Below are 72,089 nucleotides of genomic sequence, written 5' to 3'. Positions count from 1 at the left end.
GTAACTATACTCCATCATATGACGCATCATTGCGACTTAGAGGTCATAGAAAACTCTCTGTCTCATTATTTCCCAAACACTATCATAGACCCTTGCTCTCTACAAAACTTACTTTTTCTCTTCTTTAAAAAAGACCTCTGCATTATGATCACTTCGACACAGATAAACTTTCATAGACACTTACTCTTATGATAAACCTTGCACTTAATACTATAAATACACTCTAAATGTTATTCACTCCTTTCAGTAATGCTGTTATACTAATTCTTTACAAAATATATGCTCACTGATTATTCCAGATCCTGCTCCACTATCGATGCTCCATCGAGCAAATTGTTACCGCTCATGTTTCCACCAAACTTTCTTAATTTTATCAAGATGGATGAATTTTATATCTACTGCATATGAAAATGTACTGTACAAAAGTTTATCTCTCTTCCTCAACAAGCAAACGAGCCTGGCTATGGAAAACAGAGTATGACAGTTGCTTCAAGGAGGCAACATGCGAAACAAAGTATGACAATTCTTCCAAATAGGAAATTTTGAAAAAAATTACATGACAGGTTATTCGCCAAACGATAGATTTTGCAACTATACTACAAGACAGCGAACAGTTGGGGAGGAGGACCCCAACTTTTGGGGAGCAGAGCCTGGAATTTTGAGGAGCAGAAACTTTGGTTTTTGGGAGCAGAACCCCTGATTTTGTGGAGCAGAACACCTGTCACTGACACTACATGGACTTACAATTTCTGGCATTGAACCCCAGATAGACGATGAACAAGAAAAATACAAGAGCATAATCAAGATACTGGTAAGTTGAGTGTCCCGTAAAGATTAATCGAAACACCCACCTAGGGTAAGGCATTGCTCACTAGGTGATGTGTCTGCCGAAGGTCAGCACTCCCCATACCTAAAATCTCCATTGACATTTCAGCATGTATTAAATTCAAGTTTTTTGATTCCATAAAATAATCTCTCTTTTCCGAATCCACACTCAAACACACCTTACTGCTTTCTCGTTCTCCCTAATGCTCTTTTCTTCGTCATCTCTTTTCCCAACCTAATCTATTCATCCTGGGAAAGTTGGGTAATTGCAGGAAATTCCACTTCCATTCTGATAATGTTTGTGGGTCTTCCACTAAAGATGAGCTCGCAGGAAGAAAACTCTGTAGCCTCATTACGTAAGTTACTGATAATATTCTCAAAGTGCTGTATATAGTATGCCCATGCCAAATACTTTTGCTTCAGTTGGTCCCATAAAATCTACTGATTTCCATCATCACCCTCCCACTCCTACTGACTTGTGCAAAATATGTTGTAATTTTGATATGTTTAATTCTATATGTCCCAATGAACTGCATGAATAGTTCCGAAATAAACTGTGGCCCATTATGTTACAATAATGATTTTTGCACCACCGTATTGTGAAAGTAAACAGTCTCTAATCTCTGAAGTACGTTTTTGGTCTTAGCCCTTTTGATTGGGTATCATTTTACACGTTCTGAAAATGTGCTTAGCATCAAAAATATATGTCTACAATCTCCTATAGACATCAGCAAAGCCTCCATTAGGTCGGTATTGATTTGTTCACTTGGTTCATTAGGCAAAATAGAATGAATTAACCAGTTAGATGGTACACTAGTTGTGTTAAATCTTGACTTTTATCACACTCTTCCTATCTGTGCTTAATTCTCCACCACAAGTTGTTAAAAATAGTAGTCTTCTGAACTGTAGCTAGAATATTCCTCGTCCCATAGCTCTTTTGAAGATAATCATTCAACTTATCTGCATGCTGTTTCGGAATGGACAGCTTCCACTCCTGTTTGTCCAAATTCTTCCTTCTAAATAGTGGATCTTTGTGAATGGTATAGTAGTACTGTTTTATTTTTGTTTCTTTGTGTTGTTGTACTACTGGTTGACTAACCTCAAATTTGGATCTTAGTTTGGTTCTCTTTTAATTAATTTGTAAATTTATGTAATTGATCTTTCCCTTTTACCCCTTGCATGTAAAACAACCAGATGTAACCCCCATCGTCCTCAACATCTTCACTATCTTTCCTACCTTTCGACATCCTGGGAACAGCATCAGTGTAATGTTGTCTGTTCCTTTAATATAACGAACCTCTAAATCAAACTGTTGCAGATATATGGCCCACAGTGACAACGCTTGATATTTCAGTCTACACTGCTGTAGAAAACTCATGAATTTGTGGTCAGTGTGTACTACCGTTTAGTGCCCCAATAGAAAATGTTCAAACTTTTAAAACCAAAAATATTTTTCTAATATTCCAATTCTGAAATATAGTACTTATTTCCATATGCAGCTAAATCTCTACTTTGCAAATTCATTTCCATTTCAGTTGTTAGCAACTGAAAAATTTCGACCCTCACAACACAAAACTTGAGCCAGTGCTCTTACAGAGATGGATCGAAAAATCGGGATGATAAATAATGTGCTTTCAACATATTCTTTCTTTACATTTTTGAAAGCCTCCTCACCCTCTTTAGTCCTCACCCTCTTTGGTCCTAGACAAGTATGGTTGTAAGTCTGATCTGTCGCAAATTTTCGACAATATCCAAAAATGATATTTTCACTCTGCAGCGGAGTGTGCGCTGATATGAAACGTCCTGGCAGATTAAAACTGTGTGCCCGACCAAGACTCGAACTCGGGACCTTTGCCTTTCGCGGGCAAGTGCTCTACCATCTGAGCTACCGAAGCACGACTCACGCCCGATACTCACAGCTTTACTTCTGCCAGTATCTCGTCTCCTACCTTCCAAACATTACAGAAGTAAAGCTGTGAGTACTGGGCGTGAGTCGTGCTTCGGTAGCTCAGATGGTAGAGCACTTGCCAGCAAAAGGCAAAGGTCCCGAGTTCGAGTCTCGGTCGGGCATACGCTTTTAATCTGCCAGGCTGTTCCACATCAGCGCACACTCCGCTGCAGAGTGAATATATCATTCTGGAAACATCCCCCAGGCTGTGGCTAAGCCATGTCTTCGCTGTATCCTTTCTTTCAGGAGTGCTACTTCTGCAAGGTTCACGGAGACCTTCTGTAAAGTTTGGAAGGTAGGAGACGAGATACTGGCAGAAGTAAAGCTGTGAGTACCGGGCATGAGTCGTGCTTTGGTAGTTCAGATGGTACAGCACTTGCCCGCGAAAGGCAAAGGTCCCGTGAAAATCTCATTCTGGAAACATCCCCTAGGCTGTGGCTAAGCCATGTCTCCGCTGTATCCTTTCTTTTAGGAGTGCTAGTTCTGCAAGATTCGAAGGAGAGCTTCTGAAAAGTTTGGAAGGTAGGAGACGAGATACTGGCAGAAGTAAAGCTTTGAGTACCGCGCGTGAGTCGTTCTTCGGTAGCTCAGATGGTAGAGCACTTGCCCTCGAAAGGCAAAGGTCCCGAGTTCGAGTCTCGGTCGGGCACACAGTTTTCATCTGCCAGGAAGTTTCATATCAGCGCACTCTCCGCTGCAGAGTGAAATTCTCATTCTGGAAACATCCCCCAGGCTGTGGCTAACCCATGTCTCTGCTGTATCCTTTCTTTCAGGAGTGCTAGTTCTGCAAGGTTCGTGGAGAGCATCTGTACAGTTTGGAAGGTAGGAGACGAGATACTGGCAGAAGTGAAGTTGTGAGTACCGGGCGTGAGTCGAGCTTCGGTAGCTCAGATGGTAGAGCACGTGCCCGCGAGAGGCAAAGGTCCCGAGTTTGAGTCTCGGTCGGGCACACAGTTTTAATCTGCCAGGAAATTTAAAATCCAAAATGCCAAACATAGCTTCCAGTTCCTTCTTATTCTTTGGTGAAGGAAAATCAGCAAGAGCGCTTTTTCCACATAAGGATATATAAACTCTTCGATAATTTTGTGACTCAAAAAGGCAATTTTCTTTTATCAAATTCAGGTTTACATATTTTTCATTTCATTTCATTACCCCTTTGTACATATCTTTCCGGACTTCATCCTAAATTCTGTAATAGTCAAACCAATCGGAATAGCTACCTAGATATAATCAATGTAAAGGGTTACTTACGAAATTATTTGATCCCTTGACGTTTTATCAATTGCCCTAGAAAGCACACAAATAGATACGTTTAATCTGAAAAGCACAATGCAATATTGATAGCACTTACCTTCATGTAAAGAGACTGTAAAAGGTGTAGCCTTCTTTGCCAGGCAGATACTCCATTATCCATAAGTTCTATAACATAAGCCAAAATCTACATCCATAAAGTATTTACAAAATTTCATCTATGTAAGCTCGACTGTCTCTCTCTTTCAAAATAATTTCATTTAGTTTTCTGGACAACCCTGACACCCACATCCTTTTTTCTTACAAGCCCTAATGGATTATTGAACCAACTGCCTGACCTTTCAACAACCCCCAATTCCACTTGTTTCTAAGCTGGCTGTTGTGGTCGAGTGGTTCTAGGTGCTTCAGTCCGGAACCGCGCTGCTGCTACGGTCGCAGGTTCGAATCCTGCCTCCGGCATGGATGTGTGTGATGTCCTTTGGTTAGGTTTCAGTAGTTCCAAGTCTAGGGGACTGGTGACCTCAGATGTTAGGTCCCATGGTGCTTAGAGCCATTTGAACAATTTGAAATTTTCTTTGTAATGACTGCTTCTCAAGCAGCAAATGGTATGACATTTGGTTTCTTAAAAACAGTTCATGTTCTGCAAATTTAAATTTACATTCAAAATCTCTCAGCAGTGATAGCTTGTATGAAAATTCCTTACTATTCTGTAAAAACGTTTCCTCCCAGTCCTGTTTCTGAGAAGTCATTATTCCTTCAACGTCTTCTGGTTTTTTTTTTGTCTCCAATTTTATTCATTCCTCTTCAGATTCTACAATATCTCTTCCAGTGGACAGATACCTTAATAGAAAGCCTAACACCTGGTATGCTGTTTTCCAAAACAGACATACCATACACGCTATTATTACACATAAAATAAAATTCACTGTGAGTTAAATCAATATTTTCATTTCATTTACACAAAACATAACTCCGGTCCCCTGTACGATATCGACTGTGAGGTCAGGTATCACAAGAAAATTACACAGCAATTGACAAACCGCAACTTTTACAGCCATACACTCCTACTTTAATTATCCTTGACATTTTACCAGTTACACCTATAGTTCGCTTACCAGATGCAGGCATTTTACTCCCTCATTAACTTTACAACACTCAAAGAACACCTGTGACACATCGTTCAATTCACTACTATTATCCAACAAACACTTAACAGATATATCTTGCACATTAGCCACAACTGCAGGATGCCATTCGTCATTAGTACTTACACTGTTTCCTTCTTCACATAACAGATCATTGTTAATCTTATCTCTTGAGCAATTATAATGTTCATTACCTAATCTATTTCCCAGTTGTAGCCAAGTAACATATCGCTTTTTCTTCTTCAGTACTTAATTCACCATTAGCTTCTACGTTTCTTCCATCCCACCTTGTTCACTTACCTCCTTAATCCTTTCTTTACTTATCATGTTACCTTTCCCATAAAGCACAAATTCAGACAACACCTCATCCTCTTCATCTCCATTACTGCTTAACTGCCTACAAGGTTCTTCGTTACTTGAACTAATCACTTGAACCAGAACTACTGTCGCTGTTACTACCTTCAAGAACTTGGTTAATAAGCTTTTCTCTACTTCCACAATTAGCCACCTATGCAAGACATTTAAAGTTCTTTATCTCACCTAAATGGTCTACAGACGATCAATGAACTGTACTAAGCCGTTTTTGGTCAGGTGCAAGATATGATTCTATGAGAGACATTTTGCCAGTTATACCTATAATTCGGATACGAGATGCAGGCATTACCATAACTCCTTCTTTAACTTAAATGGACTCAAAGAACACCTGTAAAACATCGTTCAGTTCACCACCACTCTCCAGCAAACACTTAACAGATATACCTTTCACATTACCACATTAGCCACACCTGGCGTGATATCCCCCAACATTCCCTGAATGGTTTTCTATATGGTGAACAGTTACTACACGTGGCACTCTCCTATGTCTGGCCCAGGCTCGAGCAATAACCAGAGAGAACTTCAATTTAAACAGCCACAAACATCCTGCTGATGAAATCCCACACTCCTATCTCTTAAATTCTTTCTACTGCCACTTTAGCATTATTTATCCAGTTATTTCTTTGACCCCCATTCCAACCACTGGTTACCCACCTGCTCATGCTGCTTATGTGATACTCACCCAACCAATCTTCTAGTCTCTCCCACCAAAATGTCTTCTATGCTCAACACAAGAGTCTACCCTTCCTACTTTTCCCACATAATTCAAGAATTTATTAATACGACTTCTAGGAGCAGGCACCAGAAATTCTTTAACTTTTTGTTGTATCTTATTTTTCAAACCCATAATTATGGCTTCACTGCCCAATTCCTTGTCCAGATACTTTAATTTGTTGATACAAGACTGACAAAGTACTTTAATCGTGTCTGTCCTAGTATCATACTTTCCAGCTGACCTAAAATCGATTAGTATGGTTTATTGCTTATCTGTAGACCAATATTCCTTCAAAAATAATAACTTGAATACTTTCCAAGAACTACCAGATTCAGCCACCTCTGCTTCCCCACCATATGAGTCTTCTTTTAGAAATCCTCACACAATAGACGTTTTTCCCTATCTCTCCACACATCGTGCAAGCTTTTAAATTCTCCAATGCATAAAAGACGGTTCACTGTGCCACATGGTGCAAAATCATTAAATTTCTTACAACTCACAGACGAATTTACACTAGACACAGCACACTCATCATGTGAAACACTGTTTACCTCATTGATTTTCTTTCTCATATCCACAAATTTAGAGCCTTTTTTATTGCAAATTGCAGCCACACACTTTTTCTCCGCTTCAGAAAGCTACTACTTCTATCTAACACTGCAAATCAATTTCAATTTTGGTAATTTGACTTTCAAGGTCTTCCCTATTGTCAGAACAAAATTTCTTGGTTTTCACTAAGTCACTATCACACTTCTGGTCAGCAACTCCCACCCTCTTTTCACACAATGTGATTCTATCTGTGTATGTAGTACAATTATCCTCTACTAATTTACATTTTTCCTTCGCATCTTGAGATACATACCGGTTCTACCATGTAGCTACAGTTTTACAACATTAAATTTTTCGTTTAATTCAAACATAATGGCACTAATTGCATAAATAAGTTTATTTTGAATTTTAAATCACTATTCGCCCACAGGGCATTAGGTACACAATCGTACTGTCATTATCAGTTGTTAGTAAAAAATTGAAAATCTAGGGAAGCAGAAAAAAAACACCAGACGAAGTAGGATACTTAACTTCCATCGACTCAAGTGGCTTCCAATCTGAGCTCTTGTTACTCATACAGCTGCTTCTCTTTCTGTAAAGTCCTCTCCTGTTTTCTGGTTAGCTGTGTCCATGTTTCCCCTCATCCTTTAATTCTGTCATGTGCCAATTCCTACTTAGCCAATTTTCGCTTCCTAGCAAAACCATTTGTATCCAAGTTCGTTTGCTTCATTTGCTGCATTTTTATATTTTCTCCTTGCATCATTTAAATTAATAATATGTAGTCCTACCCAGTGATCTCTACTAGGTCTTGTCTTTTTACTCATTCGACCCTCTGCTTCCTTCACTATTTCACTTTGAAGCTATGTATTCATCTTATACCCTACACCCTTCCCCTATTCTATTCAATAATTGCCTAATGCTCCCTCTTAGATTCTCAACAACCTTTCGTTCTTTCAACTTATCCAGGGCCCATCCATTTAATTACCTGCCTTTTTCCAATTTCTTCATTTTCAAACCACTGCTAGTATCAATTGAATTGTGGCTGGAGTCTACTTGTAGCCCTGGAAATTTCTTATTATTTCAAATGTTGTTCCTAAACCCCTGTCCTACCATTATGTAATCAGTCTGAAACCTTCTTATATCTCCAGGTCTCTTCCAAGTATGCAACCTTCTTTTATGAATCATAGGCCCCATGTTAGTAGTGGTTAAATTGTGCTCAGTGACAAAATTCTACCAGGTGGCTTCCTGTTTCATTCTTTGCCCACTTTCATATTTATCCACTATTCTTCCTTTGCCTACTATCGTATTCCAGTCACAATTAAATTTTCGTCTCCCTTAACTACCTGAATAGTTACTTGTATCTCATCAATAATTTCTTGAATCTCTTCATCATCGATGGGGCTAATTGGCATATAAACTTGTATTACTGTGGTGGATGTGGGTTTTGTGTCTGTCTTTGCTTCGATAATGCTTTCACTCTGCTCTTTATAGTAGCTTACTCTCGTTCGTATTTCCTTTTTCATTATTAAACCTACTCCGTCATTACCTTTATTCGATTTTGTATTTATGAACTTACAGGGTGTTTCAAAAATGACCGGTATATTTGAAATGGCAATAAAAACTAAACGAGCAGCGATAGAAATACACCGTTGGTTGCAATATGCTTGGGACAACAGTACATTTTCAGGCGGACAAACTTTCGAAATTACAGTAGTTACAATTTTCAACAACAGATGGCGCTGCTAGTGATGTGAAAGATATAGAAGACAACGCAGTCTGTGGGTGCTCCATTCTGTATGTCGTCTTTCTGCTGTAAGCGTGTGCTGTTCACAACGTGCAAGTGTGCTGTAGACAACATGGTTTATACCTTAGAACAGAGGATTTTTCTGGTGTTGGAATTCCACCACCTAGAACACAGTGTTGTTGCAACAAGACGAAGTTTTCAACGGAGTTTTAATGTAACCAAAGGACCGAAAAGCGATACAATAAAGGATCTGTTTGTAAAATTTCAACGGACTGGGAACGTGACGGATGAACGTGCTGGAAAGGTAGGGCGACCGCGAACGGCAACCACAGAGGGCAACGCACAGCTAGTGCAGCAGGTGATCCAACTGCAGCCTCAGGTTTCCGTTCGCCGTGTTGCAGCTTGTAGTGTAACGACGTATAGGTTTGTTTATAAATGACTTTCTTTTGATATATGACCATGTGCAGACTTCATCACCTACGTCAGTTACAACTCACTTCCAAAATGATTTATATTCTTTTTAAATTGTCACAGAATGGTTCTTGAACGAAACTGTAAAACATCAGTTGAGTCGTAAGCAAAGAGTTTCGTCACTTGGGCCAATTGGTTTGCGTAAACTCTTTCAATTTAAATTTAGTTTGTTTCTCCTCAGAACTTATATTGACACACGTTATCTTGACTTAATCGATATCAGACTCACACATTGACTAAACTTTTCAGATTCGAAGTTGCGATGAACGCTGTCAAAATCCAATAATCTTGTCAAACATATTACTAATCAGTTCACATAATTCTCCATAAATAAATCTTCAGAATACGTGTTTCAACTTTAGTAGCATCCACTAATTTATTAGCTTCCTACATACAGTTGTGAACTTGAACGTTGACAAACTAGAACTGACATTTTCAATAAGATTAAGCTCTCTATGACGTCATTGTTATACAAAAAGAGTACAAAATTTCATTTTCAATTTTTAGAAGCACGACGCAACAACTCGTTTCCAGGATCTTCTGTTGCTCTTTGGCTGTCGACCCGCGACGTATAGTGGCCAGCAATTTCCTCTCTGGTCGCGGCAACGAAGATGCTGTCTCCGTTCGTTGCGCCGCCCTCTCCGTACATGAAACATACAAAAAATACAAAAAACTTTAGATAATTCACAGCTATTACAAAAATATTACAGAAATACATAAACAAAACTAAATTAAAGTTATATTCACCTGCAAACTGGGCTGACACTGGTGGATGGGTGACGCTTCAATTTCGCGCCCCACTACAAGCTGCGGTCCAAATGACGCCAACGTCCACGTAACGTCTCATGCGCCAGAGTTTACACCTCTATCCATACAAAATTCAAACGCGGCAACCCCTCAGCGCCGCTACCATTGCTGCACGAGAGACATTCGCTAACGATATAGTGCACAGGATTGATGACGGCGATATGCATGTGGGCAGCATTTGGTTTACTGACGAAGCTTATTTTTACCTGGACGGCTTCGTCAATAAACAGAACTGGCGCATATGGGGAACCGAAAAGCCCCATGTTGCAGTCCCATCGTCCCTGCATCCTCAAAAAGTACTGGTCTGGGCCGCCATTTCTTCCAAAGGAATCATTGGCCCATTTTTCAGATCCGAAACGATTACTGCATCACGCTATCTGGACATTCTTCGTGAATTTGTGGCGATACAAACTGCCTTAGACGACACTGCGAACACCTCGTGGTTTATGCAAGATGGTGCCCGGCCACATCGCCCGGCCGACGTCTTTAATTTCCTGAATGAATATTTCGATGATAGTGTGATTGCTTTGGGCTATCCGAAACATACAGGAGGCGGCGTGGATTGGCCTCCCTATTCGCCAGACATGAACCCCTGTGACCTCTTTCTGTGGGGACACTTGAAAGACCAGGTGTACCGCCAGAATCCAGAAACAATTGAACAGCTGAAGCAGTACATCTCATCTGCATGTGAAGCCATTCTGCCAGACATGTTGTCAAAGGTTTCGGGTAATTTCATTCAGAGACTACGCCATATTATTGCTACGCATGGTGGATATGTGGAAAATATCGTACTATAGAGTTTCCAAGACCGCAGCGCCATCTGTTGTTGAAAATTGTAACTACTGTAATTTCGAAAGTTTGTCTGCCTGAAAATGTACTGTTGTCCCAAGCATATTGCAACAAACGGTGTATTTCTATCGCTGCTCGTTTAGTTTTTATTGCCGTTTCAAATATACCGGTCATTTTTTAAACACCCTGTACATTCCCTTACCTAAGGTCCTGTTCCTCCTGCCACCGAACTTCACTAATTCCCACTGTATCTGACTTTAATCTATACATTTCCTTTTTTGAATTTATCAACCTATTTTCCGATATGACATCCAAACATTCCACCCTCCGATCCATAGAACGCCACTTTTATTTCTCCTGATGACGAAGCATATTTGAGTAGTCTTCGCCCGTAGATGTGAACGGAGAACGATTGCACCTTAGGAATAATTTACCAAAGAGGATATCATTAACATTTAACCATGTCGGAGAGGTACATGCTCTCGAAAATAACTACGGGTGTGCTTTCCCCTTGCTTTCAGCCATTAGCAGTACGAGCACAATACGTCGTTTTGGTTGTTGTTACAAGGCCAGTTCATTCATTCATCCAGATTGCTGCCATTGCAACTATTGAAAATGGTGTTACCCCTCTTCAGGAGCCACACGTTGCGCTGGTGTTTCTATAGAGATCCATCCGTTGTCGTTGCATCTACGATACGGCTCTTCGTACCGCTGAGGCAGGTAAGCAAGATTACGCACCTACAAATTTCACCTATTTTTCTTTTTATTCAAGTAAATTCACTGAAATTATGCCTCTGAGTAATGTCTCACAAGTTTTCTAACGTGACTAAAATCAAACAACCTCAAGTTGCGTTGCTGATGTCAAGCCGTCGATTTCATTGTTGTCTACAACTATCCCAGTCCTCCATGTAATATTGCGGACTCGTCTTGATTCACAATGATCATTTATGGAGGAGGATCTTGATGTTATTGGACCCTTTTAGATCTGTCCATCACGCTATTGATGTGTCGAGAGTAATTTTGATGTGTCGAGAGTAATTTTGATGTGTCGAGAGTAACAACTGCGCCTAACTTAGGCCCGACAGTGCACGCCATTTTTGTGCGTTCTCCCTTACGTGTCACACTCAAATAAGTCTCCTGAACACACGTCGTATTCGAGTCCAGAGAAAGCACTCCTCCACAGGTCTTTACTCCCAACCAACGATTTTTCTGTTCTTAATTTTCCTTAACGGAATTAACCCAGAATGGATGCAAAATAATTCATATACACTCATGTCTCATAAATTAAGGATAGCTGCAGAATGTGGTGCCACACATCGTGGCACTACACAAAACTGGCTCTAGTAGCATAGCTACATAGGGAACATCACACCACACGCATCTGTAAGTCCACGGTATTGGTGATATATTGAGAAAACCGCCCGGAACACATGTGCTACAAAACGGCACTGTTTCTTGCGCATGTACACCGACATCAGTATGGGATATATCACCATTCACATTGTAAGGTTCCCTGGCAGCACACACACTATTAATAAAATGAAATGACGTTTAATTGTACTATGTATGCCGCTATGAAGCAATTCGTATGTACTGTAATTGTTTAACAAAAAATATTATTTAATTTTGTATAAAGGACGTTGGTTATTATTGTAAAATTTTCTGTAATAATATTCTCGATGTATTTATGATTGTAATATTTCTATACTCATACTGTAATTACGAAATATGTTAATATCTGCGATGAAATACACTCCTGGAAATGGAAAAAAGAACACATTGACACCGGTTTGTCAGACCAACCATACTTGCTCCGGACACTGCAAGAGGGCTGTACAAGCAATGATCACACGCACGGCACAGCGGACACACCAGGAACCGCGGTGTTGGCCGTCGAATGGCGCTAGCTGCGCAGCATTTGTGCACCGCCGCCGTCAGTGTCAGCCAGTTTGCCGTGGCACACGGAGCTCCATCGCAGTCTTTAACACTGGTAGCATGCCGCGACAGCGTGGACGTGAACCGTATGTGCAGTTGACGGACTTTGAGAGAGGGCGTATAGTGGGCATGCGGGAGGCCGGGTGGACGTACCGCCGAATTGCTCAACACGTGGGGCGTGAGGTCTCCACAGTACATCGATGTTGTCGCCAGTGGTCGGCGGAAGGTGCACGTGCCCGTCGACCTGGGACCGGACCGCAGCGACGCACGGATGCACGCCAAGACCGTAGGATCCTACGCAGTGCCGTAGGGGACCGCACCGCCACTTCCCAGCAAATTAGGGACACTGTTGCTCCTGGGGTATCGGCGAGGACCATTCGCAAACGTCTCCATGAAGCTGGGCTACGGTCCCGCACACCGTTAGGCCGTCTTCCGCTCACGCCCCAACATCGTGCAGTCCGCGTCCAGTGGTGTCGCGACAGGCGTGAATGGAGGGACGAATGGAGACGTGTCGTCTTCAGCGATGAGAGTCGCTTCTGCCTTGGTGCCAATGATGGTCGTATGCGTGTTTGGCGCCGTGCAGGTGAGCGCCACAATCAGGACTGCATACGACCGAGGCACACAGGGCCAACACCCGGCATCATGGTGTGGGGAGCGATCTCCTACACTGGCCGTACACCACTGGTGATCGTCGAGGGGACACTGAATAGTGCACGGTACATCCAAACCGTCATCGAACCCATCGTTCTACCATTCCTTGACCGGCAAGGGAACTTGCTGTTCCAACAGGACAATGCACGTCCGCATGTATCCCGTGCCACCCAACGTGCTCTAGAAGGTGTAAGTCAACTACCCTGGTCAGCAAGATCTCCGGATCTGTCCCCCATTGAGAATGTGTGGGACTGGATGAAGCGTCGTCTCACGCGGTCTGCACGTCCAGCACGAACGCTGGTCCAACTGAGGCGCCAGGTGGAAATGGCATGGCAAGCCGTTCCACAGGACTACATCCAGCATCTCTACGATCGTCTCCATGGGAGAATAGCAGCCTGAATTGCTGCGAAAGGTGGATATACACTGTACTAGTGCCGACATTGTGCATGCTCTGTTGCCTGTGTCTATGTGCCTGTGGTTCTGTCAGTGTGATCATGTGATGTATCTGACCCCAGGAAAGTGTCAATAAAGTTTCCCCTTCCTGGGACAATGAATTCACGGTGTTCTTATTTCAATTTCCCGGAGTGTATGTAAAATATAGCCACAGAGGAAAATAGTGTTGTAAGATTACGAAGAGATATTAAATCTCAGCAGTAGTATAAAAAGCACTACATAATGTGTATTCTTTGTCGTCTTCCTCGAGAGCTGAGAGAGAGAGGAACCTGCCACGTAGCATTATATGAATGAGTAGACTTCTTTTGTCTATATCTATCTTTAGCCGCCATTAGAGGAGACATTATAAATGCGTGTAATTTTAATTATTGTTATGGTCTAAATACATTATAATTTATCAAAATTGTGTATTACTAATGTAAAATAGCTTGCCCATGTCATCTATAATATTTCTTTAAAGAATTTTCAGCGTTTTTAGCGATTATCGTTGGTGTTGCTGGGCTGTGCTACGACCGAACGATTTGCAGCGGCGGCATATTTAAAAAATTGTTCCGCTATAAAATTAACCAAACCCGTAAATCGGGAGCAGGTAAAATTAGCAGTGAATTACGAAATATTTTCCTTTTACAGCGATCCTGAGGCTGACGGAATTTATTATTCGTTTTACATTTGTGCATTCATAGGCGGATAATAAACTTTGAAGTTGTTAATCTGTTGGTTCTTTAAAATTCTGAAGCAAATAACTTAAACGTATAGTGAAGTGTGTTTTGACAATGATAATTAAACGTTCAGGTCGGCTTGGCAATATTTAACCATTTTATGCTAACAGAGACAGTCTTGTGTTCCATAGCTAACGCCGGGAAAGAATTCAGTAAATATTTAAAAAACCACTGCATTTAGAAAATGTGTGGCAAGGCCGAAATACGTAAAAAATACAATTTATACAATTTTCAAAGTCATAAATGTTATTAATCAGTTAGTATAAATTTATCAGCATCAGAGGATTGCTAAGGTTCACGTAATTTTAAATGTGCTTAATTCTGGCTAAATGAATTTTTATTACCACACGTAAATAAGGGGTTCTACAACAAAGTTCGTACTGAAAGAGTAAATAACAAAAATATTTAAAACCATTTCTTCCCCATTTTCATCCATGCATTTTTTACATTATATATATATATATATATATATATATATATATATATTTTTTTTTTTTTTTTTCATCAAAACACGTACACAGGCCGCACAACGGATTGACATACTCTGGATCAGGTGGTCGAACAGCTGCTGGGATACAGCCTCCCATTCTTGCACCAGTGCCTATCGGAGTTCCAGAAGTGTCCTAGGGGTTTGAAGAAGTGCAGCGATACGTCAACCGAGAGCATCCCAGACGTGCTCGATTGAGTTTAGGTCTGGAGAACAGGCATTAACCTGATATCTTCTGTTTCAAGGTACTCCTCCACCATGGCAGCTCGGTGGTGCCGTGCATTATCATCCATTACGAGGGAGGAGGGGCCCACTGCCACCCTGAAAAGTTGGACATACTGATGCAAAATGACGTCCCGATACACCTGACATGTTACAGTTCCTCTGTGAAAGACACGCAGGGGTGTACGTGCACCAATCACAATCTCACCCCACACCACCAAACCACTCCCACCATACAGATCTCTTTCAAGGACATTAAGGGGTTGGTATCTGGTTCCTGGTTCACCCAGATGAAAATCCGGCGACAATCACTGTTCAGACTATACCTGGACTCGTCCATGAACATAACCTGGGAAACCATGTCTGTTCAGTCGATTGTAGACTATGTATCTGGAGAGGTTGTTCCTTTAGCTGCGGTAAGGTCCCAAGCAAGGCTACCTGCAGTATTCCGTCCCCGTCTGTGGGCAATGGTGGTGAGATATCGGTCTTCTTGTGGTGGTGTACAGTGTGGACGTCCCGTACTGTAGCGCCTGGACACGTTTTCTATGTGCTGGAATCGTTGCCATAATCTTGAGATCACACTGTGGCACACGGAGGGCCCGTGCTACTACCTGCTGTGTATGACCAGCCTCCGGTCGCCCTAGTGTTCTATCCCTATCCCTATCCATAATTTATGAACATGAGTGTAGTTTACAGCACATACAGGGTGTTACAAAAAAGTACGGCCAAACTTTTAGGAAACATTTCTCACACACAAATAAAGAAAAGATGTTATGTGGACACGTGTCCGGAAACGCTTCAATTCCATGTTAGAGCTCATTTTAGTTTCGTCAGTATGTACTGTACTTCCTCGATTCACCGCCACATTATAAATTTTCAGAATCAACATGTGTGGGCTGACGAGAATCCGCACGCAATTGTGCAATCACGTCATCAACACAGATTTTCTGTGAACGTTTGGGCAGGCATTATTGGTGATTCTTGATTGGGCCCCATGTTCTTCCACCTACGCTCAATGGAGCACGTTATCATGATTTCATACGGGATACTCTACCTGTTCTGCTAGAACATGTGCCTTTACAAGTACAACACAACATGTGGTTCATGCACGATGGAGCTCCTGCACATTTCAGACGAAGCGTTCGTACGCTTCTCAATAACAGATTCGGTGACCGATGGATTGGTAGAGGCTGACCAATTCAATGGCCTCCACTCTCTCCTGACCTCACCCCTCTTGATTTTCATTTACGGGGGCATTTGAAAGCTCTTATCTACGCAACCGCGGTACCAAATGTAGCGACTTTGTGCTCGTATTGTGGACGGCTGTGATACAATACGCCATTCTCCAGGGCTGCATCAGCGCATCTGGGATTCCATGCGACAGAGGGTGGATGCACGTATCCTCGCTAACGGAGGACACTTTGAACATTTCCGGTAACAAAGTGTTTGAAGTCACGCTGGTACGTGTTTCCATTCCATGATTAATGTGATTTGAAGAGAAGTAATAAAATGAGCTCTAACATGGAAAGTAAGCGTCTCTGGACATATGTCCACATAACATATTTTCCTTCTTTGTGTGTGAGGAATGTTTCCTGAAAGTTTGGCCGTACCTTTTTGTAACACCCCGATTAATATTACTAATTAAAACACAGTATCTATAATATTTTCAGAATGAAACAAGTACATCATATTAACAATAACCGCAAAGCTCGAAAATGTTAGCTAGCACCTATATATTATAGGATCACTTTGCTACGGCAGAGCAGAGAGAGGGGAGAAGATCGAATGAACAATGACAACAAGGAGGAGAATATGCATAGAAAAAGAATGAGGGGGGAGTGGAGAAATGGACAGAGGGGGAAGGAGAAGATGGACAGAGAGCTGAGGAACGAAAAGGTGAACTGAGTGATAAGACTGGAGGTTATGGACAGGAAAGAGCTAGGTGGAGAGGTGTGTAAAATGTGACATAAGCGTAAGTTGCCAAAACCAAGTGCAAAAGCTAGTCAGGAAAAAAATGAGATCACGTCATGTGAGCAAACACATTTCCACTGCCAGATACTAAAATACTACAAATTAAATGTTGAATGCTTGCTTAAAATAGAGAACATTACATTTGAATTCAAGTAGCCTACATGTAGTCTATTTGACTCAGCTTACTGATGAGAATTCTCCGTCTTTTGATTACTCTACTGTCGCCACAGATACTTTACTGGCCATTAAAATTTCTACACCAAGAAGAAATGCAGATGATAAAGGGGTATTCTTTGGACAAATATATTATACTAGAACGGACATGTAATTACATTTTCACGCAATTTGGGTGCATAGATCCTGAGAAATCAGTACCCAGAACAACCACCTCTGGCCGTAATAATGGCCTTGATACACTGGGGCATTGAGTCACAGAGAGCTTTGATGGCGTGTACAGGTACAGTTGCCCATGCAGCTTCAACACGATACCACAGTTCATCAAGAGTAGTGATTGGCGTATTGTGACGAGCCAGTTGCTCGGCCACCATTGAAATGGACGATTTCAATTGGTGAGGGATCTCGATAATGTGCTGGCCAGGGCAACAGTCGAACATTTTCTGTATCCAGAAATGCCCGTACAGGGCCTGCAACATGCGTTCATGCACTATCCTGCTGAAATGTAGGGTTTCGCATGGATCGAAAGAAGGGTAGGGCCACGGGTCGTAGCACATATGAAATGTAACGTCCACTGTTCCATGTGCCGTTAGTGCGAACAAGAGGTGACCGAGACGTGAAACCAATGGCACCCCATACCATCACGCCGGGTGATACGCCAGTATGGCGATGACGAATACACGCTTCCAATGTGGTTCACTGCGATGTCACCAAACACGGATGCGACCATCATAATGCTGTAAACAGAACCTGGGATCATACGAAAAAATGACGTTTTGCCATTCGTGCACCTAGGTTCGTCGTTGAGTACACCATCGCAGGCGCTCCTGTCTGTGATGCAGCATCAAGGGTACCCGGAGCCATGGTCCCCGAGCTGATAGTCCATGCTGCTGCAAACGTCGTCGAACAGTTCCTGCAGATGATTGTTGTCTTGCAATCATCCCCACCTGTTGACTCAGGCATCGAGACGTGGGTGCGCCATCCGGTACAGCCATGCGGATAAGATGCTTGTCATCTCGACTGCTAGTGATACGAGGCCGTTTGGATCCAGCACGGCGTTCCGTATTACCCTCCTGAACCCACCGATTCCATATACTGCTAACAATCATTGGATCTCGACCAACGCGAGCAGTAATGTCGCGATACGATAAACCGCGATGCCGATAGGCTACAATCCGATCTTTATCAAAGTCCGTACGCATTTCTCGTCCTTACACGAGGCATCGAAAACAACGTTTCACCAGGCAATGCCGGTCAACTGCTGTTTGTGTATGACAAATCGGTTGGAAACTTTCCTCATGTCATCACGTTGTAGGTGTCGGCACCGGCGCCAACCCTGTGTGAATGCTCTGAAAAGCTAATCATTTACATATCCCAGCATCTTCTTCCCGTCGGTTACATTTCGCTTCTGTAGCACGTCATTTTCGTGGTGTATTAATTTTAAAGGCCAGTAGTGTAATAACAACGGATGCTAACGATCTCTTGTAGCCGGGCTATGGATGAACGTTGAATCCTAATGCAAGGTGAAACTGATATTTTAAACCTCCATGCGCTAAACTGTGTTGGCTGTCCTGCCATACATCAAAACAGTTCATCACCGAACGTGGTCGTTATTTTGTCTTCAGTGGGCAAAATAATTCAATCTGCCACATGCAGTGGACATAAAGCTTTTATTACAGATATACAGAGTGCTAGTTTAGACCAAAAGTAGAAGCTAAAAATGCTCGAATATAGTACAAATAAATTTATAGCGCTAGATGTTAAGAGACTTAATGATGGAATTAAACTTTAAATGCCGTGGGGAGCGGAGGAATGGTGTAGATTTCTTACAACATCCACTAGAAATCATCACACAAAATGCACAAACTGTGCGAATTTCACTAAAGACGGTATTTATACAGTGTGGTGCAACCATCAGATGCAGTTCAGGTACGTGTATAACAACTGCGTAAATTATATTAAAGATGTTTAGGCTATGAGGAGTGAGATCAGTGAAACACCGAATACAAGTCGTCCATAGAAACCACACAGAGAACACACTGGGAACGTTACGTAGAACAGCAACTTCTGACAGGTGCACTCGCAATTAACTTATGACAGGTGTGCTGGCTATGTCGTATACTACAGTAACAGTTACAGGGTCTATGGACACTCAAGTGAATTTTCTATAAAAGCTTCTGCTAGAGAATGACAGCTACAACGATGACGATCAACGAAGATATACTTGAGAAAGCAATTTACACATACTAAAGCCAAATTATTTTCCTACCATTTGATTATGAAGAAAATGCAGTCCATACTATTCAAGGCCCCCGGAGTAGACAACATTCCAGTAGAACTACTGACGGCCTTGGGAGAGCCAGTCCTGACAAAACTCTACCATCTTGTGAGCAATATGTTACGCGAAATACCCCCAAACTTCAAGAAGAATGTAATAATTCCAATCCCAAAGAAAGCAGGTGTTGACAGATGTGAAAATTACCGAAAAATCAGTTTAATAAGCCACAGCTGCAAAATACTAACACGAATTCTTTACAGACGAATGGAAAAACTAGTAGAAGCGGACCTCGGGGAAGATCAGTTTGGATTCCGTAGAAATACTGGAACACGTGAGGCAATACTGACCTTACGACTTATCTTAGAAGAAAGATTAAGGAAAGGCAAACCTACGTATCTAGCATTTGTAGACTTAGAGAAAGCTTTTGACAATGTTGACTGGAATACTCTCTTTCAAATTCTAAAGGTGACAGGGGTAAAATACAGGCAGCGAAAGGCTATTTACAATTTGTACAGAAAACAGATGGCAGTTATAAGAGTCGAGGGGCATGAGAGGGAAGCAGCGGTTGGGAAGGGAGTGAGACAGGGTTGTAGCCTCTCCCCAATGTTATTCGATCTGTATATTGAGCAAGCAGTAGAGGAAACAAAAGAAAAATTTGGAGTAGGTATTAAAATCCATGGAGAAGAAATAAAAACTTTGTGGTTCGCCGATGACATTGTAATTCTGTCAGAGACAGCAAACGACTTGGAAGAGCAGTTGAACGGAATGGATGATGTCTTGAAGCGAGGATATAAGATGAACATCAACAAAAGCAAAACGAGGATAATGGAATGTAGTCGAATTAAGTCGGGTGATGCTGAGGGTATTAGATTAGGAAATGAGACACTTAAAGTAGTAAAGGAGATTTGCTATTTGGGGAGCTAAATAACTGATGATGTTCGAAGTAGAGAGGATATAAAATGTAGACTGGCAATGGCAAGGAAAGCGTTTCTGAAGAAGAGATATTTGTTAACATCGAGTATAGATTTAAGTGTCAGGAAGTCGTTTCTGAAAGTATTTGTATGGAGTGTAGCCATGTATGGAAGTGAAACATGGACGGTAAATAGTTTGGACAAGAAGAGAATAGAAGCTTTTGAAATGTGGTGCTACAGAAGAATGCTGAAGATTAGATGGGTAGATCACACAACTAATGTGGAAGTATTGAATAGGATTGGGGAGAAGAGAAGTTTGTGGCACAACTTGACCAGAAGAAGGGATCGGTTGGTAGGACATGTTCTGAGGCATCAAGGGATCACCAATTTAGTATTGGAAGGCAGCGTGGAGGGTAAAAATCGTAGGGGGAGACCAAGAGATGAATACACTAAGCAGATTCAGAAGGATGTCGGTTGCAGTAGATACTGGGAGATGAAGAAGCTTGCACAGGATAGAGTAGCATGGAGAGCTGCATCAAACCAGTCTCAGGATTGAAGACAACAACAACAACAACAACTATTCAAAAACGTGTTCAAATGTGTGTGAATTCCTAAGGGACCAAACTGCTGAAGTCATCGGTCACTAGACTTACGCACTACTTTAACTAACTTATGCTAAGAACAACACACACACCCACGCCCGAGGGAGGACTCGAACCTCCGGCAGTAGCAGCCGCGCATTTCGTGACATGGAGCCTCAAACCCTGCGGCCACTCCATGCGACAGTATTCCCTTATAGAGTACTTCCATTCTAGGTCGCATTCATCGCGAAAGGCAAAAGTTAGGAAAAGAACCAAATTCTTCAGGTCCTAACTCACTTCTCCTTCGCCTTCTTTCTCTTTTGCCACTGTCCAGCATCGGAGCAGGGGCAGCATAATTACTTAAAGATTTGGCACGCTTAGTTCAAGTGGTGGCCGGATACCTTTCCTCACGCCACCCTGTAAAACTCCGGGATGAAGTAGGCGTACCTCAGCTGTCTGAGTGGAGTGTGATTCCGATATATATGTATATGTGAAAGGGAGCGAACGTTTTCTAAATGTCTGCAAATAGTGCAGCTGAAGTGGGACTTGGGCACCAGCCCGTTAATCTCTCAGTGGGGTGTGGGAAACTGTCAAATACGGGCTGGCCGGCACACCAACCTCGTCATTAATCCGCTGAGCGGATTCTATACGGGACCGGTGCACATCCCCGTAATGGAAGCGGCGCTTCAACACCACTGCTGTCGAGGCGGATTTCGCTTCTTCATATAGCTACCATTTAAATTACTATATCAAGAAGGAATTTCTATAGAATGGTAGATTGAACAACCTGTAATCATTGTAAAAGGCTTGATGAAGGTTCCATTGGTTGAGGTGTGGTACAGATCACTCTTGTTGTATTTAGGAAAATGACTGTGGACATAAGAAGCTCCCGGCATCGCTAGGACTGCGGAAGAGAGTGACAAACAGGTGACACACAGCACTAACCAAAAACGTTTGGTATTAATGTCGAATCTATGGTGATCGCATTTGGTGACTTTACAGATGAATATTTCACTCTGTGAAATGTGAGTGAGGGATGGAGGGGTTGAGGTGTAATACTAATCGAAAATAACTGGCATACTAGATAGGGATGGAAGCATACATGTGCAACGTTGTGTAGTAAAATAGTATGTGAACAAAATTTCAACAGTGGAGGACACTTTTCGGGGGTGTTTGCTTGGACCCTCTGAAATTTTATTAGCATTCTACAGCACAAAGGTGGAATCGGTTAACGAAGCATATCATACTACTATAAACCAACATGTGGAGTTTCAGCGAAACGTAGGTAATTATTGACCAATTCTTGAAATTCGTTCCCCTTTGAGTTTTCTTCCACTTGTCCCTTTTTCAGTGTTGCTGTTAAACTCAGTATTATAGGAAGAAAGTTGCTCTTCATGAAACATCGTCATTCTGCCATGTGATGCTCCTGCAACGACTTCTTTGCATTATTGAATTATAGACGCGTTTGTAGAACATTGCGGGTGTGGTCCTGAGAGTTATCTGTCTACACGGTGTCTGATTTACAGTGAACCCTCCTTTATATTTCCAGTGTGTGATATCAATTCTCATTATTATTTCCGTGCATGAAGTATTGCATCATCCCTCTGCACTGCATGTGTATAATACGTGGTTCAGGTTCTAAGCACACGTAATGTCCATCGAACGATCAGCTGACTGCCGTGGTTTAAGTAGCACAATTGATATGCTCTCTTCCATTTCCGTAACTTTTGCATATATGCCAAAATATATCTGTTTTGTGAAAAGAGTTTTCTTCGTAAGATCTAAGACGATCGAGGTTATAAAAGTAATGGAACTATTAATCTCATAAAGGTCTGCTGTTAAGATAAGCACGATTACATGACGTACGTCTATAAAGAGAACAAGAAAATGTGAACGGGTTATTCGGTAGGTACAGATGCCACCACTAACTGCTTTCATGGTGACTGGAGATGGCCTCTAGTGGAAGTATGAAAAGTACAGGAAAAAAGAACAAGTAATAGGTTTCTCAGCAATATTTCTACAAAAATTTTTACAAAATCATGTGGCCGAAGTATATTACAGAGAGCCATGGTAGTCAGTGTCCCGCAAATTCCGTTTACTCCAAGCGTCGAAACGTTCGATAAGGTCTGGCTCGAGTTCATCGGGCGCTTGGCCGACTTCGCCTTTACGGATAAAGTCGATGACTTCATTGTCTGGCCCTGTGTTATGAAAGTTAACTGAGCTGTTGTTCTTCATGCTCTCGAAGGACAGGTACTGTGCCAAAGCCGTCACCTGATCTTCGTTCAGTGTCCGACCGAGGAAGCGTGACATTTTGTTGATGACAGAGCAGATATCCTGTGAATTGAAAACAAATTCAGTAAATAATTGTTTGAAATTATTCAACAACAATAATGTAAATGTCCGCTATTTACATTCAAATTATAGAAAGAAAAGTGTCAGTTAGAAGTGATTTAAACTTTAGTTCCTTAACGTAGAAGCGTAAACATTCGTTTGCAGAAGACACTAGTAACTCATCAAGACAGCAGTATGTGGATGGAAATTTGGAGAAATAAACGAAATTAAAACATTGACTTTCTGAGTGGCAATCGAATGACATGACCAATAGTCTTACAAGAGAAATTTCTTATTACTGACGAATTTCAAGCAAAAACAAAACTCTTTTTCTGTGCCATTAAGTGCGTACCACATGTTGATCAATTTATATCAAATAGGTGACAGATACTCTTATGACATCATTATATCTGTGGTTTGGACACAAAAACTGTAACTCCTGAGGATATATTCATACCTGACATAAAGTTTAGAATAAGTGAAAACGTGTTTCAGTTGTACATTACCTTCTTCATATCTTCGAAGGTATTAATTAACACATTAGGCTCATCCCTTAGCCTCCAGAAGTCTAGGACGTGTCTCCAGTATGGACCATAAGCCACTGAAAGATTATTACAGATATATACAACTCCTTTGACAGTTATAATAGTTAAAATACGTTTCGCTGATGCTTAAAAGTAAATGACAGACTAACGTAAGTCGTAATTCAGCAGTGTAATTTTCTGTGTGCTGAAGACATTACCTAAGGAGTTTACCTCTGATGTTGCAGGAACTGCAGAAGATATCGGCCAAAGATTGTGATATTATATGCCAGTTTGAGTTTTTGGTAGTATAGTAAACGCTTGTGAAATGTTCAAATATAGACTACTTACACAAAAAAAATAGAAATCGTAGGAAGAGAGAAAAAGAGTGACAGATTACTGGCTGAGTAAAACTGTTAGTAAGCAAAAACGGCGAATGTCTTATTTTGTAGGGTATCAGCTCCTTTCATTGTCACATAAACATTCTCAAACGTCGTGGAATGTACAGTCTGCCACTAATATTGTCCTCCAAACATCGCAACTTGTGACATATATTTATCATTGCTCAATATTTTAATTAACATATCAAACCTTTCAACCCTCCGATATCTTGCGAAAATATTTATAAATTGTGTACGTTCTAGTCCTTGTTGTACGATATTCGTTTTCCACTATTCTCTAATTTTAGCACGTCTGTGTTGCTATATAACAATTCTGAAATCTTGCGTTCCCTGTAGTCTTACAGCTTACCATTTATCCTCTTATTATTCTACTTACTAGTTCTATGAATTTAGTGTTTAATGCGTTCTGTTCGTAGACATATCATAACTGTATTTTGTTTCCTTTTTACCAATTTACTACGATGGTCGGGGCGATACAGAATGTAAAATCAAGAACTATCTATTAGATGTCAGAAATAAGCATAGCCCTAAATTAATTACGAAATTTTATTGTTACTACGTACCAAAACTGAAATTGGATGCGTTCTGTTGGTGACCACAATTTGGCTGGACTACAGGCGCTTTCACCATCAGCACAGCCACCGCACCACACGGATAAACTCTTTATGTGCCATTTTGCAACTATTACCTCAATACTGAAACTTCAAAAGCGAATGGAAGGCTGTAGTACCTACGAGCAGGATTTTCAATCGTGCAGTTACTCGTTGAATCACGATAATCGTTGACCAATTCAACGGTGGTACATCGAACGTCTGATAGTGTCCGAATCCTGAGCTCGTTCATTCTGCCACTCAGGCCATTAATTGACGACATCACTTCCCCGCTCACTTCACTACTTAATGCTTTTATCTACTGCTGACTTTATATCAGACCATTATATGCCAGATTTATTCTTGTATACAAGTTAAGTGAAGTAAGCGCTCTATGCCACCTATTTCACTTGATTAAAGTGTTCGACCCCTTATGCTTCCTTTGTAGACAGCTAAAACATCATATTAGTTTTATCCCAATGTAAGTACAACGGTTATTTGAGTAGTGTTGTAAGCTTCCAACCTGTTCCGTAATTGTAAGAGTAGATTTAATCAGATCAAAACGTGTTGGCTTTAGCTTCACCTTTGCGGAAGTAAAATTTGATACTTGAATTACTGTCAGGGCAGGATTTTTAAAGGCAGGTTTTCACTTCCGGCAAGAACTTAGTTGTACCTGTGGGAGATAACTGCGGCTATTGTACCAAAGCTGAGACTGTCGTTTCGCATCCTGTGGTTTATCTATATATATTAAACATTGTTATTACTTCCACATTCTAAACTCTTTCTGTACATCCTGTCCTTTTTAATGTCCTCCTTACCCAAAGACAAAGTCATATGCTTTCGTTCTCTTTTCTTAGCAACCTCATGCCTCTTCCACATAAAAATATATTTCACACTAAACAATTGACCATAATTGTATTCAGTGTTCAGTTACCCGCAGAACGGTGTCTCTTTCTGTAAAGTGCTTCCTGGGCGTTAATGTTCTGATACTACTTTCTCGCTTACATGTACTGTTCGCCATCACTAAAGCATCTGGATTTTTGAATCTGTATACTTGCTCGGTTTAGCAGTGCCAGTTATTAAATTTATTGCATGCTTGACTACCTTCTTATTTACTTTGATTTTATATTTTTGACTATTTGCATTTAGATTCCTATATGGTCAGTTGAACTAAAACATCACTTTAACAACTTCAGTCCATTCAACCTTTTCTCATCACCATATACTCCTACGTTTCCATGGAAATACTTCAATTTCTCTCCTCTGTGTATATTGGGATGCATCAGTTCTTGTTGTTCGTTGACAAACACACTAAAAATCCTGCACGTTTTGAAGAAGAGAGCGATATGCTAACTGCCTGTGAAACATTCACAATGCTGCACTGTGCGATGTTACATACTTCTGTTAATACGTCGACACACTTTGATACACTTCTGGATGCCTACCACATTGTCAGCTCTATCTCAGTCCATCGTTTGCAGTCCTAAGAATCTTGCCTCGGTCGCACGAAGATATTCAGGTACGAAGATGTGTTGTACGCATTTCTTCTCTTGCATTACCATACACGCTGCCTTATATACAAGCGAACTCTTCCTCCTTACGAAATGAATACCGTGTTATGTTTCAACGAAGCGTTAGTGTTGAAGATCGAACTATTACACACTTGAAACGTTCAAGGCAGTGTAATGGTAGTCGTATAAACACTTGATTTTGTCCGTAGTAACATGCCACCACCGAAGCTATGTCTTTTATGGATAATGTAACCCGAGCACCTACCATATAGTTAGTAATTATTCGTTAAAACAATCTGTTATTGGTTTTTACACTGAAACGGGGGTTGTTGATGTCAATATCCATGCGACTGCAAGTTTAGGTTTCTCGGCGATTTCATTAGGCCCTATCGTGAGACAAACACACCTGTGACGTTTCGTTCTGATTCTTTGTGTACATTGAAAATCGCCGTCAGTTCTGTTTGTATGAGACTCACATACTTGGTCAACATCCTCGACTGGGTCACACGTGTATTCTTTTAGTCTATTAGCAGTGTTCCATGTAGCTGTTCGCTTTATCCCAGTATCCTCCCAAAGAATTGGAGACCGCTTCCTACACTGCCTGCGAATTACGCCACGTGATCATTCCGTATCATAACCACGTAACTGCAACGCCTGTAAAAGGTGCGAGATTATGATTGACTATGTTTGCCATATCACAATTAACAACAAGATCAGGGAGAGTCCCAACAGATTTCGCAGGTGCACGTCCGAAGTTACAACATCTATAAATGACTCTTTGGACAAGCTCGCTCTGTTCCTCCATGAGATGTCCTGTGGACAATGGTGATCAGGCTGACGGCTGTTCCTTCATTACAGTAAGGCATTTAACATCGTCCCGCATTGCCGTTTAATGAAAAAAATACGAGATTATGGAGTATCGGAGCAGACCTGTGTCTGGATTCAAGACTTTCTTGCAGACAGAATTCAACAAGTCGCCCTTAACGGAACTAAATCGACGATTTGTAAAGGTAATATCCGGAATACCACAGGGAAGTGTGATGGAATCGTTGCTGTTTACAATGTATATAAATGATCTGGTAGATAGCGCCGGCTACACTTTAAGGCTATTCGCAGATGATGTAGTTGTGTATACCAAAGAAGCAACGCCAAAAGACAGTAAGAATTTTCAGAACGTCCTGAAGAGAATAAATGAATGTTGCAGGCTCTGGCAGTTGACTCTCAACGTGAATAAATGTGTCATATGGTGCATACATAGGAAAAGAAATCCACTACTCTACAGTTACACTATTTACAGGGTGTTTAAAAAATGACCGGTATATTTGAAACGGCAATAGAAACTAAACGAGCAGCGATAGAAATACACCGTTTGTTGCAATATGCTTGGGACAACAGTACATTTTCAGGCGGACAAACTTTCGAAATTACAGTAGTTACAATTTTCAACAACAGATGGCGCTGCAAGTGATGTGAAAGATATAGAAGACAATGCAGTCTGTGGGTGCGCCATTCTGTACGTCGTCTTTCTGCTGTAAGCGTGTGCTGTTCACAACGTGCAAGTGTGCTGTAGACAACATGGTTTATTCCTTAGAACAGAGGATTTTTCTGGTGTTGGAATTCCACCGCCTAGAACACAGTGTTGTTGCAACAAGATGAAGTTTTCAACGGAGGTTTATTGTAACCAAAGGACCGAAAAGCGATACAATAAAGGATCTGTTTGAAAAATTTCAACGGACTGGAAACGTGACGGATGAACGTGCTGGAAAGGTAGGGCGACCGCATACGGCAGCCACTGAGGGCAACGCGCAGCTAGTGCAGCAGGTGATCCAACAGCGGCCTCGGGTTTCCGTTCGCCGTGTTGCAGCTGCGGTCCAAATGAAGCCAACGTCCACGTATCGTCTCATGCGCCAGAGTTTACACCTCTATCCATACAAAATTCAAACGCGGCAACCCCTCAGCGCCGCTACCATTGCTGCACGAGAGACATTCGCTAACGATATAGTGCACAGGATTGATGACGGCGACATGCATGTGGGCAGCATTTGGTTTACTGACGAAGCTTATTTTTACCTGGACGGCTTCGTCAATAAACAGAACTGGCGCATATGGGGAACCGAAAAGCCCCATGTTGCAGTCCCATCGTCCCTGCATCCCCAAAAAGTACTGGTCTGGGCCGCCATTTCTTCCAAAGGAATCATTGGCCCATTTTTCAGATCCGAAACGATTGCTGCATCACGCTATCTGGACATTCTTCGTGAATTTGTGGTGGTACAAACTGCCTTAGACGACACTGCGAACACCTCGTGGTTTATGCAAGATGGTGCCCGGCCACATCGCACGGCCGACGTCTTTAATTTCCTGAATGAATATTTCGATGATCGTGTGATTGCTTTGGGTTATCCGAAACATACAGGAGGCGGCGTGGATTGGCCTCCCTATTCGCCAGACATGAACCCCTGTGACTTCATTCTGTGGGGACACTTGAAAGACCAGGTGTACCGCCAGAATCCAGAAACAATTGAACAGCTGAAGCAGTACATCTCATCTGCATGTGAAGCCATTCCGTCAGACACGTTGTCAAAGGTTTCGGGTAATTTCATTCAGAGACTACGCCATATTATTGCTACGCATGGTGGATATGTGGAAAATATCGTACTATAGAGTTTCCCAGACCGCAGCGCCATCTGTTGTTGAAAATTGTAACTACTGTAATTTCGAAAGTTTGTCTGCCTGAAAATGTACTGTTGTCCTAAGCATATTGCAACAAACGGTGTATATCTATCGCTGCTCGTTTAGTTTTTATTGCCGTTTCAAATATACCGGTCATTTTTGAAACACCCTGTATGACAAACGGCTGGACACCGCTTCTGCCGTAAAATATCTAGGCGTAACTATCCAGAGCGACCTTAAGTGGAATGACCATATAAAATAGATAGTGGGGAAAGCAGACACCAGACAAAGATTCATCGGAAGAATCTTAAGGAACTGTAACTCATCCACGAAAGAAGTAGCTTATAAGGCGCTTGTTCGCCCGATTCTTGAGTATTGTTCATCTATCTGGCATCCCTATCGGGTAGGACTGATAGAGGAGATAGAGAAGATCCAACGAAGAGCGGTGCGTTTCGTCACGGGACCGTTTAGCTGGCGAGAGAACGTTACGGAGATTCTAAACAAACTCCACTGGGAGATGTTACAAGAGAGGCGTTGTGCATCACGGAGAGAATTACTATTGAAATTTCAGGACAGCACTTTTCAGGAGGAGCCGGACAAAATATTACTTCCCCCCACATACATCTCGCATATTGACCACGAGGAGAAAAGTCTAGAAATTAGAGCCAATACAGAGGCTTACCGACAATCATTCTACCCACACACCATTCGCGAGTGTAACAGGGTTGGAGGGAGCTGATAGTGGTACCGAAAGTACCGTCCGCCACTCACCATTAGGAGTATGATGTACGTGTAGATGTACATAAAATTTATCGTTCGCATCACCAAAATATTATTAATCCATTTACACATTTCGTCTTGTGGTGTGATACCCAGTCAAATACTTTTCGGAAGAACTACTGTATCCATTTGATAGTCATAATCCATGACTTTCAGGATGTTACGTGATAAAAGTAGTTTTGCTTCTGATTCCACGTTATGTTAGAGCTCAGATGATATTCTAAGGTTGTTCAACAGGTGGATGTCAACGATACTGGATGGTACTGTTCTGAATCACTTCAGTTGTCCTTGACGACGGGTGTGATGTGTGCTTTCTTTCAACCACCGGGCACACGCCGCTTTAGTCCTAGAGATTAAAAGGTATATTATGGTTAAAAGAGTGGCTATCTAAATTGGAAATTATTTATAGAACATGACAGGAATTTTATCTGACCCTAGGGCCATATTCGAGCTTAACGAGACCAACAGTTTCCGAAAGGCACTGAAATAAATATCCATGTCGCTCATCGTGTGTGAATTAAACAGGAGCAGTACGCGACCGAGGAGTAATGAAATGTTAGATAATGGAATCAGAAATTTAGCATTTGGTTTGCTAATCAAAATTTCGGTGTTGTGTCGTCCATGACAACTCTATACAGAGCGATTCACGTAAGACGTATCACCCCTTTTATTTGCTGAACCTCTCCAGGTATCGAAACTATGCTTGTTTTCTATGGATAACGCTCTGACCTCTGGAATGAACCAACAATTGAACACGTAGGGTTTTTTTATGGACGCGTGTATTTTTCATAACAGCGTTCAACAGCTATTGCAAAAGCATTTACAGTGGTACTGCGCTCGTTAGTATTGGCATTGAAACCTTTCGCGAAAGAATCTGGGAAATCCGCTGATATTGGAAAACAATGCGGCCAGAGCCATCCACTGCAATGTAATCTCCTCCACGTGGAGCTAACATTCCACACCTCGTCGTTACATGCAAGAAGACAGGTCTACGCCGCTAACAAGGGAAACTCCTCATCGGATCCCCCTCACAATTAATGGTAAGACAGCCCAGTGTATAGCCTGTCAAAAATTAAACACATCTCAAGCATGAAAACAGGAAGAAGGTGTACTGAACTGTGGGGAAGCAAGGAGAACAGAAACAGCGAAAGATCCAAGCCCAAGACGTGCAACATCAAGCAAATTGCAAAAAAAATCATGGAGTCGTAGTTGTGTTGCCATGGCATTGGACTACAAAGTGGGAGATCTTTGTTAAAACCGCTGTATTTTTTTATTTACAAAATTATGAACTTACCGTCCGGTCATTGACAGGTCTGTTCTTCTTCTGTAGTGTTCCAGGTGTCACACTATACATTGCTTACAGAATGTGAGTCGTGTAGTAAGCATATACAGGGTTATTACAAATGATTGAAGCGATTTCACAGCTCTACAAGAACTTTATTATTTGAGATATTTTAAAAATGCTTTGCACACACATACAAAAACTCAAAAAGTTTTTTTAGGCATTCACAAATGTTCGATATGTGCCCCTTTAGTGATTCGGCAGACATCAAGCCGATAATCAAGTTCCTCCCACACTCGGCGCAGCATGTCCCCATCAAAGCATCGTTGATGCGAGCTCGCAATTCTGGCACGTTTCTTGGTAGATGAGGTTTAAGCACTGAATCTTTCACATAACTCCACAGAAAGAAATCGCATGGGGTTGAGTCGGGAGAGCGTGGAGGCCATGACATGAATTGCTGATCATGATCTCCACCACGACCGATCCATCGGCTTTCCAATCTCCTGTTTAAGAAATGCCGAACATCATGATGGAAGTGCGGTGGAGCACCATCCTGTTGAAAGATGAAGTCGGCGCAGTCGGTCTCCAGTTGAGGCATGAGCAAATTTTCCGCGGGCTACGCGTGAAACTTGCCCGCACGCGTTCAACCGTTTCTTCGCTCACTGCAGGCCGACCCGTTGATTTCCCCTTACAGAGGCATCCAGAAGCTTTAAACTGCGCATACCATCGCCGAATGGAGTTAGCAGTTGGTGGATCTTTGTTGAACTTCGTCCTGATGTGTCGTTGCACTGTTATGACTGACTGATGTGAGTGCATTTCAAGCACGACACACGCTTTCTCGGTTCCTGTCGCCATTTTGTCTCCCTGCGCTCTCGAGCGCTCTGACGGCAGAAACCTGAAGTGCGGCTTCAGCCGAACAAAACTTTATGAGTTTTTCTACGTATCTGTAGTGTGTCGTGACCATATGTCAATGAATGGAGATGCAGTGAATTTATGAAATCGCTTCAATCATTTGTAATAGCCCTGTGTTACCGTCGCAAGTAAACGTGGTATTGTGATGAACACAGAGCAGGTGATATGCCGCATAGACGCTCACAGAAGCGAAAACAACAACTAAACGGGTGTGAACCAAGTCAAAACAAAGGAATTTAAAACTTCCAAACCGGAACGCAAGAGTCGTAACATGTGATACTTGTGCAGAAAAACTAGGAGGTACACACGTCTGGTGGTCCCCTTCTTACACCTCGCCGTTGCAGACGGACGTTACACCACGACTCAGGCACAAATTTGAATACAACGAACAGAAACGTCAAAATTGTGTGTAAAAAAAAAAAAGGGGGAGGTGAGCGAGATTTGAAAACGTATCTCCAGCCGCGCAATCCAACACGCTGACCACCTAACCACAACGCCATGGCTACATAAATTAGTACTATGTTGCACTTTTTGACTTTGGACCGTTCACTGTTTCTTTCTCGGTTCTTTTTTCACAGTTCAGTACACTTTTCTCCTGTTTTCATGCTTGATATGTGTTCAGTTTTTTACGGGCCACTCGGCCATCTTACCGCTAAATGTGATGAGGGTGTTATAGGGATATTCTCTTGTACGGTAATACCTAAATTCCTATACGAAATAGATACAGGGCTAGTTACGAGTTTCTTATATGGAACTAAGACATGTGCTAGCTACTCGGACATCAGAACACAAATTACAAATTTGCATACGTTTCCAGGTTCTCGTCAGGCAGTATGCCGCTACAACTTTTGTTTGGTAAAGTATAAAAGTAATATCTCTAACTCCTCCTCATTGGTGTATATGTTTTCATTCATGGAATGTTGAAGCAGAAAGGAGATGGTGATAGATGAGGAAATTCTTGTTAGTTCTACAGTATACGTAAATTGATGGGGATTACTGCTGTCAGCTGCAGTGGGACATTAAGCGAATCAGCGACGACCAGTGGAAATGGGTACCGGTCCAGGTTTCAAGCCAGGGAACTCTTGCTTCCTAGGGAGATGCGTTAACCACCGTGCCGTGCGCAATACGGCTTTACCTTAGCTGCGCGGACTGTCTCGACGCGCCTCACAGCCTATGCGCATTCGCACCGAATACCACCTGTCCGCCGTCCTTGTACATTGGCTTCATGGTTGCTACTCTGAGATTCCCACAGGAGATAGGACTTATTTGAGCATCCGCACTGAAGAAGATGGATCCACTGCCCAGGTAGATATGTCAGTTACATGAATGCTTGTTTTCTGTTCTTTCGGGATTGTTCAAATCTTTTGCGAAGGGTTTGATCTTCAGAATTAACAAGCCTTTTATCATTGTACTCGAATTTTCAAGCGCTTTCGGATTCCGTTAGAAAAGTATATCAATCTCTTTCTAAAATCATACTTGCTTCTCGATTGATAACGAGTTAAGATACCTTAGCACGTACAAAATACGTACCCCTTAGCATACTGTCATTGGCCGAAAACCTCGTTCACGAAACAAAAGGGATGAAACGTCTTGTGTGACTCATCCTTTGAGGTTTCCATCTGCACATCATGAAAAATAATTCGTTACGTTTTTGGTATGATAACTATTCATTGTTTCACTAAAGGACCTTTTCACAGAATTCTATGGAAGGGACTCCGCATCATGAACACTTCTACTAGATACATGATGCCCTTTACTTCGACAACCATTTCCCTCAACTTGAACCCCAATTTTTCTACATGGTCATGTGCAGAACTGAAAGTCCGGCGTTACACTATCATATATGACTCAACTGAAGCTGTATGCAATCGTAGTTTATTGTATATGTAAATTCTGATCCTTTTAGTTGTCTTTTGTTCTTTGAAAATCATTTTTTGCTCATTGTCACTGTCACCAGCGCCAATATTAACACCCTCAGAGGTGTCAGTTTTTTATGTTTCCATCAGATAAAATACACTTCGACATGAGTGGACTTTCCAACTACAGGGTGGCGAATTTAGAACCAGTCCCCTCCCCTCTGAATGCGAATGCAATACTTAGATTTCTGAAATAAACCGTTGCGGCAATGGACAGTTTTTTATACAATAACCGATTGTTAGCATTCTTCTGTCAGCATTTCAATTTATTTCGTCAGTGAAGGTAGACGTTTTTCTTTGAACTCTGCAAAATGACTGCCTCGATAGAGGAAGGTATTGAGGTTGTGGAAGGATATGTGAAAACAAGTTCGATGAAGGAAACTCGCGAATTTTTTTAGGTCAAGGGTCCAGATGGAGGAATATCAGCAAATAGAGCAATACAGAGTCTGGATAAAAACTTCCCGTAAATTGGCCCAGCAGGCGCATGTAGGTAGGGGGAGTTCCCGGTGGATATCGAAAAGTCTTAATTCCTAGCCATATCATATGACGGATGTGAAGCAATTACTAGATTATGACAATCAGAAAGGTACAGGTTACTGCAAGTGGTTTCCGAAGAATATTGACGATGGTTTGTTAGACCCTTTTCATTCTATCATGGGTGATCAAGCACGGTTTCGCCGTTCAGCTCATGAGGATTCAGATAACACGAGGTACTGGGTAACGGAAAACCCCGAAACTGTGTGTCAGCACCCTCTCCATGATGCTAGAAGTTGGTGTTTGGTTCGAGGTAACAGGAACGCACGGCATTGGACCGATATTTTTTGACACTGTTCTAAACGTGACTGCATATATGGATATTTTTTACACATTTTGTGCTCAGCACATTGGATATGAAACACAATGCTGCTTCTCCCAGCAAGATGGCGCAACATGCTACAACTCTAAGGTATCACTGGAAAGAGCCCATGATGTACTCACTGAGGAACGAACTGTCGGCCAACGTTTATCGCTACGACGATTGCCGGATCTAACAAGATGTCTTTTTTTTACTGTAGGAACACTTGAAGAGCCTGTGAAACAGATTCACACATAATATGGGAACGTTAAGGCAACGTAAAACGTGAAGGTGCCTCCATCGTTTCCCGAACCCTACGCCAGGTGTATCTGAATATATTTATACGTGTACAGCGGCGTAATCATATTGTAGCAGGTTAATTACAAAATTTTGTATAAAGGTATTTTTCGTTGTAGTTTTCATTGTAAACAATTGGAAGTTCTTTTGCACTCTTCGTTTCTGTAATTTCACAGCATTTCTCTTACACTTACACGGGCTACTTTTATCTCCGCCACACTGTATTTAATGTATTTCGTTTTCAGATACAGCACTTAGTATGGTTTCGCTGGATGTCTTATCTCGCTTGCAACTAACGAAACTGTAATAATGGTTGCTGTATAGGTGGATGATCAACGGCATGAGGATGAAAAAGGCATTGGAAACCAAAGCTTCAAAGACACATGTATGTACAGGACATGTGGCCTGTTCTTTAAAAAGGGTCATGATGATCTTTCCATTGGAATAAAGATTCCATAATAGTACCCCATTCGGATCCACGGGAGGCCACAGCCAAGGGAGAGGTAATATTGAGAAAAAATTCAATAACCAACCAAAGGATAACGTTCTACGAATCGGGGCGTGGATAGTCAGAAGCTTGAACGTGGTAAGGAAGCTAGAAAGAAAGTGTCAGCAGCAGCAGAAAATAGTATAACGGTAGCAGTATTCGTCACGAATAGAAAAATAGTGCTGAGAGTGTGTTACTGTGAACAGTTCAGTGATAGTGTTGTTATCTTCACAATCAATGGCAAACCAACACCGACAAAGATAGTTGAGGTAGACGTCGTAAGCCGACAATGAAGAGAGAGAGCAAGTATATGTGGATACTGAAAGTGTAATTCAGAACGTAAAGTGAAATGACAATGTAATAGTCATGGGTGGACAGGAATTAGGTTAAAAGGAAAGGAATAGAAGAAAGAGTAACACGAGAATACGAACTTTGGACAAGGAATGAGAGAGGAGAAAGTCTGATTGAGTTCTGTAATAAATTTCAGCTTGTAATAGCGAATACTCTGTTCTGTAGGAGTTGTTGTGTTGTGGAGTGGTGATTCCGGAAGCCGAATTGCTCCGGTCTCAGGATGTCATTTGTTATGCAGTGCCTAGTGAGGCGTTTGAGAATCACCTTCTCAACAATCTTACTGAGCGAGCTCAGAAGGCTGATGGGTCGGTAATTTTGTAGGAGGCTGTGGTCTTTCCCCGGCTTCCTGAACATCAGGACCTTGGCCGTCATCCAAAAGGCGGGGAAGTGTTGGTGTTTTAGTATGGCATTCGTTATGTGTGTTAGGTACTCAGTTGCTTTATCCGTGAACTCCTGGAGGACACGGTGTTGAATGCCATCATGACCAGGGGCTTAACTAGCAGCGGAATGCATTATAGCCCAGGAGACTTCGGCTGTGAAAGCATGTCGAATGTCGTCGCGCGATGGTTGGGCTAGAATGCGTGTAGCCTCTTGGTCAGTAGCAAGTGTGAACACTGGATCTCATGGTACCAGGTTCGGTGTGAATGAAGCTGCGAGTGTTCGGGCAATTTGTTCTGCTTTCTCTTCCGCTGAGTATGCAGGTCCGTGAGGCCCTTGAAGCGTTGGGGTGTATATTTTCTCCCTGGTGTAGTGTCGGGATAGTTGCCACACGCCAGGTCGTGCGGTGTTCAGCCCTTCGAGTTTTTGGTTCCACTGTTGTGTTCTATGTATTTGTATTTTATCGTGTATGATGCCCTGTAGCCTGTTAATGTGCCGTTTGAACTACGGACGCCTGGTGCGCTGCCATTGTCTCCTGAGGCGATTCCTCATTGAGATTAGGCCCAGGATATCCTGGGGCAGGGCCGCACTGCGTTGTTGTGAGGTGTGATCAGGTATGGTGCCTGCCATTGCGTCCAGGACGGCGATAGTGAGGGTTTCTACTGCCTCGTCGATTTGTGCTGTTTCATTAATTTCGTGTATAGGTGGGATGTGGCTATCGAGCGTTTGCTTGAACAATGTCCAATTCGCACGCCCGTCGTCCAACATCTTGCGTTGTTCCATGTGCTGCAGTGTTCCCTCAACGTATAGTATTACAGGTTGGTGGTTTGAGGGCAGATCGTTTTTAAAAAAATGGTTCAAATGGCTCTGAGCACTATGGGACTTAACATCTGAGGTCATCAGTCCCCTAGAACTTAGAACTACTTAAACCTAATTAACCTAAGGACATCACACACATCCATGCCCGAGGCAGGATTCGAACCTGCGACCGTAGCGGTAGCGCGGTTCCAGACTGAAGCGCCTGTAACCGCGTGGCCACACTGGCCGGCAGATCGTTTTTAACGGCTACGTTGAGTGTCGATGTAATGCCCTTGATGAGGGCCATGTCTATCACGTCTTGCCTGTGTCCCCTCTGATAGGGAATGTGCGTCGGTTCAGTCGGCGCTAGTTTAATGTAGTTTCAGCCTAGTGAATGTTCGTACAGTTTTTTGCCGTTGGGATTTCGTATGCGCGAATTCCATTCTGGGTGTTTTGCGTTCAGATCTCCAGCGACTATTACTCGCGGTGACATGTTGAGTAATGTGCTGATATCGCGTGTTGAAATGCCTACAGGGCTGTTGTATACCGATATCAGTGTGGTGTAGCCTCCGTTGAACTTGAGTCTGACGGCCGTAGCCTCGATTTTTTCCAGTTCAGGGAGCTCTATGTTTGTGTGCTCAATGTCTTTGTGTATGACGATTGCAGTTGCACCTGCCACGGCGTCGCCCAGTCGGTCGGTACGATAGACACAGTAGCCAGGAAAGTTTAATTGTTTGTGCGGTTTAAGCTTAGTCTCGCTCAGTAGCGCGACAAGGATTCCCTTGCGCTCCATGAACGCGGCAAATTCTGCCCTTTTGTTGTGGATCGAGTCTGCGTTCCAGAACAGGATCTGTGATAGTGTGTGCGAGTCTGCGTTATGGGCCGGGTGTGGTATATTATTCATGTAAGAGTGTGAAAGAGTGTTGTGATGGCAGTGTGTATGACAGCCCAGTATTGCCCGGGTTCGGCGCTCATGAGCTGGGTGATGAGTGTAGTGACGGCCGTCAGCACCTTGGTAAGGATTTGAACGGTCGTGTGTCGAGGGAATAGTGTTTCCAGTATTCCCCCAGGTGATGTGTTGGTGTTGAGTGTGGCAGCCTGAGGTGCTGTTGTGGAGTTAGCTGATTCCTGATTTCTTGCCAGTATGTTTCGGACCACAGTGTGGATTCATTAGCGTCGTAGCTATAACAGCTTCTTTGCGTTCTCTGTCAGTTGTAGTCATCTTTCTTGTCCTCTTTTCGAAGTCCAAGTAGCCTGTCGCAATAGCGTCTTAATAATTCGTGCGTGTCCACAGCGGGTCGGACATTGGCGATCCGGGAATACAGCTCTATACCGCTGTACAGTTTTTACAGCATTTCATTTACATTCACCATTTAAAGGTATTATATACAACTTCTACTCAGTGGCGTACATGTCTGTACGCAACGAATGTTCAAGCACAAATGAGCGGCCTGCAATGCAGACAAGTAAACAGACAAATGTGTTGACTTTCTGACACAGCGTAGCATGAGAGCACTGCTGGCGGTGTTTGCGCCTCTAATGCCGACTTCGACCATAGACCTGTCACACTCTTTACGACAAGTTTCAATGTCAACATTAACAAACGCTATATCAATGTAATTTTCTTCCCGAGTGCTGCAGGAGGCAGCTATAAAACTTATACGACTCCACTTTAAAAAATAAAAAAAGCGTACTTGCTTCATTATTTGTGTTAATACCAGTGCTAAGAATATTAAGCAGATAAACAGTCAAAAAATAGCCGAAAAGCGCCACGTTTTGATATGTGTAAAAAAAAGTGGTGCTATTTTTTACTTGATTCATCCTCCATACACGAACAGATAAAATAGTGAAGCATGCAGTAAGGGAGGAGAAACAAAATGAGACTTATTTGTTTGCGAGTGTACGTGATGTTCTTTCAGTGACTAAAAATTGAGTCGGATGTACAAAAAGAGTGGCACTGAGATTCTGGTTAACTGTACGAAATAGCACCTCCTCTGGCATACAGCTGTTGAATCCTCTCCTCAGATAATCTGTCCAACAAATGTTGTAACTAGTCCTCGGTGTCCTCGAACTGGGACAGGGACCGAGGTGACATCTGAGGTGGAGTACCACAGGGTGTGTCGGAGATCTCGCTAGGCACCTCAATATCTCAACATCATGCAAATAATTCACAGAGACACGTGTCTTGTGTCGACGAACATTGTCCAGTTGAAAAACTTCATCAGGTTACTGTCGTATTAGGGGTAACATACGAAGAAGCACGCTGTCTGCGCCGTACCGTTGTGCCATCAGACTTCCTCAGTTACTACCAGCCGAGATATGACCTCATACCCGATGCCTACCAAACCATGACGACCGAAGTAGCACTGCTGTGTCCCTCCAAGCACTAAAAGAATGGGACCTCTCCTCAGGTTGCCACCATACTCGCTGGGTATGGCTTCCAGGGGCAGTGGGAAACCATCATGCATTACTCAACACAACGCGATGGCTTTCTGCAGAATTTCGTCCTTCCTGCTCACGACACCAATGGAAATGCAGTCGTTTGTTTTGTGTTAACCGGACACTATGCATGCGATGGTAAGCACGGAGTCCGGGTGGTGGCTGTGTCTGACCAGTGGTAGCGGTGTGATTTCCCTAAATCACTCCAGGCAAATGCCGGGATGGTTCCTCTGAAAGGGCACGGCCGACTTCCTTCCCAATCCTTCCCTAATCCGATGAGACCGATGACCACGCTGTCTGGTCTCCTTCCCCACACCAACCAACCAACTGGTAGCGGATGACACAGAATGTCGCAAGATGTTCTTACTTCTTAAATGGCAGGCCCAGCCGTAAGGATTTACTATGTGATTGCTGCCCAATATGGTGATCTTACCTTGTGGGGCTCATACAGCGTGAATGCCTGCCATTACGTTCCCCCTTAGTCCGAAACCATGTCATATCTGGATGCCGCAAAAATATAGCTGCTTAGATCAGTCGACCAAGTGTAGACTCATAGTGAAGCATTTCCAGCCTCTCTGAGCCGCTCGAGTACGTGGCGTCTCTGTGATTGCACAGTGATTACTCTGCATCTGTTGCTGTCCCCGGCCCTTATATATCCTACTACGCATGATAATATTACTAAACAGAGGGGCCGCGCTGGATTAGCCGAGCGGACTTAGGCGCTGCAGTCACGGACTGTGCGGGTGATCCCGTCGGAGGTTCGAGTCCTCCCTCAGGCATGGGTGTGTGTGTTTGTCCTTAGGATATTTAGGTTAAGTAGTGCGTAAGCTTAGGGACTGATGACCTTAGCAGTTAAGTCCCATAAAAAAGGACGCTAATGAACTCTTTTTTATATTTTTTTTTATTAAAAATGAAACTCCTCCAGCTGTACTTAGGATTTTATATTTACTTGGCTACTAGTTTCGACGTTGCATCAACGCCATCTTCAGGCCCGTACACTTTGATGAAATCGAATGTGTGTGGCTCAGTACTATAAGTCCGCAGTGAGACATACACGTGCTCCATGTGGATGGCGGGCAGTAACTCCACATCCATGTGGAGCACGTGTTGGTCTCACTGCGGACTTCTAGTACTGAGCCACACACATTCGATTTCATCAAAGTGTACGGGCCTGAAGATGGCGTTGATGCAACATCGAAACTAGTAGCCAAGTAAATACAAAATCTTAAGTACAGCTGGAGGAGTTTCATTTTTAATAAAAAAATATACCAGCTGTGTCCCACCTTCATCCAATTTAAATATGGATGTAGGAAGACTAATGAACTCTTGTGGCCAATCTTCTTGTCAAAGAAAATTACAGCTCTAATCATTCCCATACCCGCTGATGATCGTTACGTGTACGTTTCCTAGAAGCCTCATTTTTTGTTCAGTAAGATTACTATCATTTACTGCGAGATAAAATTATCGATCTAAACGATAAACTAGAGTACAGAGAGTCGGAAGACCCTCTGTTGTCCGAACGAGTAAAGTAAATGATTACAGGTAAATCTACATTATAGAGCTGATACGAGTATTGGGCAACATGTTGATTACTTACCATTTCCTGAAAGAAAAATTTCAACAAAGGTTTTGATGTTTCCTCTGTAGCCGTGCATCAGCCTATGATGATAGTAGTATGAAATTGCTACATCCTTTGGATTACGGACAACGTAAATTATCTGGAAGAAAGAGGAAAATGTGTTAGATTACACCTTTAAGATGCACCTCACAATAAAAATATACACCGTCCAGTCACAATAACGTGACCACCTGTGAGAGGAAAGAATGATCACCTTTGGCAGCGTCAGACGTGCAGGAAGGGAGTCAGTGATGTCCTGTAATGTACAAACAGGGTTGCGAGGCCCTGCCGACTCTCTTGGCATGCCCAGCTGCCTTAGGTTGCTTGTTTGAGGGTCTATGACTCGGACGCTCCTAACGAGATGATGCATAGATTATAGTCTGTCTGTAAATGGGAGGAATCTCTTGGCCATGGGAGTACGATAAACGCATCCCAGTGTTCCAAGAAGCACTCATTGACCCGTTTCGTTGTCCTCCTGGTAGGCGCCATCTTCCCAAGTAAAACCAAACTGCAAATAGGAGTTGACCTGGTGCCCAAGGATAGATGTGATGATTCATCGTGCCTTCCAGAATTATGGGGTCCCCACAGAATGCCCCACACCATAACAACCCGCTTGCAGGCTGTTTGCTTTAAGACGTCTGACAACGTACACGCCCATGGCCATCTGTCTGGTACAGCACGGGAGGTGATTCATCTCAAGAGGCCACGAGTTGCCACCCAGTAGACTTCCAGCTGTCGTACTGGCTGTAAGTTGCAGCAGCGCCAATGAACAGCAGTTCAACATGGGTGCATGAGCCATGCGCCTGTACAGAGAGCCACACGTAGCGAAGTTCGCAGAACTGTCATTGAGGACACACTGTTGGTAGTCCGTCGGTTCAGATGGGCAGTAGTCGGTCGTCTACTCGCCTGTAAATATCTGTACGGCCGTCGTTCAGTCCTGTCATCTACGGCACGTGTTTCGCCGTAGCTGACCACAGTTGCCTCATCGCCAGTTTTGGATAACGCCATTTTGCCATGCACGGTATACTTTAACCTAGACGGCACGTGAACGTTTTACAAACTTACCCGTTTCGGAAATGCTTCCACACTTATCCTGAACGACAAAGATCATGCCGGTTTGGACGTCAGATAAATTGCCCGATTTGCACTTGACTGCAAAGACTGCATTATTTCTATGTCCCGCGACCTGCTTTATAGACCCTCCACTAATAATGCTCGGACCTTTTGTTTGTGAGTGGTTATTGCACCTTGAATTCGAATACAGTCTGCAGTCACATTATGTGACTGGACCGTGTGTTTGCGCTAGTGATACAATAAGCCGTAAAACTGCTGGCAGAGAAACATGTTTCTTAGCTTTAAATCTCATTCTAGAAAAATATTGCACCTATGACATTATAAAACATCTTTGAACTTTGGGCATAGCTAATGAAGTGTTGTAATCCATCTACCAAAACGGGGTTCGAACGAAACAGTGGTTTATCTTACTTGCTTATTTCTTTACCGATGAGGCCGTTTCAATTGGGAATGCATCTTTGTTGCAGTCACAGTTGATTAGTTAGCAGTACTTCCTGTGCTTCATATAATATGCTTGTGACAAGAGAAATCACGTAAAAAACAATTTGTAGTTATCATATTTACAAAAATTTTTCACGTGTACCTAAATTCAAAGTATATCTTGTGAGTTAACGAGCATTCCGCTCTCATTTAAGTACATGACCGAAAGAGTCAGCTTTCAGGAACTGTGAAACGAACCCTGTCGTCCAGGATAGCGTGCCACAAAGAGTGCAGATTCACCACGAGATGGGGAAACTCACAAGCGTCTATTGTCTATTGAGGTCTAAACACTGTAGTGTGCGAAAGAGAACCTACGTCCTAGGGAAACGCATTACAAGCCGTGTGTGCCCGTGGAAACATAGCATTGGTAAATATGGCGGACCTAACATCGGCCATAAAGGACAACATTTATGGAAATTATTTAAATCTGTAGTAATCCAGGGAATGAGGCCACAGTAATTTTAATACTCCACGCTTCATAGATACTCATGGTGATCCCAATAAAACTACAATAGCTTAAAATTTACTGTTAAAGTGAAATTTTGTAACAAAGACCTCAATGCTAAAATCCGAACGCTTTGGTCGATCTCAACGATCTACATTTCGTATAGAAGCGGATCATTAAAATGACGAATATTATAAATATCAACACTGTAACTTTATTTTTTTAAAATGTAGAGTAAATTTTAACTATCAGTATTTTAACCTAAGCATGAGATCATCATTTCCTCCAAGAAAACGCATTGGACGATGGCAGTATGTCACCTTATTGAATCATTAGGTAATAGAATATTTGTTTTTAAGTGTAGTGCATAATAGTTACTTTCATTCTTTATTTATTTATCAGAAAACACATTGGTGCAAGGCAACTGGCCGTGGCATTCATATGTAAGAGGAAGTTGTGTTGGTTTAATCTAAAAGAATTTAACGTTTATTATGTAATGGGTATTGTTATTAGTTTATGCTGCGCGGGATTACCCGAGCGGTCTGAGACGCTGCAGTCATGGACTGTGCGGCTGGTCCCGGCGGCGGTTCGAGTCCTCCCTCGGGCATGGGTTTGTGTGTTTGTCCTTAAGATAATTTAGATTAAGTAGTTTGTAAGCTTAGGGGCTGATGACCTTATCAGTTCAGTCCCATAATATTTGACACACATTTTTTGTGACATTATTTAAAAAGTGAAAATGGTCAAATCTTGATTATTTAAGTATGTTAAAATGTAAAATAATGTAGAATAAGCTGGAGCCAATCAGAAGGTCCACTTCAGGGAAGGGAACTGCCCTAGTCAGTTGTATGAGGATAGTAGGCGCGCGGAAAATGCTGCCGGGGACGCGTAGAGGGACAGCGCTGGTGCAGACGCGAAAGCGGACAGTTCGGCTGGAGACACCAAAGGAGACGTGAAAGCGGACAGTCGGTCTCTAGGCAGCTAGGAGGTGAAACGACTCAGAAAATCTCGCGTTGTGTGGTATCGCGGGACTTAGTCTCTCAGCAGTGAGCAGTCGTGCACCTGGTGCGAACTCTAACTTTTCGCGTAGATAACTTGTATTTCGCAATGCTATGTGAATGATTGAACAGTGTCAAATTGATATGCACTCGAGTATAGCAGTAACTCTAAATACGACGACTTTCGCTATTCGTTTGCTTTCTGAGTAAACATTATTCTAACCAAATCGCAACTATGTGGCCTACATCATTTATGGGTCGTTAATTTAGTTCCCGATATTACCATTACTGTTATTATATGTTGTATTAACTTTATATTTCGCAAACTTGCCATCAGCCAGACAATTTAAACAAAGGATCACAAATGTCTAATGTAGGGCCTGTAATGCGACACGTGCGTTTCAGCCCATAGACGAGTTTGAGCCAAGAAATTTCGACGAAGAGGAACCACAGGTGAGCCCGAAATCATTGGGATGGTAGCCCGCAATCTGTAATACATGGCCTTCAGATGATCAGTGTCGTGAAGAAACGCTCTACCTTCGGTTTCACAGTCCACAGCTGAGCAGGCAGCAGATCTACAGGCAGGTGACTCTTGATGAACCGTGGTCGCCTCAGGCAGTCGATCATTTGCAGAGGATGTAGCGTCTTCTGATCCCTCAGCAAGGCGCACTTAACCCTGTGCATTTGAAGGACATCTCCTGTTTTCAAATTCACATGAGCGTGAAACAAAATTTGGTTTCAGTGGAGAGTTATCATAAATCAAACATTCAATCCAAAATTCATGCATCAGCAGCAAAAGAGATACGGTAAAACACTTTTTATTTTAAAAACGAATGTAATTCAGCCAAAGAGTTAGATGCATTGATGATTCAGTTCTGTTAAAATTCATTACCTGCGGATAAATCCTTGTTTGTGCTGTAGATAAAAAAATTCCCTCAGATCACAAAAAGTCATTGATTAATTCCATTAGTTACTGAGTCTAACTAAACTGGAACATAGTTTGACAACAAGTTAATCTTTTACGTTTCTGTGAATGACATGGTTAGCAGCTACTATTGGCACATAGAGAACTCAAAATAGAAAGGGCTAGTAGAAAAAGAATGCTAACTATACACCCCCAAGAATGACACAACCAGAGATTCTTTGTTTATCAGTGTTTTTTATTATTTGTTCTGAGTTGCCCATTTTAAACTAAGTAAGCAGAGTACGTATTATTTGCAGTGCTATTCTACTATTTGTGAAACTGAAGGACATAAAGACAACATAATCTGAAACTCTTAGGTTGCACATAGTGAAAATCATTTCAGTCAGTGCCTTGATTCAATACAATCGCGCAAAATCGTTCATGCAAATACCAGAACCCACAAAAAGTTTAACAGTAGTATTTCAAAACCTTCTTTATAACTGCTACAAATTTCACACCAAAACGTTTCGCAGTGACACGATTAAAATATGTTTAGACTATCGGTAGTGTTCGGAAGAGTAGGGTAATCCACCAAGTTGCTTCTTTCTGGATTATTGGATAGAAATGACTACAACTGAAAATTTCTATCTTCTCTACGTTTGCCGAGCGCGTACGGAGCAAAGATCACAGCCGCAACGCATAGTTTTACGTCATACCTGAGATAAACATTGGGCGAATACTTCGAAATCAAGAAATATCTTTCTCATGGCCCTTATCTGATTTTTGAGTGTTAGATTAAATTTAAAACTTTTCATTATCTTATACAATACGTCCTCATTTGTGATACATAACGGTATGGAATTTATTAGCCACGTACTTGACTTTCCCTCATTTTAAAGTATGAAATAATTAGAATATTTATTTTCCTTCAATCCTTTAATTTACTCGATAGCTAGCTTCAAAGTTTTCTGCAGTGTCAGTTACTAAATTAATTCCTTATTTTGCTGTGTTGCTATTGCTGTATGAAGTATTACTTTTACTTACTGCCTTTTTCAACACGCATTTCGGCTTAATGTCCATTCCAATATTGATCACCAAATACTCATTTGTTCTCATTTTCATGTGGTGGCTTTCTGTGACAAATTTAGGTTAGCAAAGGAAGTGACCACAGTACAGAATCCTAAGGTGATGTTTTCTATCCAATGCTTGTAATTGTTTCTTAACTTAGTAACTCCAGATGCCCATGACGCTGAGGTCACATTAAATTATCACAAAATTAATTTTTGAAAAATGCTGTCGAATATCATGGTAGTTCTGTCAATACAAATAAGTTTGGAAAGCTTCATCGAATACTGAATTTCTATGAATACAGTCCTGAATCTGCAATTAAATTGTATGTGTAGAAAGACATATGATGCATTCTCAATATTACTTTCCTGCAGGTACCAAAAATCCGCTGCTTCCAAATGACCTGTGTGAAGCCTAAATAGATACAATGTTTCTTACACAGGCAATTAGTTCAGAATACATTGTGGCCGCCAATGAACAGTGAGTTTAAAACGGATATGAGCATCCGGTTACAGATGTAAGTAAGTGTGAATAAATGCAGTGACACGTCCAAGTCCTGACCAAAACTTAAGTGCTGGTCATAAATGAGATATTTCGTGAATGAGGGATATCAATGTGAAAGTATGAGGGTAGTCTCCCGTAATATGTACGCCCATGATATTGAGAGGGTTTCAATTGTAGGCCGTCTTAACTTTAAAGTTATATTATTCTGTTCCACAGAGCTATCTATCAAATTATGAAGATTACTACTGAATCTTCTGTTCATGTACAGATGTAAAAAATTGTTCAAGTGTTGTGAAATCTTACGGAACTTAACTGCTAAGGTCATCAGTTCCTAAGCTTACACACTGCTTAACCTAAATTATCCTAAGGACAAACACACACACCCATGCCCGAGGGAGGACTCGAACCTCCGCCGGGATCAGCCGCACAGTCCATGTTTGCAGCGCCTTAGACCGCTACGCTAATCCCGCGCGGCCATGTACAGATGTATAAAATTACCCAAAATCACACACACACACACACACACACACACACACACACACACACACACACACAAGAGCGACAGGGTAAATATTATCGCCATTGTAAATTTCCTAAAACATATTGTGAGCAAAACTAGTTTTTAAATTTTCATTGATGGATTACTATTTCGGAAATGCTCATGTGCGAAGACACTGAAATAAACTTGAATTTTAACAAATGTCTCCCTTCTAGTCCCATAATAATGTTTAGAATCCACTGAGAACTCTCAAACACACAATGCAAAATGAAGAAAATAATTACTTATACAAAAATAAATTTTTAATATAAGACGTTTCTAAATTAGACTTTGTTAAATGATGTGTCGCAGAGCCATGCATATTCCTAACACAACAGAGATAGTTCTGAAAATCTGTAACTGTAAATTTTTAACAGCACTGAAAATACCGGTAAGACCTACAACGTAATATATGTTGGTTATTCAGCACATACCGGATGCGAGAATAGTTCACCTCCCGATTATTTTCTGTTGCATACGCTCCACGTTTTACGATATAAATATTTTGGGTATTTTTATAGCTATTAAGGCTTTGAAATCACAGATTTTCAGAACTATCTGTAATGGAGTTAAGAATCTGTATGGGGCTAGGAGTAATTGTTTTACACCTTTTAGTCATATATAAATACGTGTTACATTAAAAATTTATTTTTATTTAAATAATTGTTATTAATCATTATAATGTACCTTGTTCTTATTTCCCATAGACATTTGTTCAAGGAAGTACTGCATTTTTAATGTAGAACTTCCGACATCTACAAAATAATCAGTCACTTGCTTGTTTGCCACTCGTTTTATTTACGAGACAATTAGGTGTTACCCTTGTTTTATGAGAGTGTTAAAACGTTATAAGCATGCGTTTGAAGCATTAACCATAGAACAAGAAAAAAATGTTATGTACAACGACTGAATTCTTGTTTCACTATCTTTTAAATGTATCGTAAGTCCTACAATATGGACCTTGAAATTTTGGAAGGTTTTTTGGAATTTACATGTGATAACTGTCGTAGATAAGTCAAATACAAATGTCCTGAGTCCTATTTAGCTGTTTCTGGTGCACACTGTTAATTATAATGTTATTAAGTAACTAATGACCCACATATTAAACCATGATTGAACACCAGACTATATCTTCTTCACCGCTACGGTTTTCTCTGTATTCTTACACTCTTTTATATTTCTGGAACACCATGAACTAGTGACTGGGGTTAACGTTTGGCATATTCTTTTTATTATCAGTACTGTAACTCCGTAAAGGAATGTGGTAAACATCGAATGGCATTTCGAGTTGCTTATCATGGAAAATTCGTTAAGAACGCGATCTCAGTAGCGTAGGAAACTCTTAATAGTAATACCTACAGTGCTACATTTTACTACCGCACTTAGCGCTCATCTTCACGCCATACAGCCGTTATTGCATTAACTGGTCATCTCACTGAAACACAAGTTATCCTAACATAATCTGGAGCTGACTGCGTGGTATAGTGGAAGCCGGTTGCCTTATACAACGAAAGCGAGACATTACAACCAAACGTTTGATAAAGAAAGTTGACATTAATCAAACAGAAAAGCTGTTTCACATTTATGCGTATATATAAAGCTTAACCCATTTTCAAAAGTAAAGTCGCTATCTTTTGCCTGCAATATTTCGGAATACACACAATGTTCTTACGCTCTGGTTCTAATGTTCACTAAGCAATCTCTTCCAAGACGCGAAAGAGGAAACGATTACTCCACTTATTTTTTTTTAAAAATACCTAAGAATGTAAAAGATGTGGCAACTTACTTCGCTTACTAGTTTGCAGTCTGTACAAGAAAAACATGCTAGGATGAAACTTAGATAGCTAGTATTATTAATCTTCCTTAGGTGTCTACAACCAGAGAGCGGACCTACTTGTGAAGGGGGAAAGTAATGTGAAGTCTATTTTTGTTTCCGCAAGTGCATTAAAAGTCTTGAGTTGGTAGAATATGATCTCATAAAGTAAACCACTTCCACAACTTCATCAAGAGCCATTTTTAATTCAGCACTCAGAGCGCGAGAAGAGGGGCTAGCCCGTTGAAGTGGCGAGGGGCCCAGGTTATGTACGGCGCTGCCCTCATATGGTAAATGCAGGAAAGACTCTAAAGAGCTTAACAAAAATATTGCTCCAGCAACTCAAAATACGCACAACGAATGAATAGCCAGGTCGAGATAATTAACTTGCTGCATAATACGTAAACTCACTTCCCTTACACATAAATTTAAAGACCAAGTGATTCATTACCTTCTGAACTGCTTTATTACTATTGCGCATACCTACAAGCACTCGTGTTAATCATATCAGTATTATTTACGCCCCTGGCAGCATAACACTACCGTAACAGTAGAACTGCTTAGATTACAGGTCGTCGTGAGAGAGCTTCCCTTACAGTTTTCGGGAATTTTTCGGCTGGTCGATTTCAAAGAAACATCAATGAAAAAAGAAGCAAGAGTTACATCTACATCTACGTACTTACTCTGCGAGCCACTGTATGGTGCGTGGCGAAGGGAAATCTGCACTATTATTAGTCACTTCCTTTCCTGTTCCACTCGCAAATACTGAAAGGGAAAAAGAATATCAACAAGCCTCCGTAGGAGTCCTAATTTCTCGTACCTTATTTTCGTGGTCCTTGCACAAAATGTATGTCGCCTGTTTTAGAACTGTGTTGCAGTCAGCTTCAAAAACCGATTCTCTAAATTTTGGCAATAGCGTACACGAAAAAAAAGTCGCCCTTCGTCTAGGGACTCTCATTTAAGTTCCGGAAGCACCTCCGTAATACTTGAATGTTTTTCAAATCTGCTGGTAACAAATGTAACAGAAAGCCTCTGAATTGCTTCGGCATCTTCCTTTAGGCCAACTTATGAGAACCCCAATCAGTCAGTCAGTACTTAAGAACAGGTCGCACTAATGTCGTATCTGCGGTCTCCTTCACAGATCACCCACACTCCCCCAAAAATCTTACAGTAAACAGGAATCGATCACTCGTCTTCCCTGGCACAGTCGTTATGAGATCGTTCCGTTTCATATCTCTTTGTAGCAATATGCTCAGATATTTAAAACAAAGTGACTTTGTCAAGCAGGACTCTACTATCACTGTTTTTGAACATCATGGGTTTATTTTTGCTACCCATCTGTATTAACTTACATGTTTCTACATTTAAAGCTCTGACATGCTCTCAGAACAAATGAGAAATGAAAAATATTTTCTCAGCCTACTTCCTTCTCCACCTCACACCAGAATAAGAGCTAACGAGAGAAAGCGTATTGTAATGCACAATGTACATAAGTACAGTTCCCATTTCGGATACTCACTCGATTTGTTCGCATTCCGGTGCGGTGCTGTGTGTCTCAGTTAAGCGCCATCGGAGAAACATGTTGCGCTTCATAATAAATGGATGTAGCTTCAAGTTTCCACTAGAATGAAAGTTTTAAACTGGACTACAATCGACACCCGACCTTTTCAGGTGATCCATCAAAACGAATGGCGTTCCAACAGTAAGAACTGCGTAATGCTTAGAATTTCGTAACAAGGGTTTCGGAAAGCACAGCTGTAACATTGTTACAATAAGAATGCTCAGCAGCAGCACACTTCACAACGTAGAATACTTACTCAAAAAATGGGAAACGGTCGCGCTGCAAAGTTCTCCTAGCTGTCACAAAATCCAAATTGTTCTTTATGAGCCATACCATCTCCTGAGTCCACGTCGTTCCTGAAACATTTGTGGAACTTACAAGCACAGTAAAAAACGTAAATTCTCGGGAATTATAAATATAGTAATTCTTCTCAGGTAATGTTTAAAACTTATTCTTGGGACTGACCTGATTTGGGATAAGAAATTACCCATATGTCATCCGGGTACACTTTAAAATTTTTTATTTCCATTGCATATTGTTTAAAATGTTTCTGTAGAATGCATCCAGAAGGATGAACACGAACTGAGCCCTTTTCGTAACAAGAGTCACAGTTTTCGATTAAGTGATAAAAACTGATGTCCTTCACTGTCTCGAAGTGAAAAGTCATCCTACAGACAAAGGAAAACTATGTTAACTTGGTTTTAAAATTGAAGCCTCAAATTCTAGAAAAGAGATACTCCTTTAATTGAATAAATTATCTAAATAATCTTATAATAAAACGAAATATTTCTAACGAGTATTGCATGTTTTTCCCAGGGATTATATATTACTGAACTCCAAGAGTGAACAGCAAGATACAACGTAACAAAAAACGTTGTTTTGCTGGTTACTGAATCAATAGTCTACTTTGATAAGTTTGTGGGGAAATACTGTACAATTTAACTAAGTATATGTATTAAAAAGAAAACAGGTTAAGGATACAATTACTTCAGCATGTAACACTTGAGACCACTGCTGTCGAACATTCTATACAAATTACGTATGATTCTGTTGTAATGGAAGAGGAGGATAATGGTAGCGATTGGTGGAATTAATTTTTATTGCCACACAAGCACACATACAATCACACACACACACACACACACACACACACAGACACAGACACACACACACACACACACACACACACACACACACACACACACAATGTGTCAGACACACATCGGAAAGACTTAAATCTCCCATCCAGAACACATTCAAATTTTCAGCTGTTTACAATCTTTTGTTTGTAGTTTTGAAAACACTGTTGTTTTCGTCGTTTTGTATACAATGACCGTGAAGAAAATGGAAACCAGAAACCTAAGTGCAACAATTTGAGTACACAGATCTAAACACAAACACGCACAGAATACTCCAGATAGAATTAATTAATTTTAGGCAGAAACGTAACGATCCCAGTACAAACATTCGATGTAAAAAATTTTTCTATATTATCTTTTACATGACTCCAGATCACTAACTTTGTAAGGCAAATAACTGCAATTCAAAACACAAGAAACACAGCACGTGGTGGAAATTCTATATACTGAAACTTGTCTGTGTTTGAAATTTGTGACAACCATCTTTAAAAGACCGAAAATGGTATATGTACGGGTAGTGAAGAACATATTTGCTGTTTTTCAATACAAAGCATATAAAATCCGATGGAAGAATGTCTGGTTAAAGGAACGAGCTGGGATCCTATTCATAGTCAAAAGTCTATTGAATGCAAAAGAAGAAAGTGAGCTGCACATATAAATTAGATATTTCGACTTAAACAAGTGAAGAAAGTTTATGATATTGCTTTGTTCCTCAGTGCTTACCTTGGCGTATGTTATCAGCAGTTCCTCCAACTTACACTCCCACACTCGAAATAATGAGAGTTGTATGTCAAGAGCATGTTGTGACATAACGTTCACTGATAAGAACACCACATGACCTGAACACTGCAGCAGACAATAGCAGACATATTTGCTGCTGCAAGAAGGCAGTGCTTTTGTGATCTAATCATAATCAGGGGAGTTATGCAATGTAGTCGTAGAAAATCTGTTCCATGCGGGACTACATGAATACCGTCACAGCGCACGTAACCGTAAGCCACTGAAACCATTTTAATTTGTGCTGTACGTCTAAGACCTAGAAGCATTTACTTACACTTTCCGATCGGCTGTTTTTCACGCGGGGGAAAGATGAGAAAATGAAAGATTACTACCTATTTGACTTTTGCTGGCCACACATTTGGCTCAAACGTCTTGATTTAATTGTGGTAATTCTCTTAGTTAGGTCGTGTTCTTTCACCGTTGTCGTAGCTAACGTCTTGTGTAACCAAAAAAATTCTCGGGAATGCCGTATAAAAATCTAACCATGTTTTAATTAGGGAAAACAATTTCTGAAAAGGTACTTCATGAGAACAGCGCTGTACAGAAGTAACTCACGTACTGTGAGAAAACCGTATAAAATGGTAATAGAAGCGTATGACATGTCGTGTTACAGAAACGTGCCGAAACGTGTGTTCACTGATGAGATAAGGAAAGAGGAAGTTGTCCGGGAAATATGTAAGGAAAGCCAAGTACAGAAACAATGAGAAAAACCCAGATTAATATGCCGACCACGTCGAGGCATGAGATAAGGCCAGGAAGTAAAAGAAAACTATGGTCTACGATTTTAAATCTACCGTGGACGATTATTCGATTTACTCACATCTTCACTAAAAAAATGAATGGAGATCAAACTAATTTTTTCGGTTGTAGTTGACTTCAAACATGGGAAATTAGTTTAAAAATTTCGTAAAACTACATTGATAATTTCTATCTTCAATAATAATAGGGCAACCGAACTACACTGAGGGGAGAAAGAAATTGGTACAACTGCCTAATATCGCGTAGCGGCCCCGAGAGCAAGCAACAGAGCCGCAACACGACATGGCACTGACTCGACTAGTGTGAAGTAGTGCTGGAGGGAACTGACATCATGAATCCTGCAGGGCGGTCCATAAATCCGTACGAGGACGAGGGGTGGGAGATCTCTTTCAACAGCACGTTGCGAGGCATCCATGATATCATCAAAAATAATGTTAATGTAGGGGGAGTTTGGTGGCCAGAGGAAGTATTTTAGCTCAGAAGAGTGTTCCTAGAGCCACTCTGCAGCTATTCTGGGCGTGTGGGATGTCGCATTGTCCTGTTGGAATTGCCCAAGTATGTCGGAATGCACAATGGACATGAATGGATGTAGGTGATCAGACACGATGGTTACGTACGTGTCAACTGTCAAGAGTCGTATCTAGACGTGTCAGGGGTCTCATTTCACTCCAACTGCACACGATCCAAACTATGACTGAGCTCCACCAGTTTTAACAGTCCCCTCTGACATGCAGGATCTATAGAGTCGTGAGATGTCTCCATACCCATACACGTCCATCCACTGGATACTACTCGAAACTAAGGTAGTCCGACCAGGCAACGTGTTTACAGTCATCAACAGTCCAATGTCGGTGTTGACAGGCCCAAGCGAGGTGTAAAGCTTAGTTTCGTACAGTCGTCAAGGTTACACGAGTGGACCTTCGGCTCCGAAAGTCTACATCGATGATGTTTCATTGAATGGTTCGCACGCTGACACTTTTTGATGGCCCAGCACTGAAATCTGCAGCACTTTGCGGAAGCGTTGCACTTTTGTCACGTTGAACGATTCTCTATAGTCGTCGCTTGCCCAATTCTTTCTGGATGTTTTTCGGCCGCAATGGTATCGGAAACTGTGTTTTATTGGATTCGTGATATTCACGGTACACACATGAAATAGTCGTACGAGAAAATCCTCACTTCATCGCTACCCCGGAGATGCTGTGTCCCATCACTCGTGTGCCGCCTATAACGCCACGTTCAAACTCACTTAAATCTTGATAAACTGCTATTGTGGCGGCAGTAGCCGATCTAACAAAAAAAAAAAAAAAGATTCAAATGGCTCTGAGCACTAAGGGTTTTAACATCTATGGTCATCAGTCCACTAGAACTTAGAACTACTTAAACCTAACTAACCTAAGGATATCACACACATCCATGCCCGAGGCAGGATTCGAACCTGCGACTGTAGCGGTCACGCGGTTCCAGACTCAAGTGTCTAGAACCGCATGGCCACACTGGCCGGCGCGATCTAACAACTGCAGCAGACGCTTGTTGTGTTATGCAGGCGTTGCCCACCGCAGTGCCGTGTTTTGCTTGTCTACGTATCTCTGTACTCGAGTACGCATGCCCGCAGCAGTTTCTCTATCGCTTAAGTGTATAATCGGGCAATGAATCACGTAACAAATTAATGAACAGTTGCTCAAATTTTACACGTATTTACAGCCGCAGCTATTCATTATCTTATCATTGATATTGGTACTATCCGTCGGAACAGGCCTTGGAAGGTCCAACGGCACCGACCAGCCGCCATGTCTTCCTAAGCACAAAGGCGTCACTGGATGGGGATATGAACGGCCATGTGGTCAGCGCACCTCTCTCCCGGCCGTACGTCAGTTTACGAGACCGGAGCCGCTACTTCGCTATAAGTAGCTCCTCAGTTGGCCTCACAAACGCTGAGTGCACCCAGCTAGCCAACAGCGCTCAGCAGACCAATCCAAGTGCTAGCGCAGCCCGACGGCACTTAACTTCGGCGATCTGACGGGAACCGGTGTTACCATTGCGGCAAGGCCGTTGACACCGATGTACGAAAGAAAAATTTTGTCACATAGTACTTGTAAGTAGGCTATTTATGTTTTCTTTATGTAAGTTGGCTGTTTATGTTTTCTTATTGGCAACGTTGCGTCGCGCTCTATATGAAAATCACTGGCTGTGCTGTGTGCAGTCTGTGGCTAGTTTGCATTGTTGTCTGCCATTGTAGTGTTGGGCAGCGGCAGCTAGATGTGAACAGCGCGTAGCGTTGCGCAGTTGGAGGTGACCGCCAGCAGTGGTGGATGTGGGAAATGAAATCGCGGATTTTTGAGTACAGAATGGGTATTATGAACTGCTATGTACATTATGCTTTTTCAACACTATTAAGGTAAATACATTGTTTGTTTTCTATTAAAATCTTTCATTTGCTAACTATGCCTATCAGTAGTTAGTGCCTTCCGTAGTTTGAATCTTTTATTTAGCTGGCAGTAGTGGCGCTCGCTGTATTGCAGTAGTTCGAGTAACGGAGATTTTTGGTGAGGTAAGTGATTTGTGAAAGGTATAGATTAATGTTAGTCAGGGCCATTCTTTTGCAGGGATTTTTGAAAGTCAGATTGCGTTGCGCTAAAAATATTGTGTGTCAGTTTAAGCACAGTCGTGTACAATTGTTCAAAGGGGACGTTTCATATGTCGGTCATTGTTACGTCGTGTCGGCGGTTCCATCTCAAAATTCGGTGCACTTTGCCAATTTCTTTCATAACTTCCGAAATGCCCTGTGTTATTATTTTGTGGCTGTTCCGTATTTCTATGTCCCTCTTCCCGTATTGGGACGCGAGTGTCCTCTGAAATACGTAATTCTTGTATTACCTGTGTCAGCTGATCTTGTACTTCCAGGATTTCTCTTTGGTGTTGCGTATTAATTTGATTCTGATTTTGTTTGAATTTCCTAATTTGTTCGCACTCTTCTGTGTCATTAAAGACTACTGGTTTCGTGTCATTCAGATTATCATCAACCTTCGTAGATAAATTATTTAGCTGATCCGAAAGTTCAACTACTTTCTCTGATAATGAACTAATTTCCTCCATGTGTCTTTCTACTGTGTCCTTTAAGTTTTCCTGAGTTTTTGCAAGTTGCGTAACCGAATCGGTAGATGCAACTGAGTCCATTTTAGCTTGCAAAGTCTCATGATTTTCATGAACAATAGTTTGCAGTTCTTTTATGGCTGTTTCATGATTCTGTAGTGCATTTTCATGACGCGAAAAAATAGGTTGAAAATGCTCACAAATTTGTGTTTTTACGTCATTACAGACTTTTTGACATTTCCCCCCATGAACCATGGACCTTGCCGTTGGTGGGGAGGCTTGCGTGCCTCAGCGATACAGATAGCCGTACCGTAGGTACAACCACAACGGATGGGTATCTGTTGAGGGGCCAGACAAACGTGTGGTTCCTGAAGAGGGGCAGCAGCCTTTTCAGTAGTTGCAAGGGCAACAGTCTGGATGATTGACTGATCTGGCCTTGTAACAATAACCAAAACGGCCTTGCTGTGAAGGTACTGCGAACGGCTGAAAGCAAGGGGAAACTACGGCCGTAATTTTTCCCGAGGGCATGCAGCTTTACTGTATGATTAAATGATGATGGCGTCCTCTTGGGTAAAATATTCCGGAGGTAAAATAGTCCCCCATTCGGATCTCCGGGCGGGGACTACTCAAGAGGATGTCGTTATCAGGAGAAAGAAAACTGGCATTCTACGGATCGGAGCGTGGAATGTCAGATCCCTTAATCGGGCAGGTAGGTTAGAAAATTTAAAAAGGGAAATGAATAGGTTAAAGTTAGATATAGTGGGAATTAGTGAAGTTCGGTGGCAGGAGGAACAAGACTTTTGGTCAGGTGAATACAGGGTTATAAACACAAAGTCAAATTGGGGTAATGCAGGAGTAGGTTTAATAATGAATAGGAAAATAGGAATGCGGATAAGCTACTACAAACAGCATAGTGAACGCATTATTGTGGCCAAGATAGATACGAAGCCCACACCTACTACAGTAGTACAAGTTTATATGCCAACTAGCTCTGCAGATGACGAAGAAATTGAAGAAATGTATGATGAAATAAAAGAAATTATTCAGATAGTGAAGGGAGACGAAAATTTAATAGTCATGGGTGACTGGAATTCAAGTGTAGGAAAAGGGAGAGAAGGAAAAGTATTAGGTGAATATGGATTGGGGCTAAGAAATGAAAGAGGAAGCCGCCTGGTAGAATTTTGCACAGAGCACAACTTAATCATAGCTAACACATGGTTTAAGAATCATGATAGAAGGTTGTATACATGGAAGAACCCTGGAGATACTAAAAGGTATCAGATAGATTATATAATGGTAAGACAGAGATTTAGGAACCAGGTTTTAAATTGTAAGACATTTCCAGGGGCAGATGTGGACTCTGACCACAATCTATTGGTTGTGACCTGTAGATTAAAACTGAAGAAACTGCAAAAAGGTGGGAATTTAAGGAGATGGGAGCTGGATAAACTGAAAGAACCAGAGGTTGTACAGAGTTTCAGGGAGAGCATAAGGGAACAATTGACAGGAATGGGGGATAGAAATACAGTAGAAGAAGAATGGGTAGCTTTGAGGGATGAAGTAGTGAAGGCAGCAGAGGATCAAGTAGGTAAAAAGACGAGGGCTCGTAGAAATCCTTGGGTAACAGAAGAAATATCGAATTTAATTGATGAAAGGAGAAAATATAAAAATGCAGTAAATGAAGCAGGCAGAAAGGAATACAAACGTCTCAAAAATGAGATCGATAGGAAGTGCAAAATGGCTGAGCAGGGATGGCTAGAGGACAAATGTAAGGATGTAGAGGCTTATCTCACTAGGGGTAAGATAGATACTGCCTACAGGAAAATTAAAGAGACCTTTGGAGATAAGAGAACCACTTGTATGAACATCAAGAGCTCAGATGGAAACCCAGTTCTAAGTAAAGACGGGAAAGCAGAAAGGTGGAAGGAGTATATAGAGGGTCTATACAAGGGCTATGTACTTGAGGACAATATTATGGAAATGGAAGAAGATGTAGATGAAGATGAAATGGGAGATACGATACTGCGTGAAGAGTTTGACAGAGCACTGAAAGACTTAAGTCGAAACAAGGCCCCCGGAGTAGACAACATTCCATTGGAACTACTGACAGCCTTGGGAGAGCCAGTCCTGACAAAACTCTACCATCTGGTGTGCAAGATGTATGAAACAGGCGAAATACCCTCAGACTTCAAGAAGAATATAATAATTCCAATCCCAAAGAAAGCAGGTGTTGACAGATGTGAAAATTACCGAACAATCAGTTTAATAAGCCACAGCTGAAAAATACTAACACGAATTCTTTACAGACGAATGGAAAAACTAGTAGAAGCCGACCTCGGGGAAGATCAGTTTGGGTTCCGTAGAAATACTGGAACACGTGAGGCAATACTGACCTTACGACTTATCTTAGAAGAAAGATTAAGGAAAGGCAAACCTACGTTTCTAGCATTTGTAGACTTAGAGAAAGCTTTTGACAATGTTGACTGGAATACTCTCTTTCAAATTCTGAAGGTGGCAGGGGTAAAATACAGGGAGCGAAAGGCTATTTACAATTTGTACAGAAAGCAGATGGCAATTATAAGAGTCGAGGGACATGAAAGGGAAGCAGTGGTTGGGAAGGGAGTAAGACAGGGTTGTAGCCTCTCCCCGATGTTATTCAATCTTTATATTGAGCAAGCAGTAAAGGAAACAAAAGAAAAATTCGGAGTAGGTATTAAAATCCATGGAGAAGAAATAAAAACTTTGAGGTTCGCCGATGACATTGTAATTCTGTCAGAGACAGCAAAGGACTTGGAAGAGCAGTTGAACGGAATGGATGGTGTCTTGAAAGGAGGATATAAGATGAACATCAACAAAAGCAAAACGAGGATAATGGAATGTAGTCGAATTAAGTCGGGTGATGTTAGGAAATGAGTCACTTAAAGTAGTAAAGTAGTTTTGCTATTTGGGGAGCAAAATAACTGATGATGGTCGAAGTAGAGAGGATATAAAATGTAGACTGGCAATGGCAAGGAAAGCGTTTCTGAAGAAGAGAAATTTGTTAACATCGAGTATAGATTTAAGTGTCAGGAAGTCATTTCTGAAAGTATTTGTATGGAGTGTAGCAATGTATGGAAGTGAAACATGGACGGTAAATAGTTTGGACAAGAAGAGAATAGAAGCTTTCGAAATGTGGTGCTACAGAAGAATGCTGAAGATTAGGTGGGTAGACCACGTAACTAATGAGGAGGTATTGAATAGGATTGGGGAGAAGAGAAGTTTGTGGCACAACTTGACCAGAAGAAGGGATCGGTTGGTAGGACATGTCCTGAGGCATCAAGGGATCACCAATTTAGTATTGGAGGGCAGCGTGGAGGTTAAAAATCGTAGGGGGAGACCAAGAGATGAATACACTAAGCAGGTTCAGAAGGATGTAGGTTGCAGTAGGTACTGGGAGATGAAGAAGCTTGCACAGGATAGAGTAGCATGGAGAGCTGCATCAAACCAGTCTGAGGACTGAAGACCACAACAACAACAACAGTTAAATCCTCAGGTGTTTGTTCAAGCGTGGTTTGAAGATTTTGTTCCATTGCGTCTAACTGTTGCTGTGTTTGTCTCTGGTGTTGTTCCATTGTGTCTAACTTTTGAAGATTTTGTTCCATTGTGTCTAACTTTTGAAGTTTTGTCCCATTTGTTTCTGATTTTGTTCAAGCGTTGTGTCTAACTTTTGTAGCCTTTGCCCCATTTGTTGCATTAACTGTAATTACAGTGCACTGGTGTCTGAAACATGTTCCTCAGTGCTTATCGGCAGTGAATTTGCACCGCCAACATTCACACTTTGACAAGCGGAAAATGTGTCTTGACTCATTTGAGAAAACGGTGAGAACCCAAAACCTGAGTCTACAGTGTTTGCAATATTGTGTCCTGTCATTTCGGATTCCTGAGGCAAGCTGTTGCCGACCGATCGATCGATAATGCATCCCTGTTCACTAATTGTTTCACTGTCTACACCATTGTTTGCAGCCCGCTCCATTTCCCTATGTACAATTACCAAATTACTACTTTGAACATTAGTTAATTCATTACTCGGTGGCGCTAACACATTGCTTTCGTCTTCACTGTCATTTCTAAGTTTACTTTGGAGTCTAGTTTTGTTTTTTTGTTTTTTTTTTGGGGGAAGGAGACCAGACAGCGAGGTCATCGGTCTCATCAGATTAAGGAAGGACGGGGAAGGAAGTCGGCCGTGCCCTTTGAAAGGAACCATCCCGGCATTTGCCTGGAGCGATTTAGGGAAATCACGGAAAACCTAAATCAGGATGGCCGGACGCGGGATTGAACCGTCGTCCTCCCGAATGCGAGTCCAGTGTCTAACCACTGCGCCGGAGTCTAGTATTACGTTTTTCACACGCCATTATTGTCACAATATTTAACACGATAACACAGAAAAACACAATTTGAAGAGCCAAAATAGGGAAACACATTAACATAGCACTGAAAATAATATCTAGTTAATTGCAAGCGCAGCTGCGAAATACTTGGTGCAAATCTACATGCATGCCACAACTGTTTTATTGTACAAGAATGAAAAACTACAACTACAAAGGAAATTCTCTCTACAATTACGTGCTAGCAATAAACAAAAGCTACACTAATTACACAAACTAGAAGAAAATATCAGAAGATTCCAGTGAAGCATCCTCGGCTAAGGGTCGACATATGAAACGTCCCCTTAGAACAATTGTACACGACTGTGCTTAAACTGACACACAATATTTTTAGCGCAACGCAGTCTGACTTTCAAAAATCCCTGCAAAAGAATGACCCTGACCAACATTAATCTATACCTTTCACAAATCACTTACCTCACCAAAAATCTCCGTTACTCGAACTACTGCAATACAGCGAGCGCCAGTACTGCCAGCTAAATAAGAGATTCAAACTACGGAAGGCACTAACTACTAATAGGCATAGTTAGCAAATGAAAGATTTTAATAGAGAACAAACAATGCATTTACCTTAATAGTGTTGAAAAAGCATAATATACATAGCAGTTCATAATATCCATTCTGTACTCAAAAATCCGCCATTTCATTTCCCACATCCACCACTGCTGGCGGCTCACCTCCAACTGCGCAACGCTACGCGCTGTTCACATCCAGCTGCCACTGCCCAACACTACAATGGCAGACAACAATGCAAACTAGCCACAGACTGCACACAGCACAGCCAGTGATTTTCATATAGAGCGCTACCTAACGTTGCCAATAAGAAAACATAAACAGCCAACTTACATAAAGAAAACATAAATAGCCTACTTACATACTCTGTTAACGTTCTTAGCTATGTCTCTCATCTACCTGGTCCAATTGAACGCTGCTACACAGTTCTTCGTCACTGCCGTGTGCAGTGAACTAACAAATGCAGGAAGACATTCTTGAAAACGCAAATTACAGCAGTATTCTCTGAGACATAAGCGTCCGGAATTCATCCTCTTCGCTTGCAGCTCGTGATATGCAGACATAAACTGAGTTCATGTCGAGTGGTGTAAAGTAAAGGAGAATAAAATATAACCACGAACACTTTAGCTTTTTCCCTTGGCTTGTCATGTTGGTCATTTTGGAGGAAGTCGTGCCCTTGGGGCACCACAGGGAACTCCCGGTAAGCCTTCAGTCAGGGTCATCGGAGGGCGGAAATACGACGATTTCCCTTCCCCTCTCCCAGTTTTAGTAGTTCTGCCACCTTTATCTCTCTACGGGTGCAATTGAGCAGCCGATGTGCGGCCTCGTTAGCTGCCATTCAAGGGGAACGCTTTTCACTCCGTAACGCCAGTGGAACTGTGCACGGGCAGGCGGAGCAACTTGTGCAGGGTCATGGGCGGCAGATCGCGTCTAGCTGTGACTTGGCGATGTCCCCTGCTGCACCAGTCGGTACAGTGACACTGAGTTTGTTGTTCCAGCAAGCTAACCTGCCCTGCACTAGTGCTCTGACCTTGATGAATAAGAATAGTGACAGGCAAGCAGAGGAGACGGAGCTGACGTCAGTGCGTCGAGATCTGAGGAATCGTTGTAACACGTATGGCGGGTTAACTACGCTCCAAGATGTTGCTCTACGTGTTGTGCATATATAAAGTTACACGAAACGTTGTCGCGTTCTCCTAGATTGTAACGTCCGACAGCTGCCTGTGAGAATGGATTAGGTCTTTGATACTGACAGACGATTTGCAATTCTTATCGCTTTAATATGTATCAGTACATTTCAAAACGTCTTTAGCCTTCCCTCTCAAACAGTCCCCTTGTAACAGCTAATACAATTCCCTACCCCCACCACACCTTTGTAAACCATTTTCCACTCGGACGTTAAGAGGATCAAAAGACGACTGTATTCCGAAACCTAATACCGGTAGTACACGTTTAACAATTGGTGGCTCTTTAACAATTCTTCACATTCTATCCAAAGAAACGTCAGCAAGCTCTAACTTCCCAACCCTATACTCCCTGCTGCCATTTGTCCATCACTCTAGCTATAGCCTCATCCCTCTAATCCTTTCTTTAGTTTAAGGCCATAATATCACTCACATTCTCCTGACCTGCATGGCGCTATATGTGGTCATTATGCCAAAAATCTAAGATGCCTTGCTAACTCAACTGTACTATCGTGAAATGAAAAAAAGACTTGTGCTATTGGACACTTTCCTACCATCGTGACAATTGTCCAAAAGATCTATAATTTGCATCATATTTAGCGACATAAAAACACCAGAATTTGGGCAGTGTACAGATGTATGTAAACAATCCGAATTTTGCACCGTGTACAAATGTATTCAAATCATCTGAGTTTTCCTGCCATGTTAAAAAATTATCGAATGACCTAAATTATTTCTGAAAATATAAATTATGCAACTTATAATATTTACACGGCTAATGTATGTAAGTCACCAAAACACACACACATATACTCACGCACATGTACAACGTTTATGTCATGAATTTATTGCCTAAGCTTAAGTTACAGATGAGGAAAGCGCGATCTCTGCAGCACATGTGACACTATTAAACACTTCTACATAAAGAAAGTATCCATCAAAATTGATGCCTACAACATTGCTGATAACTTTCAAATAAAATGCCCCATTATTGAACCCAAGGCTAAATTCATCAGTAACTGTACAAAATCCATGCAAAAGAAAATACAACTACGTTTTGCACTTCGTTTTTGGGCTTAATGAGGCTATGCTCATACACGTTGGTTGAAATACTACGTTACGCAGGTAAGCAATGATAGCTAATGCAAACAAATAGCCAATCTGAATTACTGTTCTATAACTCTCAGCTCAGCTGCTGAAAGAGCCACGTATCTCAGTTTTTTATCGACAAATCTCACCTGCACCTAAAACATCATTGTTAACTTGTAAATTAAAAACCATGATGCTCATTCCATATCTAAACCCTTAGAGATATTAGGCAGTTCGATATTAAGCCTCCGTGAGGCTGTGTTACAGGTGGTACAAAGATCGAAAATTTATTAGCTGACATACAAGTTTTCAGTAATTACTCACATAGTGAAAAACAGTTTTAGGCAGAAAGAGCCAAGATAGCTGATACATGCGAATTATGTGCTACGTTTTGCTGGTTGGAAATATGTACTATGCTGTGATCAGCTATCTCGTTTCCATGGCTGGTATAATAGCCATCTTGAATTAGACAGTTGTGGTGCCATGGTCAACGACCTGCATATGATGTCATGTGACTTAGTAAAGAGGACTTGGCTTGTGACGTCATAGGTAATGTACTGACCTGCACACAGGACATCATCAACCAATATAATGGTTTTTATATTGGGACTTGCCTTGACTTGTTGGCATTGACAAGCCTCAGCTTACTGATACTTTTTGGTAAGAGTCACAACTTGCTCAGTCAGCGAAGTATGGAGAAATTTGTTAAGCTTTTGTTTGATACTGGTTATGTGTGGGACTGTTTCTTACAATCCTGATTTAACAAACGCGAGGAATGTTTCAATTAGCTACAATTTTGTTTCGTGCTTGAAATCCTAATAGAGATCCACTAACCGATACCCTATGTCAGGTTATGTCACACACATTAAGAACTCTTTGTGGTGGAATACAGTTTTAAGATTTCATAGATAGCAAACATGTCAGGTCATGTCATGCACGCACTGTCAGCTTCTGATATTAGAATAATATCTGGGAACCAGCAAGTGCCACGCATTTGTGGTAAATGGGGTAACTTATCATATTTTTTTGTTGTAACATTGCATAATGAAGGGCTATTTCTTACAATTATGCTGCAACAGGAAAAAAGTAAACAGCGATTTCTAAAATATTTCTGTAGCGTCCATGTACTGGGCAATCTGTCACAATTTCAATATAACAAAGTCACTTTCATGTTAAATAAAAAGGTAATTTATACGGCAATTCAAGATAATTTTACCGTAACAGCAATATATAGACAATTACTCACAATTTTGTTGTAACATGTCACTGTTTGTTTGTCTGTTACAAGTTTGATGTAAGATGTGTCACAATTTTGCTGTAACATGTCGCTGTTTATGTCAGTATGTTACAGAGTCTGATGTAAGATGATGATGTGTGGGGCAAATTCTTAGAATTTTTCCACAACATATTTATGTTATTATATTAGTTAGAATTTATCCGTACAATACAAACGTAGGGAGCAAATTTTAACAGTTTTGTTGTAACTTGATAATGTGTGGCACAATTTGTTACAATTTAGTTGTAACATAACGATGTGTGGGGCAATTTCTTACAATTTTGCTCTGAAATTTCACTGTGTGGGGCAATTTATTCGAATTATATTGTAACATGTCGATATAAGGAAGAATCCTTAAAATTTTGCGGTAATTATTACATGTATGGGCTGTACGTTATAATTATGCGCTGACATTTCGATGTATAGGGAATTTGTTAAAACTTTCCTATATAGTAGCTGTGCAAAGAGCAATTTGTTAAAACTTGGGGTTACATGATAATATGTGGGGCAATTTAGTATAATTTCACAATAATGTGGAGACATTTGGGGCAGTTTGTTACATTTTTATGTGACATGTCAGTGTGTGTTTCTTGGGAACACATTGTGACTGTGTTGAGTATCTTTGGCTCAGTGTGCTTTTGCCACTTGTATGCAGTTGCTGTGAGAGTGCCTGGATTGGCTTTGGCGGGTAGTCTGTTGTGAGTATATGACTGGGAATACATTGGATCCATTTCTAAACAGCTCTTTGCGGTTAGCAGCGGATCTTACGGAAGTGTGCCTTTGGTCAGGATTTTTGCTGAAAGGAGTTGCGTTGCATTTGTTCTTGAATCGGATTACTAGTACCCAATGCACGATTTGTAATTATCCACAATGCCTGAACTACCAGGATGAGCATATCATTTGTAAATTAATACATGGCATTTCCAGAATACGAAATACAGATGGTACATTTCTTCTATTACTCAAGTACCTGATTCAATCCAGACTGTGACTGAGTGTGTACCCGCTTCAAGATATGAAACTTCCTGACAGATTAAAACTTTGTGCACCGACCGAGACTCAGCTGCAGAGTGAAAATCTCATTCTGGAAACATCCCCAAGGCTGTGACTAAGCCATGTCTCCGCAATATCCTTTCTTTCAGGAGGGCTAGTTCTGCATGGTTCGCAGGAGAGCTTCTGTAAAGTTTGGAAGGTAGGAGACGAGATACTGGCAGAAGCAAAGCTGTGAGAGCCGGGCGTGAGTCGTGCTTCGGTAGCTCAGATGGTAGAGCACTTGCCCGCGGAAGGCAAAAGTCCCGAGTTCGAGTCTCGGTCGGTGCACACAGTTTTAATCTGTCAGGAAGTTTCATATCCGCGCACACTCCGCTGCAGAGTGAAAATCTCATTCTCTTCAAGACAGATGGTTTATTACTGGGTGTTCTAAGGTTTTGTTTCCAAACTAGTGTGGTTCGTTCTAAATAAGGGAATTGGTTCAGAAGTTTATGATGAGACCACCAGTTTGGTAGTGACTGACGTAACTAGTTCCGCAGTGGCGCTTGTGTTATGTAGTTGTTACCACAGTGGGTGTTGAGCATCCTTGTTGAACTGACGAATTGTAAGAAATGGTTTTCTTTACTGTAGTAAACCAATTTAATATTGTGAACCACAGTGATGGCCAACGAAAATGATGTAGTGGCCAGGTAATGTGAAATTAAAGTTCTTTCATTGTTTTTTATGATGTGTTTTCTAGTGGCTAGTTTTTCGGTTTCATAGGTTATTTTATGTCTACCATCTCGCCTTGCGGTGCTGTAATGTAAGGGGGGCTCCTCACGACAGTAATCGAATGAGGTGTCATTTTAATGATACGCTGATGAAACGTTCAGCCTGGATTTGAGTGACTTATGTATTGAGGCATATAATACTTATTGCATGGAGCGTGGTTTGTGGATTTCCAGAGTATTCTGAAGAGTTTATCTTCGAGTTGGGATAAGGTTGTAATATCCATACATGGGTTAGGTTGAAAGGAAGTAAGTAATCGCAGACACATATTAGTTCGATAAGATTTGTAACCTTCTGTCTTGGACAATGCTAATATTGTTTATTTTTCTGATGATCAGAAAGTTTTCTTATATAACCTGTAACTAAGTAGTCAGTATTGAATATAACTGTTGACGATTTTAATCCTGTGAGCACACCACCCGTCGAAGTAGCTACCAGTACTTCTCATTTTGTTATCCCTCGGCATACAAGCTTTGTTTCTTTAAAAAAATTGTTAAGAAACATTTGATTAATAGGTGTTTTGAGTTGTCATTCAGCAGTTCAACGACCACAATTCTTTTCACTGCATACTATGGGACAAAATTTTTGGTAGAGGGATAGTATAACGTAGAACATGTAAATGCAAAATATTGTTGCCACGCTTTTCTTTCAAAATGGCTACTTTTAAAAGTGAGAGGTACGACCTAGCTGCGGAAAGGTCAGCTACAGTACGAAATTCGCAAGAGAGTCATTGAACTGTTGGGAAATAATGATAAATTACAGCTACCCCAGAATAGGAGTAAACCTATCACTATTCAGTTTGCAGAGATAAAGAGGGAGCTCTGGCTAATGTTGCTCTTTGCGCTGCATTTAATGAGATTCAAGACAACTAAGAGCTTTGTCTTCCTTCTAGGTCTATTAGTAGTGGAGTTAGAAAGTTACGACCTTCTTGTGCTCGTTATGTACTAAGGCCAGGCTGTGAGGACATTAATGAATTACAATTGCGAATATCGAACGTTTGTCATTACCATTCAATCTCCTCTATGAATATGTACATGGAATAACTAACATAGATTTCGCAAAACTGAGCTTTCTCAGTTAAAAAAATGGTTCAAATTACTCTGAGCACTATCGGACTTAATATCTGAGGTCATCAGTGCCCTAGAACTTGGACCGTATGGGTCGCGCGGTTCCAGACTCAAGCGCCTAGAACCGCTCGGCTACAACGTCCGGCCCTTCTCTGTTCCTCCATGAGATCAACAACGCTATATTCGACTGGGCTCAGGCTTGTGCCGCGTTCCTTTAGGTCAGGAAGGTTATTGACATCGTCTCGAACTGCCTTTCAGTGAAAAAAAATACGAGCTTACCGAGTATCTTAGCAGATTTGCGACTGGATTCAAGACCTTCATGGAGAAAAAATTCGAAGTGTCGCTCTTAACGAGACAAAATCGACAGAAGTAAAGGTGAACATCTTAGGTTGGGCTTTGCCGAGACTGTTATACATATCGAATGAAACAACAAGCTTACTGTTATTACTCACTTTTAAACTTCGGGGTATATGTACATCCACTAATGATATAAACTGTATGTATAGATACATATTTTAAAGCATAGATAGTGTATTATAGCAACTTTCGCTTGGTTATAACACCTAACAGATATAATCTTAAAAAGAACTTTTCTCCGAAGGTCTTTTCTCTCCTTCAGTCTCGCCTTTCACACTTTCTGAGTCTCACTGACTGCCTTCACCCTCCTCCTCATAATTTCTATGATTTAATTTATTTTATGTGCATGTTTCCTCTCATATTTCGTGAATGAACAATAATTTGCACAACTCACAAAACTCAATAGATCTACTCAAATAAAACCAACATTTTTACCCCATGTCATTCTAACCTTAGTTGTATTATGAAGAGTACATCCATCTGCCTATCTTTAACTTGTTATCATAGTATTACTTTAGTATTCATTTAGTTATAACGTTTAACAAACGTAAGTTTAAGAAATCTACAAGTCCTATCGAGAATTTTGCTCCCTTTCTCTCAGTCCTTTCATCGTCCATATCGGAATCCCAGTCAAAATTGTTATTGATGCATAATTTTACCACTGATGGCAATGAAAGTATTTCACTTCAAAATTGTATCATATCAGCTGATTACATAAACAAGCACAAAATATAAGCTATATAAACTTGACGCAAAGGAACATGTCTACCATTTGAAAATTAACTCCACCAACTGAATGAAAGATATACGCAAATACGTTAAATCTTAATGCGAAATAATGGTGTTGTTTTGGTACATGTTCTTTGTATTTCTAAATAATGCTTCAATTTTTCCTATATTTTCTTCCCACGTAGCAGTTTCCGGACACTCTCTTTGTTTACAAAACGTGACTGTTTATATGTGATGCGTTTCGACAGATAAAGGAGCCTTTGGCCAGTGGATGTACTCTGTTTTAGTGCGCTGATTTTCACATTTACATTTACGTTTAGTTTTCGGTCAAGACCTTTCCCAAAACCACATTCAGAAGACAGTGTTTGTTTCCCCTCTAGACAGTGCCACAGGTTGCCCCAAAGTCGTAATACATAACACAGGTCGTATTAAAACGTGTGAATCAACCTGATCACGGAGACTGAAACTGTTGAAATGTGTTGTGGATATAAATAAACAGTGACTTTTAACACAAAACTTTTTGTTTTATTAGAGATTAAACGTAATTTTTGAAGTACACAAGGAAACGTGATAGGATCGTTGCTGCTTATATTGTATATAAACGATCTAACAGGAAGTGTCGGAAGCTCTTTAAGACTGTTCGCAGATGGTGCAGCTGTCTATAAGAAAGTATCAACACCTGTAGACAACATCGATTTACAGAATAACCTACAGAGTATAAGTGAATGATGCAGGCTCTGGCAGTTGACAATGAACGTAGATAAATGAAGCTTATTTCGCGTTCGTAGGAGAAGATATCCACTGAAGTACAATAAAATGTTAATGATGAATTGCTGTTAACACAACAGCGACCTTAAGTGAACCGACTACACAAACATGTAGAAGGAAAAGCAGATGCCAAAGTAGCATTAATAGGAAGAATCTTAAGGAAATGTAACTCATCCACCGATAACAAATCTATCACCGCAGCTCTGAATTGCTTCAATGTGTTCCTTTAAACCGACTTGGTGGCGGACCTAAACACTTCAGTAGTAAAATTGTTCAAATGGCTCTGAGCACTATGCGACTTAACTTCTAAGGTCATCAGTCACCTAGAACTTAGAACTAATTAAACCTAACTAACCTAAGGACATCACACACATCCATGCCCGAGGCAGGATTCGAACCTGCGACCGTAGCGGTCGCTCGGTTCCAGACTGTAGCGCCTAGAATTGCACGGCCAGTCCAGCCGGCACTTCAGTAACAATGGAAAATGCGTTGCACTAGTGTTCTATACACAGTTTCCTCTACAAGTGAGCTACACATTTTTAAAACTCTCCCAAGAAGCGAAAGTCAGGCATTAGTCTTCCCTGCTATCGTCCTTATCATATAATTTTGCAACCATATGACTACAAATTTAATCGATGCGTCTGTGTCACACACCACATGAACACTACTATACTCTAACGTAACAGAACTATTTTTCTTATTCATCTGCACCTCCCTAAATTTAGGGCAAGCTACTGTTCACCACACCAAATAAAAAATCTGCCTAGTCAGCCTGTGACCTTCTACAGTCAAGCAATGACGATACATTCCCGCACACTACAGCCTCATCAAAAACAGTCGCAGTTTACTCCTGACCCTATCCGTCAGATATTTGATTTATGCAGACAACAAGAACGGTCCCGTTATGATTATCTGGGGCATTCCTGACGATATCCTTTTGTCTGATGAACACTTCTTTGAGGTTAACCAGTTGGGTTCTATTACAAAGAAATTTTCGCGTCAACCACATATCTGGAAACTCGGGCCTTGGCTAACAGCTTGCGGAGGGGTACCGTCTCAAATGCAGTTACATGTCTTGTTCCAAGAACAACATGTTGTTGTTATATTCATCATATAGAGGTTTTGTTGCGACCCACAGGTGACATTTGGTGGGATGTTAATTCCGTCAGATAGTTATGTATGTGGCTGTTTAAGTCTTCCATCTGCCTGAATGGGAAATTCGCTGCGGTTTCGCAGGGAATAGTCGAACTAAGGGGTTTCCATCTCGGATGTAACGGAGATTCGTTCGTTTCAGCGTTTAGTGCTTTAGTTGGTGTGTATGCCACAGCTCCAATGCAAATTGTAATAGCTTCATGCTGACACAATTACGGTCCATCTAGTAGTTTATCTGCCACGGACCCAAATCGAAGGTACACATAACCTACGTGTGTACGTACCACTGCTCGATATATGTTTAGATATGTAGTCTCTCTGCGCCACAGTTAAGGACAATAATCTTCCCAATAACACTTAACATTTTCTGACATATAAGTACAATATGTCCAATTGTGTAGAGTCTACTATCTCCGCAGAATCCGTGGCAATTCGTTCATTAGGCTCTTGGGCGAGGTCTTCAGGAACAGAGAGAAAAAAGAGCAAAGTTGAGGTTTTGATCACCTAATCATCTTACGTTTCCTGAAAATATTGCCAAAGGTTAATAACCATTTGAGGCCCTCACAAAATTTCTTCCAGCTATCCTCCTTTTCTGGATTCAATATCCTCATTCTTTCCGCTTGTACTCTTCTAAGATTTATATAATCATGTAATGTGCTTTGTATAACTTCGTGGCATCAGGATCTCTTCTACCAGCAACAAACGTTCTTTATCAACAATTTTATTATTTTGAAGCACTCTCATTCCAACTAGACATAATTATACCACAATTTTTAATACTGTCAAGCTGATTCGCAGCTACAGCACATCTACAACAAAGAAAACAAATGGCTGAACATCTGATTCGGTACGCTACTGGCAAAAAAAAAAAAAAAAAAAAAAAAAAAAAAACTTCATACTATCACACACGGTGATAACAATAAAACTTACCCAGAAAATATTTCGTGCACTTCAAGATAGGCCACCAAACTTATATCATCTCAACTCCGGATGTAGATTACGTAAATTGAGCTGTCTGTTCCTTTAAATTTTTTATATATTTATTTTTCTTTAGTTACCGGTATTCTGAGTGGTTTGACGCGGCCCGCCATGAATATACTCCTGTGGCAGCCTTTTCATGCAACAGTCCTACGTCGTGAATTATTTGCTGCAAATGTGCCAATCTGAGCCTTTCTCTACAGTTTTCACAATCTACACTTCACTCTAGTACCATGAAAGTTGTCCCCTGGTGTCGTCAACTTGTCCCTTCTCTTGTCGGTGTCTTATATATATATTCCTTTCCTCGTCGAGTATGCGGAGAACCTCCTCACTCATTACTTTATCAGTCCACCTAATTTGAACATTCTTCTGTGGCACGACATCCCAAATGCCTCGACTCTCCGCTGTTCCGGTTCTATCACCGTCCATGTTTCACTACCGTGCAATGCTGTGCACGAAACGTACATTCAAAAAAATTTCTTTCTCAAATTATGGCCTCTCTTTGAAGCTACAAGACTTCTATTGG

At 41.4% G+C, this 72,089-nt stretch overlaps 1 protein-coding gene across 1 annotated transcript; it reads right to left on the bottom strand.

Moving 5' to 3' along the window:
• Positions 1-23,056: 23,056 nt before the first annotated feature.
• LOC126088458 (luciferin sulfotransferase-like) lies at positions 23,057-51,048 on the bottom strand. Its single transcript, XM_049906600.1, has 6 exons — positions 50,966-51,048; positions 50,757-50,856; positions 44,650-44,788; positions 41,098-41,218; positions 23,839-23,933; positions 23,057-23,335 (listed from the first exon to the last, which is right to left on the bottom strand). Exons 1-6 carry the CDS (start codon positions 51,027-51,029, stop codon positions 23,057-23,059), a joined length of 798 nt encoding a protein of 265 aa, XP_049762557.1. The 5' UTR covers positions 51,030-51,048.
• Positions 51,049-72,089: the final 21,041 nt, after the last annotated feature.

Source organism: Schistocerca cancellata, chromosome 6, assembly GCF_023864275.1.
Source record: "Schistocerca cancellata isolate TAMUIC-IGC-003103 chromosome 6, iqSchCanc2.1, whole genome shotgun sequence".
NCBI classification, from domain to species: Eukaryota; Metazoa; Arthropoda; class Insecta; order Orthoptera; family Acrididae; genus Schistocerca; species Schistocerca cancellata.
The sequence above is the reverse complement of the archived record's forward strand: the minus strand, read 5'-3'. Positions and strand labels throughout refer to the sequence as shown.

Excerpts from the sequence above, each read along its gene's own strand:
- LOC126088458 (XM_049906600.1), bottom strand. The coding sequence starts at position 51,029 with ATGGAAATAAAAAATTTTAAAGTGTACCCGGATGACATATGGGTAATT. Across the intron at positions 44,789-50,756 it reads GACCGTTTCCCATTTTTTGA|GGTTAAGTGCGCCTTGCTGA; the intron begins GTAAGTATTCTA and ends TCAAATGCACAG. Across the intron at positions 23,934-41,097 it reads AATTTTTCTTTCAGGAAATG|TGGCTTATGGTCCATACTGG; the intron begins GTAAGTAATCAA and ends ATAATCTTTCAG.